The sequence below is a fragment of the Rhipicephalus microplus genome, chromosome 5, assembly GCF_043290135.1.
Source record: "Rhipicephalus microplus isolate Deutch F79 chromosome 5, USDA_Rmic, whole genome shotgun sequence".
In the NCBI taxonomy this organism is placed as follows: Eukaryota; Metazoa; Arthropoda; class Arachnida; order Ixodida; family Ixodidae; genus Rhipicephalus; species Rhipicephalus microplus.
In genome coordinates, this window is record NC_134704.1 from 66,770,078 (window position 1) to 66,842,166 (window position 72,089).

The 72,089-nt window shown below is 46.2% G+C and overlaps 1 protein-coding gene across 1 annotated transcript; it reads right to left on the bottom strand.

Moving 5' to 3' along the window:
- Positions 1 to 1,435: 1,435 nt before the first annotated feature.
- LOC142817284 (uncharacterized) lies at positions 1,436 to 32,562 on the bottom strand. Its single transcript, XM_075894341.1, has 3 exons — positions 32,189 to 32,562; positions 4,341 to 4,691; positions 1,436 to 2,051 (listed from the first exon to the last, which is right to left on the bottom strand). Exons 1-2 carry the CDS (start codon positions 32,212 to 32,214, stop codon positions 4,355 to 4,357), a joined length of 363 nt encoding a protein of 120 aa, XP_075750456.1. The 5' UTR covers positions 32,215 to 32,562; the 3' UTR covers positions 1,436 to 2,051; positions 4,341 to 4,354.
- Between the last annotated feature and the right edge of the window lie 39,527 nt (positions 32,563 to 72,089).

Here is a 72,089-nt window from a genome sequence, read left to right on the forward strand (position 1 = left end):
GTCCTAACTACTCGGCTATCCAGACACGCTAGAAGAGGGTAGCACTGCCTTGTATAGTAACGCGTAGCAAGGAATAAGAAAGAGAAATGAGCGACAGGAGAGATATTAATGGTGAGAGGAGGTAAAGGAGAGAGGCAGAGAAGTAAAAAAACGTATAAAACACAAAGAAATATTTGCGTCAAACGTTTGTGATGAGGCCGGATTTGCACCTGCATACTGCCCATTCGAAAACAAACGTCCTAACCACTCAGCTATTCGGGCATGCTAGAAGAGCACAGCACTGCCTTGTATAGCAACGCGTGGCATGCGATGGGAAAAGGTAAGGAGTTGAAGCAGATGTGGATGGTGAGAGGAGGTAAAGGGGGGAGGTAGAGACGGACATAAATGTACACAAAAAGAAAGAAAAAAATTCCCTAAAAAGTTTTCGATGTGGCTAGATTCGAACCCACATACCCTTAATCCGAAAGCGAATGTTCTAACCCCTCTGCCATCTAAGGCTGCTTACAGTCAAAGCATAGTCGTGTGAAGTAAGGCGCAGCCAGGAGTGAGAAAGGAAAATAGGCGGAATGAGAAGAGGTGTGGGTCCTAAACTACCTATCGCCACGCACACGCAAAAAAATGGCATTTCTTTGTGTCAGTGCTTGTTTGAAGCCGCGTTCAGCAATGGGTAACCTGAGAAATTAGGTTCATAATCAAGTAAAAGACCAATCAGCGCTACAACGAATACGACGGACGAGATTAAAAGAGGATATGTGTTGCTGTACTCGCAACTCGAACCCGTACAACATTACTTGGCGAGTCCCTACCAGGTGTTCAAAATCTTTTCTTTGTTGTGCATGTTCGCGAGGCCTGCTTGATTGGCAAGTTATAACCAGGCATTTTTTTTATTTATGGCATGATCGACTCGCTCGCTGGATTTCGTGCTGAACGGTTCTGCCCTTGCGATCTCCGACGACAACGCAGCTCTGACCGACGGGCTCGCCCTACGCCACCTCCTGACGCCGAAAAGAGCTCTCGCTTAGTGGTGCCCCGTCCTCAAGCTTATGGAACCATGGCCATCTTTCCTGTCCTTGTGCCTCTTCCTATATCTATACCTTTTATTCCTCCCTATCTTTTTTAATCCCTACTCCATCCCCTGCACATAACTGTGTAGGTGCCACCATAGAGAGTGACAGTAGTGGAACTTCGCTTATTTCTTCCTTTTCCCCTGTCAAAAGTCACTTATATATGGCATTATCAACCATTACGCCTGCTTAGGTCCCCACGCAGTCCTTTTAATTAAACTTGATTAACTGCATAAAAAAGTGCGAAACTAAATTTTCGTCAAAACTTGTCGTTGGGCTAGTTGGCGCACGTTTGCAGAGATGTACAAACCCAGTCACCGCTGGTATGACGTAAGTCTTTTCGTCTTCAGAAAATGCAGTCGTAAACCAAGAATCAGTCAAAAAAAAACAAGGTTGCTTTATTTTCCTAGCTAATTGTATGTTTTGGGTAGGAGGGTAAACATGTTCAAGATAGTTTTCGGAGGGCATGTTTGTTGTTTTCATATCAGTGAGCATGTGCAATAACGTTTAGTTGAAAACGTGTCAACAGGAGGCGCTTCTCTTTACCAAGCACGACACAGGGACCGCATTCTAAATCTCGCTGTCTTGTCCAAAGCAGAAGCCTTGATTTGCCTCTCATCTTGGGCAGGAGACCTCCATGGAGTCGTGGAACAATTCAGCGTCCGGGAGCAGCGGAAAAGACGAGTTGATGAAGGCCCTGCAGGTGTACCAAACGAAAGCCCGCGCCCACGTGGTGCTCGTGCCGGCGCTGCTGGTCACCAACGTGGGCTTCCTGGGTTCGCTGCGTCGGAACTCGCATCTGCTCGCCATCTACGTGGTGGCCGTGACACTGTTTGTGCTGCTTCCTTTCGCCATTCCCGCGCCCTGCATCAGCCCCGAAACGACGATTAAGCATGTGAGAGCTGCACCACGTGCCGTAGGCGTGCTCGGGCAAGGAATGGGAGCGATCCTCGCTGCCCCGTCCACCACCAAGTGTTGCCAAAGGCCCTGCAACAAATAACCATAGAATGTTTTCATTACAGGACTTTAATTAATTTAGGAAATTCTGGCCACAGGAAATTCATCCGTGAAGGACGAGCCGAGGGACACTACAGAGCGAAACTATTTGCACATTAGTTAATTTCAACTTCATAATCTGGAAAACACTATTCTTCTTATACCGCGACGCGAGCAAGCCGGAAAAGTGCGGGAAAAGAAAATGCGGGTCGTGACGTCATCATGAGAGTCTCTCACAAAAAGCCGTGACGTAGGAAATCTGGAGGGCGTCTACTGTGTCCTACCGAACTTCCAATATATAAAAAAAGAAGTACATTGCAATCTGTTGGTGCTATAGAGCTAGCGTACAAAAGCTGAGAAAATTTCATCGAGCCGATGCCGCGAAAATATCAAAAATACATTTTGATGTTTCTTATGTCACGCACAGCAGATATTTTGGCGCAAAATTTAAAAGTGAAACTTCAACCTTGCATTCTGTCCGCTAATAATGAACTTATGGTAGGGAAGCATATGGGATTCTCAGACTGCACTTTGCTAATCTAAACGAAGTCATCGTTCCCTTTTAATTTCTCTAACGCTGTAATTGCTCCCTTCTTTCACCCCGGCGATGGCGCTGCAAGCCAAGCAGGCAGGGATGGCACAGGGGAAAGAAATTACGTCGCGGGCGCGTCATGACCTTGAGAACTTCGAACGTGCGGCTTACTTTCAGCGTGATCGCGAGCGCGTGGAGACCTCGGTAACTACGCGCCTCACGACGCTGACGTCAGCCAATGGTCGTAAATTTGGGTACATGGCGTGGTCACGTGGGTATATGGCATCGCTCGAAAAAAATGAGGGAACAATTTTTAGCGGACCTTTAGGATTGACTGTTAATTCATGGGTTTCACTACAATGTTTGGATCGTGTTCTCAGGAGCCCCGAGAGCGTTTTTGGTCATGCCACGAAAGGGTTGCAGGGCCCATTTAAGTTGCATTTCAAAAAGTGTTTATTCTGCACTTTCATCCTTGTAAGCCCGGGGCATAGAGTTTTCTATAAATGTTCTAGAGGGAACTGTGGAGCTAGTGCCTATGGGAGCATCAACGCACTTTGCTTCAGCCACCATGAGAATCATGGGTAGTAGACAGATTTGTCTAAGCTTCGTACTTCTGGCTGCGTTTGGCTCCGTGTTGCCTGAATCCACTTTGCCGCAAATATTAGGCAAAAGTTACGTCGTTACGCTTCACCATAGTGAACGTTTTTTTTTTTGCCTAACCATGCAGTTCAAATCGGCACAAGCAGTTCACATTGGTCCGTTTTTTATTACTTGAAGCAAAATCAAAGCGCAGCAAGAAGCTAAGCTGAAAGTGCGTCTGAAGCCCGCAAACATGACCGCAATCCGTGTACCCCTCATCATTACCGTGCAGTAGCGTACCAAGGAGTTAACCCACCAGGCCCGTGCACCCCCCCTCACAGCCTAAGTTTTTTCGCGGGCACACAGAGCGAAAAATGAACATTTCAAGGATATGCGCCTTCCCCCCACCCCCTTGAAAACAAGGTGTCCATCTCTATTCCGAAAGAGATATCTGCTTACGCTCCTGTTCCCATTGCGGCTGAATGATCACAGTGCCAGTTTACACTAGTAAATATTGTAAGACTCCCTATGACATGGAGAACCAAAGGCAGGTCGTTGTCGGAATTACGTCATTGCCATAGTTTTTTTTTGCCACCTTTGCACTAGCGTGTGTACGGCGAAGCTCATTTTATTTCGGACTCTCCTAACAGGACGAAGGGGGAGGGGGGTGCTCTGCGGCACAGCTTGCCCCCCCCCCCCTTCGACATGATGGCGAAAGCTACGCACACGTAATCCACATGCACTCTGCTTGTCCTAGATGGTTGCTTCTGAAGTACAACTTATGCGGTACAAGGAATATTTATTGTTTCTGAAAATCAAGTGCAACAGGTCAGTGGTGCAAGTAATTGCCGAAGCCAAAATTGTAGCTGGCGATCAGGGGTGCATAGCCAGATCGGGGGGTGGGAAGGAGAGATTAAACAATGCGTACATATTATATGGAAATATATTACCAACTAGCCCAGCTATCGATTGTTCTACCATCTCAATTTTCTGCTCTCATTGTAGTAATACCAATGTTAAAAAGGCCTTCTCTCTGACGGAGCGAATTTGTTTGGTCTGAGAAAAATTAAAACAGAATAATTCGAATCCTGCAAGCTGGTTGTTTAAAACTTATTAAGGGCAAAAAAAAGCCTTTACTTGTTCTTAGATATCGCGATTCGCCCGCTTACTTTTTTCAGGAATTCTATCGTCGATGTGGTTTCTGATATGTGATGTCCTCCTCCTCACAGCTGCGCCCGCAGTACGTCTCTTCCTTCGTGGAGGTGGTGCTGGTCGGGGACTTGACACCGTTGTGGACGTGGACGTCCTGGTCGCGCCCGGTGCTCGTGATCACCATAATCAGCGCCGCGAAGCTGTACGAAGCCACAAGCAGGGCCGAACACGTACAGGACCAGTTGGCGCAGGCCGGTTGACCCGGGAATGCTCTCCGCTTGGACTGCACTAGAGGCTGAGTTCCCCGCGATGCCAGGACGGTGCGTATGTGTCGAGTGCCAAAGACGACGCCGCCATATGGACGGATCCTATAAGGACGAGGCAGGCGTCGTATTACTTTTCTTATTGTTCAGTCACGCAATACAATGTTCCCTTTTTTTTCTTCGTTTCTTTGTCAATTGAGTACACGTTGCTGATGAGTTTCACAAAATACCGCCAGCCTGGCTGCTACGAAAGGCATAGAGTAACTGCGTATGGAGTTACACCTCTAGGCACTAGAGTTGTGCATACGCCTACCGAACGCCGTTTACAGCCATGCAATGTTACGTTGAAGCTGTGGCTGATTATTCTATTTCTCGACGCCGCCACCGCTGCAGCGGAATGTATTGACACTAGTCATCGGCATTCGAGTCGGCGGCAACAACTTCCCTTGACAGCATTGCAGTGCCTAGACATCTTAGAAAATCTTAACAGAACAGCTCTTTGGAAGCTGCAGAACCAAACCACGTGCCATCTGCTGCGTCATAAAATAGCACTGAGCGTTACTGACGGCTTTCTAATTCGCGTTGGTGATATAAATACCGCTCTCTTTGTTATGAGACTCGAAAATTTGAGGAAAGACGCAATTTGAATGCGGTCATTCTTCACACTGAATGACCGCAATGACCGTGCGTGCGCGTATGCACCAGGGGCGGCGCCAGGATGTTTTTACCGGGGGGGGGGGGCAACCACGAAAAGTGAGTTCCTCCGGGGGGGGGAGGGGAGGGGGCAAGCTAGCTCTGCTCCTACTAGGTTTTCAATATATGCTTCCGGGCAATTGAGTGGGCATAGGGGGGGGGGCAGGCGAGAAATTTGGGGGGCTCCAGCCCACCCTTGCCCCTGGTATGCGCGTGCCGTAGTGGAGGGCTTCGGAAATTTCGACCACCTGGGGTTCTTTAACGTGCACCCTAATATGAGCACACGAGCCTACAGCATTTCTGCCTCCATCGAAAATGCTGCCGCCGCAGCCGTGATTGGAACCCGCGACCTGCGGGTCACCAGCCATGTACCTTAGCCACTAAACCACCACGGCTGGGCAGGAACCGTGCCCAACTTGTCACTTTATTCCTCGTGGCTGAAGTGTAGCGGTGGCTGCCAGGGTCCGTAAAGCCAGGCGCGTGAACTCGTTCTCTTAACGCGCAACTCGAGCTTTTCATGAGCTGCGCTGGAGGCGTGGTGCTGTGGCTATGAAATGATGATCGTGATGATGCAACAACAGATTACTCCCCCCCCCCCTACACACAGAAATGAACCACGGATAAAAACAATGAGAGCACGAATACAAAAGTGTGCAGGTCGAGAAGCTAAAGAGTCAGCGAGCAAACCAGCTCGTCAACGGGAAGGAGCTATCGGCAACCAGTGTGCCTCTGGTGGGCTACACTGGGAAAAGTGCAGAGGTCGAAGGAGACTCCAAGACCCTGTGGTCACAGACAGGCGGGCACCATAGTAACCTAGTGGTATCACTCGAGAGCCCACCCCGTGTCGGGAACGCTCGCTGCAGGCAAAGGTGGTTGGTTGGTGGTGGAGCCGTGTGAAGGCGCTGATGAGGCATAGCCGGTGATGAAGCCGAGACGGTGCAATGCATCGAAGCGGAGCCAGGACGACCGAGTACTGAAGTGCAAGTGCCGCGGCGGGGCCTCCGTCAGCGCACAGGGCGCCGACCTGGCTTCCGACAAGTAGTGGGCTGGTCGTGCTCGTTTGGACGTCGTCGTCGATAGAACACCGGCGTCAGCGTTTCGTTCCGGCTGGCGTGCCGGCAGGGGTGGTCCAGTCGATAAACGCAAAAACGCCGTGCCTGAATAACGGCGCCGCGTGCTCTACGCGTAGTCATGCGCACGATAAGTGGTTGGCCATTGCGTCGGGCAGACCTAGTAGGCGCTTGCGCCGTCTTGAAGGCCATGGCTGCAACGCACGACTGCATAGCAGGACGCTTGAAAAGGGGACGTTCTGTTTTACGGCGAACGCGATGATTTCTTCTGTGCGCTGTCAAGTGTGGTAGACAGGCACTAGGATTGGGCGTCGTCGCTCGTGTCACCAACGAGCCCGCGTTGCGGACTGACGTCTGGTATGTCCATCCAGCGTTAAAGGCTCCGAGGGATGGTTGTGGAGCCCAGAAGTCGTGGCCTGGAGTTGAATGGCGTGCCCGTGCTCGTGGCAGCAGCCTGGTGGTTGTCCGCCTGCATGGGTGGTACAAAACGTGCGGTCTGTCCGGCAGCATCCCGGAAGTTCGGTCGTTGCATGTCACGGGCAGGAACATCAGCTGCGGGAGACGTTGAGGTAGGTGATAGTGGCTGCTTGCAAGACGTACGGCGCGTTAAGGCCGGTTGAGAGTCATCTTCGGACACCGTCGACGGCGATGCCTCCGCGATTAGGGGGCGAATAGCAGGCACGACGATGTCCGTTGTTGCGGCAGGCTCCAAGGCGTGCGGCGAGGTTGCCGTCGTGAAGACTGACCTGCCTGAGTTGTCTGGGGTGTAAGACGACGTGCAGGTGGCAAGCACGAGTGACGGACCTGCGTTCGCAGGCTCCAAGGGGACGCCCCTCTCGGTGCTGAGACCAGTCGAAATGGGAGCGTCGTCTATCTGGTCGTCGTGCTCAGGTGCAGATTTGGATGTTCGTGCGACTGGATCTGAGGTAGGGGGAGTCGTAGCAGGGGTAGCGTGGTCGCGGTCAATGGATGGTTGCGGGCGGTTGGTAGTGCGCGCTGCGACGCAGTGGCGACAATTCGCGAGACCCTGGAAACGGGCGGTACGTGAGGACGTAGCAGGTGAGCAGCGCAGTGAAGATGGCGTCCTATGGCGGCGGGCTTGCGGTCGATTTTGCAGCAAGTTGGCGAAACTCAAGCGGCAGCGCATCCAGCAAGATGACGTGCATAAGCGGCAAGTCCGCGACGCCAATCAATGCGAGAACGGCGTCGAATCACATGAGCCATGCATGGGGTAAGGTGGGGTGGAACGGCGGGACTGGCGGGCAGAGTTGCGGAAGCATGGTAGCCGGTAGCTCGTCGAAGGGCGTGTCCTTCAGGTCACCGTAGCGTGGACGGTACAGAGAGGCCCGAGACGACGACGTCGAAGGCGGCCCACGGAGCCGTACCAAACTAGCCACTTTATACATAGGGACTGAAGTGGAGCAACGGCGGCTGCCAGCTTGTTTCTTCGTTTGTTTGTAGCCTCTAATCTACGGCTCATACCCGCTCTGGGGGATGGGCCAAGAGAACATGTAGTGTCATATGGACCATTGCTTCACTATTGCTCACAACAAAAAAAGGAAAAAGAAAGTTGTAGAATGAAGACAGTATATTAAGAAAACCAAGATTTTGAGAGTGAGAAAATAAACATCAACAAGAAAATAGACACTAATAACTACACCTTGATTTTGGTAGCCGACCAGACAGCTAGTTTTGCCAAACTCGATTAATTTGGTATGTCGCGGATTTATCCACATTTCGAAAATTACTTTTCGAGCATCCGTCAAGCCTTTTCTTTGCTTTGCTTTCCTAGATACATGGCACGTACCCACTTAGGGGGCTTCGCCAAGAATGCAACGTAGAAACCACCGAGAACGGGGCCCCACTCAGCGAGAGCTCTTGTCGGCGTCAGGAGATGGCGTAGGGCGAGCCCAGTCGACCATAGCTGCGCTGTCGTCGGAGGTCGCGGGGGCACAACCGGTCGGAATGAAATACCGCGAGTGGGTTGCCCATCATAAGTTATTTAAGGTACGCTATGAAATTTAAAAGCAAAAATAGAGAGCAATAGTACAATAGTAGTTTTGCCAAACTCGATTAATTTGGTATGTCGCGGATTTATCCACATTTCGAAAATTACTTTTCGAGCATCCGTCAAGCCTTTTCTTTGCTTTGCTTTCCTAGATACATGGCACGTACCCACTTAGGGGGCTTCGCCAAGAATGCAACGTAGAAACCACCGAGAACGGGGCCCCACTCAGCGAGAGCTCTTGTCGGCGTCAGGAGATGGCGTAGGGCGAGCCCAGTCGACCATAGCTGCGCTGTCGTCGGAGGTCGCGGGGGCACAACCGGTCGGAATGAAATACCGCGAGTGGGTTGCCCATCATAAGTTATTTAAGGTACGCTATGAAATTTAAAAGCAAAAATAGAGAGCAATAGTACATAAAATAGTGAATTTAACTACAAGTAATATGCTTTTCAGCTTGTATTCCAGACTGCCGTAATAACCTGAAGGGAATAATTCTGAAAACTCACGTTTTAACTTAACAAAATAACGAATACTTTTAAGTACGAGAATAAAATGATACTCGTAGTTATAATAAAATTGCACTCTGCATCAAACGCTTCCTTGTGGCAGTATCCCAAACCTGAGGCACCGAAGCTTAAAACATTTTTCTCCGATAGTTCAAGCCTATTTTTGTAAAAGGGATAATTATATGTCAAGTTCTGATACGAGAATATATTGCACATGACAAAAAGTAATGTGCGATATTTTACAGTTTTCCGCAGAATTAACAGAGTGGTGATCTCATCAGACCAACCCTGAAGCAATAAAAGATTAATGGGGGCACACGACATCGAAATCTGGTGATCACCACTTGTGATTGTCGAGAATGGCTCCACTGCGATTTCCACGGATATTTTAGGTGATTATATTCCGTCCAAATGGCGCATGAACTCGCTCTCTTCTCTCGCAGCTCGAGCTATGCAAGAGCTTCGCGGGAGGCGCGGGGCTGTGGCTATGAAATGATGATGATCATCATGATCATCATCATGATAAATGGCGATGATGAGGACGCTTAATGAAGTTCGAAAATATTCCGCATCGTTTTCACGTGCTCTTGCTTTAAACACGCTATCCATTACGCAGGCAGCAGCCCAATTCAAAAGTTTCACAAAAACAAGCCAATTCCAACTTTATCGATTACATTGTAGTCATCCACAGTTTGAGCTTCTTGAATCACATCATAAGTGTGTGTGAGTGATTTTAAATGAACAGAAGAGAAAAGTGAGCCCCGTAATTGACTCTCAGGGGGAGGACACCTCAACAGTAGCTCACGAGGGGTGGGGTGAGATTAAAAAGATAGGATAAAAAAGTAAAGAAATAGAGAGACAGAGGAAGAGCGCGCCACAGAAAACGACGGAAGTAAGGGGGAGATAGGAAAGATGGACACGGTCGCAGGAGTCCGAGGACGGGGCCTCACTCAGCGAGAGCTCTTGTCGGCGGCGTCAGGAGATGGCGTAGGGCGAGCCCAGTCGGTCATAACTGCGCTGTCGTCGGAGATCGCGGGGGCACAACCGGTTGGAATGAAATACAGCGAGCGGGTTCCCCATCATAAGTCATACAATAAAGAAAGTATGCACTAAATGGTTCAAGTGCGAGCTAGGGACCGCATATCGTAATCACGTAAGGTGCGCCTGCCATTTGCTTGTGCGAGAAAGTTCAGCTTTATTTCTTCCGTTCACACCTTAAGTACTTTTTGACCTCTACTCTTTACATTAGGCATTTTCAAGATTAAAAGTTTGTCGTCCGTTCAAAATACGGCGTCTACTGAACAGTGGTTTAAGAATCTTTGTCTAAATTTGGCGGGAGGTGGGGGGTGGGGGGAGTCAGGTGTTTAAGTGAAAACCAGCGAAACTACTGTGACCTTGCAAGAAAAAATAACAAGCTACTTTATTTGTGGCGAATGCTTCAGTACTAAACTGCATAACCCAGCGTAGCGTTACCCTTACCGAAAGCGTGTGGCAAACATATGTTCTTCCACCGGACGGCTTCATGCTTTCTCATAGTAGAGCAATATGTAGTCTAAATCGTTAACCTATTTTTCTAAACACCTATCGACGGACAGTGCTCTCCCATAGTAGAGTACCAAGTACTCTAAATCGTTAACCGTTTTTCCTATACACACGACGAAGTTAATGAACTCGTTGAACGTGCGAAGAAAACTCTCCTTCTCAATCATTGCGACAACCTCTGAGGGGGCTGCAGTGAATTTTTTGTTGATGCGGCCTCATCAAGTGTGAGGCCCAAAGAATGGCTTAAGCTCTGCCATAGTTGAATACTGTGTAGTCGAAACCGTTAAACACACATGCATCTATGTGTTCGTAGAATTTTAAGACGAAATAAAGTGTTTCTAAACACTGGCAATGCCGTGAACTTGTCACTCGTTTTCCGTCGGCAGTACACACTCCCACCTCACTTATGGCCAATGCTGTTGATCTTGTAGGCGCAATTATCGTCAACAGAGCCTCATCAAGTGTCAGGCCCACGGGATGGCTTTGAAATTAGGGAAAGCTTAGTGCACTCCCACAGTTGTGTACGTATCGCTCTAAAGCGTCAACCATTTTAGGAGCGAATCTCCTTTTAGTACAACCTTGTCCCGCGTCAGTCAGTATAATAGATGGCGCTGTCTCATACAAGCACATACAAACTGCACTTGAGTGAGGATAATCTCTATGGCACTGTACCGCTACTCTACGATTAGCTGTTGCCCTGGCTGTGTCTGGGTGCTCGGGAACAAGTGCCTCTCTGTATCCTGGATCGTCGCCGTAAGTATCGGAGCGTCGGTTGAGCATGAACGAAGCGGAGCAGCGGGACGCCAGGGCCACGGCGGCTTGTGCTCGTCGCCAGAGAGACTAACAGACTGGCAGACAGAGGGACGCATGGACGGACGGATGGATAGACGAACGCACAGACAAAAATAATAAAAATAAAATGAATAGGAAGAAAATTGTAATAAAACGAGATGAATAAAAATAGAAAAAGAACGGGATAAACGACAAAGGATAAAAGGGAAGTAAAGGAAAAGGAACGACCTGGGACCGCGGTACCTGCGGGTACTGTGTCCCTTCTGACACAGCACCCGACTACTAATATGAGGAAGGCAGTGCACAGTCGGTACTTCCAAGATGAAAGTTGAATTGGCCGGACTTGTGGCTGATAAACGGAAAACCAGATTACAGCATCGCCCATTCGCACCGATAGTGACGAACTGAGTGTCGGCCATCGATCACTTGACCAGCTCTGAAGCGCGTCGGCATTTATACAGGTGCGGTCGACTTTTGAAGTGTTAACGCTAGCGCCCACTTGAGTTCTAGAAAGTTCTAACGTTCGTGTTGCACGCGTAATCGCATCGGAATGTTCTATGATTATCTCGATGGATCTAGGTCATTCGACACACCTGGCGCAAGACATTACACAGTGTAACGGGACGATCAATAAAGAAAAAAAGTGTAACAGGACAATAACGAAACTTTAGGAAGGAATCTGGCACTATACTGTACATTGCATCTTGCGCTGTTGGTTAAAATGCTCTGAATATATCAATTATAGAAGCACTGCACACGCGTTTCACGAGAACTCTTTTGTGAGTGTGCGCCAGTATAACAAGGATCATCGTCATCATTAGAAATTTCATTGGGCCCTTCAGCGTAGTGTGGAGGTGTGTCACGGTGCCAAGCTTCTCTATGGCGTGCCTGGGTAACCGGGTGGCAAGGACACGCGCATTTGGATCATGCGCACGCGCGTTCAGACTCCACCTTGCCAAGATACTTTCCTCGGCGAAAATATGTTTTTCTCTCTTTCTGTACGCCTGCCGTACCATCTCTCTTTGTACTCGTTAGGTCACTTCGATTTGGCTTGCACTGCCTGCACTAGTTCTGAAAAGTGTCACAGGACGCGGCGTGTATTGATGGCGTTGTTTACCAAAGCACTGCCGCGATGGCTGTCTTCATGCCATAAAAACTGAAACGAGTTTGACTCAACTATTTTCGCACGCGTGCCCTGAACCCCACACAGTGTCGTCTGCTCCAATCTTGAGGGACGAAGGGGCGCACGCCATGCTGCACCTTTTTGCACCTCCTCTTGAGCAAGTGCAGGCCGGCCGAGAACTCGTGCAGCACTACGCTTGTGCCGCCACAAAACGAGGAAGCCAGTGCAGAGCTTGCGCGGGGCACCAGCAAATAGAGGAGAAATGTGCTGTACCCGTTGAACTGGTGCCGCCAGTGCAGCCAAATCGAAGTGACCTGTTCTGTCACCCATGAGAGTTATTGCATCTCGCGCTGGAAAAATTCGCACGCCTGTTCGGAGAGCGAATCGGAAGATGATGACGATGACGAAGAAGAAGAAGAGAACGAATCGCGTGACGGCATCATCATTATTATCATAATATTAATATTATTAATATTCTAAATAATATTATTTTTACTTATGACACGTGGTCGATTTCAACTTGATAAACTGTGCTGTAATACTAAATACCATTGATTATACACGCAAATTTCGATTAGCAATTTTGGCGACGCTTTCACTCACAATGCAGATTTCACTGTTGAATACAATGCTCTAATTAAAACAAAAAGAGAAAGAAGAAGCACTGCACGCACGCGGTGCACGGGTACCAGGTCATCGTGGCATATATCTCAATGAGATGGCATATGCACTAGCCACAGTATCTCTTAGCGGTCCCATTATCCCGATTTTGCCTGATACGGCTTACGCGACAGCAATAAGGTTTAGAAACCTCTGTTTGCGTGAATACGACTGCTACTCATTGGATAAATATCGAGACTTCGCACATCTAAGATGCCGCTGGAATAGACAGTGGTGTGCAACACGGCACTTGGAAGTTACTTTTACAAGATTGCGTTGCAGAATTCCTCAACTGAATTATTATTTGCATAAAGTTGGTCTAAAGGCGTCACCTTTATGTCAGACTTGCCAAAAAACGGAAACGATAGATCACTTCTTTTTGTTCTGTCGCCGGTATTCTCATCAGCGGAAAAGATACCTGGTAGCTCCACTTGAAAAATTGGGATTAGAATTAAATGTGGCAGTAATTTTGTCGTTTGGCAGCATTAAATTCGGTTATAGCCACAGGGACGTCTGCTCTGCGGTATTTGAATACATAATTGAAACAAAGCGATTGCCATGTTAATCTGCCTATATATATATATATATATATATATATATATACATATATATATATACATACATATATATACATATATATATATACATACATACATATACATATATATATATACATACATACATATACATATATATATATACATACATACATATACATATATATATATACATACATACATATACATATATATATATACATACATACATATACATATATATATATATACATACATATATATACATATATATATATACATACATACATATACATATATATATATACATACATATATATACATATATATATATACATACATACATATACATATATATATATATATATATATATATATATATATATATATATATATATATATATATATATATATATATATATATATATATATATATATATAGACCCACCATTACCTCTGTCTCAAATCGCATCTGATGGCCTGCATCGCTCCCCGCTCAGATATACTCCTTTTTCGATTTTCGGCTTTCCTTTCTATATTTTTTTAGCCCAAAATTACGTTTTCTTTGAAAAACCATTAGCCTTTTAGTTAAGATCCTGCCGCCCGGTTCTTGGCCGATCCCCCTTTGTGGGTGTGCGCCAGAGTGTCAAGGATCATCATCATCATCATCATCATCAGCACGAGAACAGAACGCAAAGAATTAAGAATTTCATTTGGCCTGTCAGCGTGGATTTGTGCCACAGTGCCAAGATTCTGCTCCAGTCTGCTTTACTCAGCCAGTTGCAGTGGCTCAATCCAGCTGGCTGTTCAACCCGGACATTCGCCGCTGTTCCACCGAAGCCGTCCTCGGGGGCCCAGTTGCCTGTGAGTGGCAACGCTGAGGAGCACACCGAGCTCTTCGGGATCAAAGGCTGACGTGGGATCAAGGCCTGGAGACACCACCTCATGGCAAAGAAACGAATGGGGGCCAACCACGGTTCACCAGAGGTCGGGCGAGCGAAGCGCCAGGCTGCTGCTGACGACAATGCCGCTGGCCCTTCCAACGAGGCTCCGACAGGCAAACGTCCGCGCGGTCGACCACCCAGGGGCCTCCCGGTGAAGCCGCTAACTCCTAAGCCCATCGCTGCAGCGGCGGCTGGAAAGTTGCGGAAGGCAACGCAGCCCGCGAGTCAGAACCCTTCCACCAGCGAGGCAGCCACAACGAAAGACCCGAGAGTGAGCCGCAGGAAGCGCTCCAGAAGCTCCTCCCCGTGTAGCACCACGAAGCGGGGAGCGAGGCTCAATAACGTCGCAGCGCCAAGAAAAAGGTGAGCCGTAAAGGGTGAGGCGTTCGCCGTGGCGGACGCGCGCGTAAGGTCCAAAGCAGTGCTCGGCCACGCGGTCGGAACAAACCCAAAGAAGACAGGCACAGCAAGAACAACCACCGTTCAGGAGCTCGACTGAGTGTGCGCTGGAAGAGCGGCAAGAAGCGTCGCCACGCCCACAGTCGTGCGTCCGAGGGCCATGCTGGGAGGCGTGTGAAGGCAAGCAGGGCTCCGAGCAGCGCAGGCGATGGTCGGCCAGACTCGCAACTGCCTGAAGAGAAAGTATATGAAAGTCGAAGCAGTTATTAGATTCGAGGCTTAATTTATGACTGATGCTTAGAGTATAGCTAAGCGAAATGAACAATTTGCATTTCTTCCTGCACGTTGTCAGATAAAGTGGCCCCTATAAACCCCAATTATTCCCTAATGTGCGCTGTGATGTTGTTCATTCGCTGCTGAAATTGCATGGAAGATGCGATTATTATTATACTTCACCAGTTTAGATTCATTTGCTCAACCTGAAATCCCACAATCTAGATTTTTCAATTTTTTAGCTGATTCTGCGTATAAGATAAGAATAAGAAACATGCAAAAAGAAGGTGACTGCGGTGTAATGCTTTTATTTAGCGAAACAAAGTAACGCTAAAGATACCTACAAACGTGCCCGCAGAAGAGACATCAATGTTAGATGCAACTGCTTGTTTACATTTGCGTAACGATGCCTACAGAAACATGGGAATTTCAGAAGCGGTAAGCTGATGCAGCGCTTCTGTACATGAGCATGGTAGTCCTGGACAGCGTTAATTATATACTCCGACTTCAGTGGAGGGCGCTTAAGTGTAACTGACGGTTATAAGGCTTGCGACTGTATCAATGGAGTACATGTGTAATGTTCATAAACTCAGATGAGCAGCCATTCAACAAGAATCTACGTTTAACTAGCGTTACGCCTGCATCTAATGGAACTTCTTCCAATGCAGTTCCGAGACCTCGTGTGGCTCTGTGGCAGAATACTTCATTGGCACGCAGAATGCTCAAGTTCAATTTCTGCTAAGACTATAACTTTCGTTAAATTCAAAACTTTTCTAGGCGTACTGCAAGAAGTCTTTAGCGTGTCCACGTATATAATATCAGGAAGTTCGTCGTGAATGATAAAAATGGCGAACATTGAAACAGTTCAAGACACTGTCGGCGAGTTCTGCATAGCTAATATTGTCTTTTCTGTTCCTTGTTCCCTCTTCTGAACTGATTTGGCCCGCCCTACGCAGGATGTCACACTAACAAGTCCAGCAACTGACTAACTTGGAGTCTGTTTCTCTCTCATTCTTGAAATTGTTTCTCTCGCCTTCAGGCTTCTCTCGCTTTCTATCTATTTCTCCCCTTCTCATCCCTTCTTTCTAACTGTTCCTCTATGTCCATTTTTTATTTCCCTTTTTCGTTTTCCCACCTTCCTTTTCCTCCTCCGCACTCTAATTTATTTTACTAACCACGTGTCTATACTACACAATACAAAGATATATGCTATGTCTTGGTAGTGTACCAGGCAACGGAGTCGTGAGGACACTCACCTTCGAATTGTGGGTACGCGAGTTAGAATTACGCCTTGCCAGGATACTCTTCTGGCAAAAATTTCTCTTTCTATTCATATTTCAGCTTTTCCCCTCTCTTTTTCTGTACTGGTTCTCTCACCCATCAGAGTTATTGAATCTCGCGCTGGAAAAATTGGTGGGCGTGTTCTGAGAGCGGATCAGGAAACGGATGATGAAGTAGACGCCTGCATATAACAATGAAAAAAACTTTGTATCTGCGACACATTGCAAACTACGATAGTAAAATATTCGCTATAATAGATACCGTCTAATATATAGATAACACTATTTATCAGCAACCTTGGTAATGCTCTTACTTACACTAGAGATGGCGCTCTTCAAATAAATGCACTAGGTATATCTGGGAGACGAGGAAGAGTTATTGCACGCACGCGGTGCTCGTGAAGCAAACGCGATCCATTGAGAATTCGATTTGGCTTGTCGGTGTAAATGTGTGGCACGGTCCCAAGGTCTGCTCTGCTCTGCTCAGCCAGTGGCAGGGACTCAGGCCAACTGGCTGCTAAATACGGGCTTTCGCCGCTGTCCCACAAAAGCCGTCCTCGGGAGCCCACCTGCCGGCCAGCGGCAACTCTCAAGAGCACGGCGAGCACTTCAAGATCGAGGACAGACGTAAAATCGAGAGCTGGAGACAAGACACCATGGTGAAAAAAACGGGCAGATGCCACCCATGGTCCGCTGAAAATCGGGAGAGCGAAACACTAGGCTGCTCCTGATGACAATGCCGCTGACCCTTCCGACGAGGCTTCGACATTCGAGCGCACAGGCGGTGGACCACACATGGGCGTGTCATTGGAGCCGATAGCGCGCATCACTTCCACGGCCGCTGGAGTGTTGCGAAAATGAACGGACGCAACACAGCCCGCGACTGTGAAGATGTCCACCATCAAGGCAGCCACAAATAAATCCACGAGGGTAAGCTCCTCCCCGACCAGCACCAACAACACAGGAAGCGAGGCTCTTAATCGTCGCAGCGCCATGAGGAAGAAGAGCCGCGGCAGGTCCAGGTGCTTGTCCCGAAGTCGACATAGCAGTCGCGCTCGTGAAGCTCCAAGTCGCGGAAGCTCGGCTACGAGGTCGGAATAAAGCCGCAGAAGAAAGATAAGGCCCACCAAGAACCTTTGCCATGGTTAGCCAAGAAGCTCTTTATCGGCTACAAGCGCGCAATAGAAGCGTGGCTAGAAGCTTCGCCACGCCCATAGTCTTTCACCCTGGAAGCCAGGGAGGAAGGGGCGTGTTGGCGAGGAAGGGTCCGGGCAGCGGTTCAACTGATATGGGAGGTTTACGAGTGTCGGTGAAACTTCCAAGAGCTTGAAGAGGCAGCAGGAGGCAGCTGAAAGATTTGAAATATAGCTTCAATGGGACTGATCAAGGTACGCCTACCGCAGCATTCAGCAAAATGAACAATTTGTATTTACCTCCAAACATTTATTTACCTCCACAATTTTTTTAGATAAAGTGGCCCCTGTATGGTCCAACTGTTGTCTAAAGGGTGATATAAATGATTTGGAAATGACGTGACAAATCGTAACCTTTGTCACGCCAGCCCCACATCATTTTAGTGCAGCAAAGCTGGTTTGTATAAGAAATTTACATAGGGCGACATAGTCTGATAAATATAAGGTGAATATCTTATAGGCTATGTGTGAAATTGTATATGATGTAATACGTAAAAAAGTTTTCAGAAACGTTCCAAGATCGTACTGAGAAAGTGGGTAGCGGGCCTTAAAAGGGCCCTGCAACACATTTAGAGCATGGTCGGAAAACGCTGCCGATCGGTAGTAGAGGCTCCCGACAACATGTGAGCCAAATATTATAGCACAACACGCGGCCTGGAATTCACAATACATTATGTAAGTCGGCTTAAAATTACTTTCTCTGCTCTCTACAAATCACGCAATATGCCCAAAAATTACACGTAGCAAGCATATCTGGCAACCATTGGCTGATTTGAACATGGTGCGCTCGCTCGTTACAGAGATCGCCGCGAGATGCCACATCTTGTACACGCGTGCACGCGTGATCACACTGAGATAGCCGCGCATTCGATGAAAAAAAAAAGTGAAAAGTGCTCGAGCTCACAGGGCACGCGTGACGTTTCCATGTGGCCCTGCCATTTCTCCCTGCTTAGCTTCCAGCGCTATCGTCGGGACGAGAGAAGAGAGAATGCGATTGCAGAGTGTGATAAATCTTTGTAACTCCTCTCGTACTGGACGGATTTTAAAATTTTTGCGGCTTTGAATTTGTGAGGCGATAAGCTCTTCAAGTGAATTCATTCTCTGGTTACTTGAAAAAGTGTTCCGGGGCCCCTTTAAGGGGCCACCCGTATAACAAATTAGGGGACCTTAAAGCTTCGCCTTTAATATTTGAACGCGACAGCGATATTCTGTTGGTAGTGTGTACTTCAAACGTTTAGAACATGAAACCTTTTCGAACTTGCTATGCACCCACTACGTAGCCTTAAAGAACAGGCGCAGTAGCGCGTGTGTACTTTGTTGTGGTTTACCGGCTTTAAACCACGAAGTAGTTATAATAATCACATCTTTTGACGCGTCAAATCTAGGTGGGCACCCTCCATACAGGATCACACTGGCGTCAGCCGCGCTCGGAGCCTGCTCGACAAAGGCCCATTGGCTATCAGGTCCCAGCAGCAGAGCAGGGCTGTCTAAAGCATAGCAACGACCTTGAAGCAACCTGGTAACAACGTCAAAGCAACCAGATTATTCAGTCTTTAAAACCGCCGAGTTTCACTGTTTCAAACCTTTCACGAGTTAGTGAGAGTTTCATCATTTTTTTTTCTTTGCTATTAGGAGCTGTTTATATACTGATTGTACTCCACGTTTATGATGAGCCCTTCTCTATGGTATTACCCTCCGAAAGGGCTTTTAAGGATATTTATCCTATATTGAAAATGCCCTTAAGTGGGGTATGGAAAATATTTTAAGGATTATCATCCTCGGTAAAAAATAAACGCAAATGGCGCATCACAAAACTTCGATACCAAAATGCACCTCTTAATTTTTATTAATATAGGTCAGGCCAGGTGTCATATACCTTTGCTTTCACTGTCAAGGGTCAGAAAGCACCGATCATTTTTTACTTATTTGCCGACATTTCACAGTGCATGAGAATAAACACTTACAAACTATATTCAGGAAATTAAACATTACTCTGCATTCTGAAAAAGACGCTTTTCCTTAGGGGCTTCCTATTTTTGCCTCGGCAACAGGAGCGTCCGGGAAGCAGTTTGTGAATTTTTCAGACACACAAGAAGGTTCAGTTGTTAAATTTTTTTTCCTTTTTCTTTTTTCTAACTAATGAATTTCTAGCTTTTGGAATTACCATTCATTTATTCCTTTCAACTATTAGTTGTACGCCTACTTTATTTTTAACTCACCTTAGGATTAGCCACTAATAAATTCTCTAGATGACAGAATAGTTATTTTTTCTCCATCAAAATTTCGATTTCGTTTGTCCCCATTACAATAACCACTGGTTTCATGGCCAATCACCCATATTGGGTACGATCCGAGGCATATAGGGTCAAGTAAGGAAGCACACAAACAATCCGCAGATCGCGAAAGATGATGTTAGTAAAAATTATGCAGCTGAAACAGTTTTACGATAGTGAACGCTTTATTTTGCGCAGACTGCAACGAACATGTCAACAACTGGTAGCTGAATTCAACGAACGACTCATTGGAAGCATTTTCTGTTGTACTTTTGCAAAGTGTAAGAAGTCACTGATGTAGCAGTCGTCGAGTATGCGTTGTATTACTACAGATCGGTGACACCAATATATAGAGTCATTCACTGTACAATATATAGGTTGCTTAAAGTAGTTCACGGTCCTTTAGCTTCAAAGTTACAGAATGCGTCAATCACAATGAAATCATAAAAGCTCTTCACAAACGTGAATCGCTTGACAAAAAAACGTCAAAAATTAACACTGATAGAGGGGCCCCAGGTACAAGTGACACTGCAGCTCTTGTACCAGTACTTCCCGTCCTTCTACGGCAGTTCAATAGCGCCAATCAAGATAATTTTGAATGGGTTCACAGTAAATTTCCTAGCAACGTTCGTCTTGCATCTCTCGATAAAAGAACTTGCGAGAGCTGGAAAACGATCTACAAGAGTTCATTTCTTCGGTAAGACTCGTCTCTGAATAAGGTTGGGTCTTTAACGAAGGTTTCTATGAAAGCATCATTTACGTGATTGTGAATAGTTTGGTCATGTTTGAAAGTGCCTGCCTGGCTGCTCGAAAATTATGTCTACTCAAAAATCTTGCCTAAAACAATGATATAATTTTCCCCCTTTCTGTAAATATGTAAGGTACAGTGCACAATTCATATTACATGTAATATACACAGATATAACCAGAACTGCTTCAAAATGTACAGACGGGCGTTGTTAAATGTGTTTTTTCCCCTCCTCGTCCGCATGTTTTTCTTTGTTTGCTGTTGCTGTTGACGCTCACCCAGGTTGGCGCATCTGTGCGTATAGCAGCCGAAAGCGGCATCAAATGCATCGAAATATGTTCAGTCACCATCAAAAGTTTATGCAGCATGAGCGTCCAGAACTAAAAGTGATTAATTTCTCTGTTTCGTCAACTGCAGCCTCGATTTTTAGATTTCACGCTTCTTCTAAAGCATCCAGGCGGTAAAGCGCAGTTTAACCGAATACAATCCCAAACTGATGCAAAATTAGAGTTTTTCTCTCCATACCTTTGACGCCGACTGCCAATCAACTCTTGAACGAACACAGTCTCGAAAAAGGAGTAAAATGCCTGTCATAGCGCTTCAAGTTTCCAACGAGGCTCGTCTTGCCCAAGAAAAAGGTATTGACGAAGAGCTCGTTTTCTTCACGTTTGTAACAAAACGATACCAACATACAATTAAGCAAACTATCGAGTATTTGTCGTTTTTTATTTGTTTTTTTCTAAATATCTGCTTTTTCTCTCTCCACTATAGCCTATAGATGGCGTACGTTTTTGGTAATAAGTACGTTAATGGGGTACACTGGCATGACCGGTCTAAAGCATGGATTTCGTGAGGCACCCCACGTGACCACATTAAGTTGAAGCGCAACCGTGAAACAAAATACCTAGGCCTGCATTTCCAGAACACGCAGCACAGTTACATTGAAAACTGGAACAGTGTCCTTTCCATATCCCCTTGTAGGCTATCTTGGGGCAACGAATGCATGTAAATCTGCGATATATCGACCATATTCGCCATAAACCACCGTAACATTCAGAAAGTGTGGAAGCACCAAATATGTCATTGTCTTTCCTCTGCGCATAAGTGAGGTATAACCGTCTCCCACATGTAAGGCAATTCGCGCATTTTGTGCTGTGATTGCTGAGAGTGAGGAAATGCGACTTAGGTTGTGAAGAATTATGGCTGAGCGTTGCATGACCCACTCGTAGCGCAGTTCACATTGTGTGACACACGGTTGTAATTTTGCTCTTCCGCGATGATATAGTATATATGTTAACACGGTTCCTTGCCCGACATATTGCGCGAAATTTGAAAAAAGGAAACCAGAAAGATATTTCAAAGAGCGTCGGCTTGTCAATCAAGCATGGGCTCCTTAACAGCGGGCGATATTCTGTGCCCTCAACATCGCTTCTGAATACCGAGCCATAAAGTCATCCTAGGGGACAGATGCCACCGGTGGCCGCTTACTTTTTGCCACCACCCACTTATCCAATGGTAAGCAGCCACTCCATGCTCTCGGCCATGACTCAGGTGGCAGTATTTTATTACGTTACAGTGAAATCTGCATCGAGATCACAACAAGGGCAGATTTAGGTGCCGTAGCTCTATACATGCCGCTGCCAACGCTGGTGTCCGTAACCACGAGCGCTATCACTAGAAATAAAAAAAACCTAGTCAGAAAATTTTCTAGGAATGGATCGTATTTGCAACTAGGACCTGAGCGTGGCCGTAGCGTATTCTCAGAAACACGCTGGTTCTTGAAACTCCTCCGCTAAAACACGATACATGCAGGTGTCACAAAACGGTTACGCATACCGGCGGTGGTGGGCAATTATACCCCAATTCCACTGCCGTTGTGATCTGAAACAGCTTTTGCTGCAAAACAGTATTTCCGAATCAGCGTTCAGACTTTGCTCACTTTAGAGATTGGTACAGAGATGTTGATTTCCCACAGAAATGACGCCGTGTGTGGGATATGGGAAAAGGCTTTATTTTTAATGGCAGTATCTTCTGACAATGCGCACGAACCGACTCACCGACAATGCGTGCTTCCCCCCCCCCCCCTCACACCGGCTCTTACATTCTTAGAAGCACTTTTTGCGGGGCTAGTTGGTTCATCATAATGAGGGAAAAATTCGTGCTTCCCTATGCGTTCTTAATGTGCTGAATTAGGCGTCTGAAAATTTTTCTCAGTTTTTTTTATGTTCCTCTCTGATCCTGAACTTGCAGGACAAAAATCGGTGACTAGCTGCTTGAGATGAGTTTGAGACCCCTGTTTAGAGCAACGGACACGTTATCAGAATGTTGTGTGAACCGGCAGGAAGTAGTCTTTTCTTTAACATTATTTACTGTTGTAGCATAGTTACCACAGTATAGTTAAAGGCTACTGATAATGCGCTTGTATACTTTCGTGGTCTTCACTATCTGGTAGATAGCCGACGCGACGGTCTTATGCTGATGCTTATGGCGCACCAACAAATTGCAGCGGCTGCATTTCGATGCATAGGCGTGGTGCTGCTGGCCCGTGTACTGATACTTAGGAGCAATTCAAAGGACACTAATGGAGATGGTAGAAATTTTCGGACCTTTCCCCCGAGGCATCAGCCTTAATCGTATCGTGGTTTCAGGACGCGAATCCACAACACTCGTTTTTAATGTTGTCCATTGGTTTCATTGGGTTGTCTTGCAGATGAATGTACATACGTCGTAGACTCGTTAGTAAAGACGTATTGTTCTTTGCTGCCGCTCCAGACGATTTCATTTTAGTCAGGAGATGCTTTTCAACGGCATGACTTCGGTGGTGGACTGCGTGGGGCAAAGACCTTCGAGGCGTCTTGAATCCGTCGAGCTGATCGTGAAGTTCAACAAGTGCGACAGGCTACAGTACGAGCTATTGACTGGCTGCGTCAGGTAGGTCCCGTCACGTGCTGCTCTGAGAAAACATGCAAAATGAACTCTACTCGTGGTACTATCACAATTGCACGAACGGAGCAATGCGTAGACCTACCTACACACGGGGCATCTATCTTGCACCCTCAACGTCACTCTTACAGGACCCCTGACGCTGAATTCAGAAACTCGAGATGCTCGCGTTGTTTCAGAGGCCTGCACGCGGGGCACTTCTGACCGATCATAAACGATGGTTGTTGCCTATATTTTGGTTCGGTTTTGAATTAGGAGTGAGTGCTAAACCGAGTATGCAGGTCCAATTGACATAATCTGCGGTTTGACGCAGACAGAAGCCCCGCGTGACGTTTCAGATGTCGGGCAGTGATTGCCGATGTCAGAGAGCATGTGGGGGGTGCGCACGACATACCCCGAATGGTTCCCCAGGGAGGACTATTGTTCGTTACTCCTCTTAATTACCTACTGTTTGTGACCTCTCTGAGAATTGTTCTCACTTAGCATTTATTGTACAAAGTTTTAGAACATTTTCGTTCAATGTCGCCAATACTAGACGCAAAGCTACAAATTACTGTAAGAATGTCCCGAAGAAACGTCGCAATAACCAGTCTCATAAGCCCTGTTTCGCATGCTAGCGAGTTAGCGGCGGTGGTCGCGGCGTTGAGCGGCTGCGCTGACCGGGACGCAAGTTTGCACTTGGCGGCGCCGCGATGCTTTGAAGTTGCGGTTAGCTCCTGTCCCGCGGGTCTCCTCTTGCGAGTTGGCCTTTTATAACACGCTTGTGCGCGGCTTGGGCTGCGAGTTGCACCAGCTTTCTGCTTCGGTGCTCGATTTTCGGCCGCCGCTCGCACGTCACTCTTTGTTTCAGCGGCGTATACTTGTACTGTTTTCAGCGATCGCTAGAGTGCACAAGACAAACGTTTTGCTTCGCTGCATCAGGTTGACAGAAATACAATAAAAGGCACGCGTCAATTCAAATGCTAATACCCACCAGCGGTAGTCAACCACATCTGTTCATTATTCAACAAAGCAGGCTACAGTGAACGTTGCATGCCCCGTCCGCAAGAATGGTGGTCACAAACATTCACTATGCATCAACCTACCTTTTAGATATCAGACCATGGAACAGTAATTAATGACCTCAACACTTGCCGAGCGGGCACTAAGGCCCACGGGACGGTCTTCTGCTATCCCATAGCAGAGTAGCAAGTACTCTAAATCGTTACCTCTTTATTATACACAGATTGACCCCTTAATGCACGCATCAGTGACGTAGACAGCAAGGCTCTCTGCTCTCCCATTGTACAGTAGTAGCAAGGGGCCTAAATTGTTGAACACTTTTTTTCAAACACACACTGAGCCAATGTCTCGGAACAGCTAGCAGCTCTCTACTAGTAGAGTACCATCATTCACCGCTTTTTCGAAACACACGTCGATGCAGCCTCATCGTGAGGCCCAAGTGGTGGCTTTCAGCTCTCCTATAATAGAATACCGAGTACTCTAAACCGTCGACCACTTTTTCTAAAAACCCGAGAAGACTTTTTTGTGCGGAGGTACGTTGCGCAGTCTTCATCGACGTCTTCAATGTCACGTAAAAAAGATATGGTAGGATGCTGGAATCGCAGTGCTTTGATTGATATGTGGTGTTTGACGTGAGAACACCACCATATGATTGTGAGAGACGCCGTAGTGGAGCACTCGCTATGGATATTTTGATCACCTGGGATTCTTTAACGTGCGCCCAAATCTGAGCACACTGGCATACAGCATTTCCACCTCGATCCGAAATGCAGCCGCTGCAGCAGGGATTCGATCCCGCGACCTGCAGGTCAGCAGCCGAGTTAGGGTTTCCAGTAACCATGTTCCTAGGTATCATCGCTTTCACCCAGGGTCTTAGAGTTCTTTGTTGCAGTTTCCTTTAGTGTCTTATAGCCATACTTTGGTTGTTCTCTGCCGGTACTTTTGTCCGTTCTGCCGCTCAAGCCCATTGAGGCTTTGGCATGGCAATCTTGTATTGCACTGCTGTCCCTCAAAATGTCAATAAATGATTGCATAACTATTATTATTATTATTATTATTATTATTTATTATTATTATTCCTCAGGCTCGAACACAGCCCGAATCCGCGTTTTCGGGTTTGCGTGGTTGGCGACGACCGACACATCCGAGCAGTCGTGGACAACAATCTGGACTTCTTGGACTTGCCGGCATTAAAAGGAATCGGCAAGATCCCTGCTGTGGCCAGAGTTACCGGTACGTCAACGCTGTTATAGTACACTAAAGAAAGTAACAGCCTTTCAATATAAACAAATGCAAATGTTATACACGTACAACATTGCAATCATATAACGGATCGAACCCTGAAATACTCAAGTATAGGGCCATCCGCTAACGCACCTGGATCACTCTACAAAACGCTGGCGGCCGCTCAAGAAGCCGAAGTGGTTTCCATGCTGTCAGTGTTCCCAATTTATTGTTTTTGCTTCGTTATTATTATTGTGCATATGAATATTTTCGGTATAATTAGTATTTCATTCATGAGTTCGGCTGTTTCTTTCACGTTACTACGCTCGTTAGCATTCTGATCATGTTGTGTGCATTTTAATTTGTATTAACCTGAATGTCATGGGCTGGGGAGGGTGAGAAGTCACTTAAGCAGCAACTATATATGAACCTTGACTCCGAGGGCATGGTCACGATCGCCGGCGAGCCATCTGGATAGCCAGCCATCAACGAGGCCCCGCCACGGTGGTCAAGTGGCTAAGGTACTCGGCTGCTGACCCACATGTCGCGGAATGAAACCCCGGCTGTGGCGGCTGCATTTGCGATGGAGGCAGAAATGTAGGACCGTGTACTTAGATTTGGGTGCACGTGAAAGAACCCCAGCTGGTCGAAATTTGCGAAGCCCTCCACCACGGCGTCTCATAATCATATGGTGGTTTTGGGACCTTAAACCTCACATCTCAATCAGCCATCAACGAGTTGCTCGTACACCTTTCTACGTGCTCCGCTCTCAACGCGAAAAGAATGTGCGGAAAGAGCATCGCTTCCTGAAGCGGCGTTATACTCACTTACACCTGCATTCTGTTGAACTGCGCGCGATGGTATCCAAAAGAGGTAGCATCCAGCCTAACTTCGTTTAACATTACAGTTTGATATCGCGTTTACTGCTTCGCCCTTGAGGTGTAACTATACGACTTTTCCGTGAATGGGACAGTAGCACACCAACTTTACCAGCGCATTTCGAGGAATGCGATGTGGTATAGCGCTTACGTGAAGCCCGTTATGGCCTGGTGCTATGGCAGCGCCACTGCATGGTGTTTAATCGAACACGGTACACAAAGCACTCGGCCATATTCTCGCACTCGATTATAGCCCAGAGGCGTAGCAATCAGTGGCGTCTGAAACGTGACGGCCTGGCGTTATTTAACGTGCGCCTAAATCAATGCACACTGTCATACGGCAATTTGCCTCCATAAACACAACCCCCCCCCCCCCCCTCACGGACTGGATTCGATCGCACGACCTTCGGGGGAGCAGCCAAACATTAGATCACTGTGGCAGGTAACTAAAAGCAGCTTCAACGTTTACTGTTCCTTCCTGTAGCGTCTCCAGAATTTTTTTAAGAGGGGGTGGAAGAGGAGGGCCAGTTGTGCAACCATGCTTTTTATACAATTTGTGCGCGCGGGAAAATAACAGAAGCGTAGCTAAAATTTTTCTTGTTTGTGTCGAAGGGATTCAACCATACCTAATGAATGTTCGTGGATGTGTATGGATGCGTGTGTGTATATGTACGCAAGCGAAATTGAAAAATTGTGGGCTGTTGAACCTCGCACAACCACGCCTTGGCTAAGCGCGTGGTATGTACACATGCAAAATTATCAGGAGGGAGGGGGGAGGGTGTTATCGCTTTCACTGGCTGCGTCAATGGTGGATGCTGATTGTCGGCCCAATGTTGCTTCCGTATTAACTGCATGACGAATTGCACGTAGAAATACTGCGTTTATAAAATACACTCAATCACTGCAACGAACCTGTGACTCGAAGGCCAAGTAAGAGGAAAAAACAGCGTACTTTGACGTCTGTCTTTACCTAATCCTAAACACATTGGTTACTATTCCGTAATAAACCTTTCATCACAACGCTTTTGATCTTTTTGGCTACTAATATAGCACTAAAAGGAATGGCATGGCTAATTATGCATAAGATAAGCTTAGGTTTTGGCTTTTTCATTTCAAATCTAACCAACGGCAATTCTAAGCACACACACAGTTTAGTTACAATCAATGTGGGCATGGCCTTGGACAAGGTCGTAGGCAGAAATGTGTTTCAAGTGGGGGAGAGGGGCACCTTTTTTATCTGAAGTGGGGTCCGCGAAGATAGATGTGATCGTGTGACATCTTCGGTTCTGTATGCCAGGGCAAAAAAGAGAGAGAGAGATAGAATGGGGGGACGACGACTTGGTGTGTTGCCCTTGGCGAGGCCACTGGCTTCAATTTAAGTGTGAATGCAGTAGAACGTGGGCAAAGAAAACGAAGCAACCCACCACACGGTGATGGAGTCCGTCCTGTCAGTCGACCCTGGGTATTGTCCTCTTCGGTATTAATGCAAGCGACCTTCACTAATGCGTGCAACCGTCCGCACGGCCGATCTTGAACACCGTGGCACTGATGAAATAGTGTACAGCTGCTTGGGCTTTCAGTATTGCATTCTGAAAGACCCCACCCCCCTTTGTGTGTGTGTGTGTGCAGCAGGTTTAAGGAAAAAAATTGAGATGGGACATGGTGCACACTTACAGCCAGTTCATTGCTCAGATGCAGGAAATATATATAATCAATCGGACGGGCGAAATGTGACGCAACAGCGAGAAAGGGAAATGCAACGGCGTGTGACCAGAAAAGCCTGTTCACAAATTAAAGTGACACCTCTAGGCAAGAATCACCACTATTCATTATCTAACAAGTTGACAGGCACGGAATTTGCACACACTGTTCCTGCCTTGCGAAGACAAAGAAAAAAAGAAGAACTCGTATTTCGCGTGCCTTTTTCCCCCTATATCTGGATGTGAGTGAGTGCTCCCTCCTATCTCTATTTTTTCGTGAAACGTGTGGCGCACAAAACAAAAGCGGAGAGGGAGGAAGGGTATGCGAACCATCCTTGAAAAATTGCATTAAAGCCAACTAAATAATGAAGCACGATTCTCTTTCGTCCTGGCATTGCAAGCAAAACGATATCGCTGAAATATCTTCCGTTCATTCCCTCAGCGGTTTGCAACTTCATTTTATGCCACACTGATGACAGGATTCATCACAGTTTAGGTAGTGCTATCGATCAGATTGTACCACGAGGTTATCAAAGAACCACGCGTGTCTTTTCATTTTGCTGTGGTTTTAGACGAAGGTTAATGAGTCTGCACAAAGCTGATTTGCTATCGTTCAAAAAAGAGGAGTAGTACGTATGACTATCGCTACCAGGAGCGTAGCCCGAAATATTTTTCGGGAGGGAGGATTTAACCACACTCATGCATGCTCTTGCGTGCTTTTTTATATGTGTCTGTATATATACGCAAGTCAAAGTTAAAAATTTTTGGAGGTAGAGGGGGGTAGAGAGACGCCCCTTGTGGCTACGCCCATGATCGCTGCACTCTTATCCATGAAGAGGTAAAGGAAATGATGTGATAACGACCCTCCGTGCGAAGTACTCGGAAAGCCATTCGCATTTTCGTTAAATACGTTAATCGTAGTGAAATAAGGCACGACGAAGCGGTTCGCACTTCAAGTAATTACGCTGAGACCTGCATCGATGCGCTAAACCAAGGCGAGGCGCCTTGGTGCATTAGAGGTTCATGTATACGTGGCAGGGAGCGCACACTTTTCAAGATGCAGGCTGCGCCGACCGAAAATGAACGTACGCGAGGCGTTCCGTGAAACGCCATTGACTTAGCCGGAGGGTCACGTGATATCGCTTTGCCCGAGCAAGTGTAAGCGCGGGCATCTTCCAACTACTAACTAGAGACAAGTTTGGGACACTGCGTGATCGCCCTGGCCCATGCCACATACTCTCGCGCGCTCACAGCTTGGATGTCCGTTTTTACAGCGTGTAATATTATTTAATGTAATATTATTATGTGTACTTTAAGGCCCCAAAACCACTACATAATTATGAGAGACGCCGTAGTGGAGGGCTCCGGAAATTGCGACCAGCTGCAGGTTTTTAATGCGAAGCATTTCTTAGCGACTTTCAGCGTATCTATCTATCTATCTATCTATCTATCTATCTATCTATCTATCTATCTATCTATCTATCTATCTATCTATCTATCTATCTATCTATCTATCTATCTATCTATCTATCTATCTATCTATCTATCTATCTATCTAACTATCTAGCCGCGTAGGACTTTTAGCTCTCCTGGCCGTTTCGATAGTGGTATTGATGCCAAACTTGGCGTGGCATAACACTACTGTATAGAGAACATATTTCACTAGTCATAATTGAAAATCGTGACATGTATGTCATGAATATCATGATCTACATTACATGGTCATGCAGCTCTTGCGGTGGTTTCGCTCACATGGCATTCGGCAAAACTGGTATGGTTTTACAAGATTGCCTGGTGAACACAAGTGACAGACCCTAACATGAAAATCATGATATGCGTGTGATGTGACAACATGACTACATGCCACACTCATGATGTGCTCATGGATGTTTCGCTAGCGTCACATATACAAATTGGGTATTACAGTATGTGAATAGATGACGAAGGTATGTAACTGCTGCAAACATGATAACCATGACATGCGTCTCATGTAACATCATGACTGCATTCTACGCTCATGATGAACTCGCGGTCGTTTCGCTTGCTTCACATGTACCAAACTCGGTATTACGCGACGCCAATGAACGACATAGGTAAATGACGCATCCAAACATGATAATCACGACATGCGTGTCATGCAACAACATGAGTACATGCCACACTGATGATGCGCTCGCTGCCGTTACGCTAGCCGGTCCTGCTATATACTCACAGGCGTGCGCTGCGCTGCATTCCTTTGACTCATGGGCGTTTCAGCGCGTCCGACGTCCCTTAGTCACGAAAAGAGAAAGACACAGTGTTGTCTGGGTAATGCATCGGTGCGAAATGCAGCAGCATGTTGCATTTCGCGCCGGTTACCATCGGCCGCGCCGACGGTAACAGAGTGCTCGCTAACAGAGTGCTCGCGTTTCGCTAACGTAGGGTCCCTGTGCCCAGAGTGCGCACGCGTCAACGCTACATTGGAGTATATTGGGCCCTTCATGATGCGCTCGCGGCCGTTTTGCTAGCTCCACATATACCAAATTTGGTTTTACGTGACGTCAATGGATGACAAAATATATGACTGGTGCAAACATGATAATTCTGACACGCGTGTCATGTAAGAACATGACAACATAACACGCTCATGGCGTGCTCACGGCCGTTTCGCTAGCTACACATATACAAAATTTGGTATCATCTGACGTGAATAGATGACGAAGGTAAACGACACATCCAAACATAATAATCATGACACGGAAGTCACGTACGGCATCATTTACCTCCTCGTAACGTTGTGCTGATTTTGAAGTGACATATGAACATTTCTTATGCGTGCTTCGCATATAATCGATTCCCGCCGTACGTGGGATCTGCCAAGTTTTGTCCCCGAGAAAAGTCAAACCGGGAGTGAACCACAGCTTGAAACCAATCCCTGGCAATTATTGACACTTGAACTGGTATAGCGCATTACGGGGAAGAAGAAACGGCCGAGCAGACCGACACAAGAGGACAGAGCGCTAACTTCCAACAGTTTGGAAGTTAGCGCTCTGTCCTCTTGTGTCGGTCTGCTCAGCCGTTTCTTCTTCCCCGTAATGCGCTATACCAGTTCAAGTAGGATGAACCAACTCGCCCAATCTTCAACACTCGTGGATTATTGACACATTACACTGTTTTTGGCACGCAGTTGCTCGCTTAAAAAATGTCGTAATTAAAGACGAGAAGGCGCCTTTGAGTGAATTGCCGTCAGGTTAGCCCCACCGCGGTGGTCTAGTGGCTAAGGTACTCGGCTGCTGACCCGTAGGTCGCGGGTTCGAATCCCGGCTGTGGCGGCTGCATTTCCGATGGAGGCGGAAATGTTGTAGGCCCGTGTGCTCAGATTTGGGGTCTCGTTAAAGAACCCCAGGTGGTCAAAATTTCCGGAGCCCTCCACTACGGCGTCTCTCATAATCATATGGTGGTTTTGGGACGTTAAACCCCACAAATTAATCAATCAATTGTTGCACATCGATTGCTCTAGCTTTGAAAGTTTGTAAGTATTAACACGTGACCCTGTTTCATTTTCCTATCGTTTGTTGCTCTTGTATAGGCGAATTGGTTGCCCCTGCTGTGCTCTTGATTTTGTTTGTTGCAACAGGCACACATCAAGTGTGTACAATACGTAAGTCGACTACTGAAAGCGATTCGTCCCATAATAAAAATTGTTTGAAGTTTAGCGCTTGTGTCGTCCCTTTCTGTGCGTGTTCTTTGTGTAACCTGTTGTGCGCTGCCGTATGCTTGAACGTCTCTTTGGTCCTCTGTAATGTATCACCAAAAGAAAAAATGACATTATTTCTCACCTCCTTAGCTCAGAAGTACGACACATTCTTGGTATCCAAGCCTGTGCTAGAAAGTTCAACGCCTACTTCGGCTACGCCTTGGCGGGAGCAAGCAAGAAGCCCCCCTTCAGCTTGTCCGTGGAGCCACCCGTGACGGCCAGGGTCGAGGAGGCCAAGAACACAGCCAGAATTAGCAGGAAGGCATGTTGTCGCCACTGTTTCTTCACGTGTCGTCACTGTTTCAGTGTTGTCGCCACTTCAGTGTTGTCGCCACTGTTTCTTCACGTGTCTGGTGTGGTTTCCGGTCTTTCCGGTTCAACTGAGTTCAGCAGTCTGGTCTGTCTACGTAGCGTTGTGGGAAAAGAAGACCTAGATTGGTCAATACATGAGAGATAGCTGTTGCAGAATGTCACCTACGCATGCTTCGTCATGCACCCGAACGCCCGTGTGACTGCGTGACATCGTTTCGTGCGTTTTCGACTACGCAAGCAGAGATAACAGCCTGTAGCCAGAAAGTGCCACAATCTTGCGATGTTTTATTGAGAAATCAGTGGCGAGAAGGATATAGCGCCTGAAGAAAGGGCAACAAAGACTAGAAAAAAACTTCGTTGTTTTTTTTTAAGTAGAATTGGTTTAAGAGTTTAAGGGCGATGTCATGCGCCCCAATCCACCCATATCTTTCATGATATCAACATTAAAGCCACCAGCCAGTGTGAAGGGGTCGGTCTTGTATTTTGTATCTTATTCTCGCATTGCTATATCAATATATTTTGCTAGCCTGCCTCAGGGGAGATTTGCGGCCAGAAATACTGTCATCACAGCGATTCCATTTGATAGCTTTATCGCATCAACTTCATCGTTGACTCTGACTGGCTTGTTCAAGATCAAGCACCGTCTCTGGTAGGTTAACGTGCCTTCCAACGGTGCGCGCCGGACGCTCTGCTTCTTCTGTAACTGGAAAGAACCTTCGAAACTTTGCAAGGTCGCAAACATTGTAGCTGCGCCCGTAACTTCGGCCAAGAAACTCGCGCTTAAACTGCGCATCAACACCAATAACCTCAGGTAGGGACCGCTTATGGCGTTTTGCAGGCGCTTCCCGCTCTCTCGCTGTCTCCGGGTCAGCTTGCCATCTCGCTACAGTTTCGCGAGCCCTCAACTCTAGGGCGGCTTGCCCGCACTGCCGTTTTGCTGCAGCTGCGTGAGCTCTCACCACCTCTAGATAGACTTGCGGGTGTTGCCGGGCCACTGCAGCTTCGCGCGCAAGAGGGCCCCGTTTGTTTTCATCCATGGCAGGAAAAACAAGAGCCTGGAAACGGTGGCGCACAGCAGCGCTAGGGGATTGGCCAGGAACCGGGTAGTTCTAAAGAGATACCTTTATTTTGTTACCTTACTGCTTTTAAAATAGTGAGAGGACTCAAGGAAAAAAATAAATATTTAAAACTGACGACTAGAAATCACGAGTACTGAAAATGGGGCACATTATTTCAGCAACAACAAAAAGGAATATTTGAAACAATTTGGAAACAAGTATTTCAAGAGTAATATTTTTTTTTCTACAGTATGAATCTCCGTGAGCCTTTAATAAACTCCTGAAATGCATCGGCAACTTTCCCGTCACTGAATCCTAGGGACATAGCCCCCAAGGAAAGTACATTTGAAGTGTTTACTCTTATCTTGTGAAATGGAAGGAGGCAGCTGGTGTAATTTTGCGCGATGCTGCGTATCTTTTACAAGATATTAGGTGATGATCTGTTGTCTCAGGGATTCCACAAAACAAACAATCAGGGGAAGTAGCCAGAACTGCTCTGTGTAGATAAAATTATAGATAGGGAGTTCGACAGCACAGCCTAGTGATTGTGACTGCAACTGCACGCGTACGACGCATTTTACCATTTAAACGACAATTTAGGTAATGAAATTTCACTGTGGTCATTATGGATGGCAAAGAAAATTCTTCAAAAATTATTTTCTTCCTTAATCTAGCCCCTATAATGAATTTAAACGCTGAAAATAAGTGAATAACTGGGTCAATTAACGATGACTTTGCTAGGGCATGCACTATTTCATTGAGAAGAAGTCCCTTATGTTCTGGCACCCAGACCATTAATCAAATGTGTGTGCGCTGGAACTAATGATTTGAAAGCAATCAGCACTTGCGAGATCTCATATTCATTGAGAGAAGAACACACTGACAGCGAATCAGTTAAAACTACGTCCAAACTAGTTGATAGTGTTAATTTTCGGAGAACTAAAATTGTCGCGAAAAATTCTGCTACGAAAATTGGTACGAAATCTGGAATTCGCAAAGAAAATGACCAATTAAGAAAAGAAGCGAAGGTTCCGATTCCACATTTTTGTTTTCATATCACGAAGCACCAGCCGCAATGACTGTCTTTATTGGTAAACGAGCCAGATAATCACTCATTCCAGGACACTGTGGCCTACATGAAAACGATCAAGCCGACGCGGAGGTAAACATGGCCCTCGATAACGTCGCAATATTTGCTATTCCGGTTTCACGACCGGATACTAACACTGTTGTGTATACAATCCTCCGAGAAGCTACAGCAGCATATTGGTCCTTTTCAAGTCACCATCACTGCCAACTAATATAAGCTTCAGATATTCATATTACATTACCGCCAACCATGACAAGGGGCAGTAAAATCTTACTTCACCAGTTACATATGTGTGTGTTGTTCACTCGGCGTTACCTATACTTTATTGGCCATGCAGAAAGCCCTAATTGTGAGGCCTGCGGCACCCCTGAGACAACTGAACAGATTTTGTGCGTCTACCATCAATATCTGGCGCAAACACATTCGATAGCCACCGTCTTGATGAATTGTATCAAGCAGCAAGTTTCCGAAAAAAGTTCTGTTGGGACCACCATCTCGTCATCAGCGCGACGTTCTGAAAGCGCTGACCAAGTTTCCATGTACAAAATACAAAACTCGACAAGAAACTATATATTTATCCAAGATCTTGCTTCATCGTGACATTCCTCCTCATCATCAACAACACCTTCTATCTCTCCTTTCTTTTTCACCACCTTTCCTTTCATAATGCTCTGCAGCAGGCCAGGGAATGCATTCTGGCCGACTTTTCAGCTTTTGTCCCAAAGATTACTTTGGGACATTTCGCCTCTTCACTTATGTCAAATCGGCTTGAGCCCGTTGTACCTGATATTGTGCGGGCGACGCCCATTTTCTTTTTAGGTGTGCACATGTCCATATATAGGGGAACAAAAAAGCACACACAGACCCATTTGGTATGGTAGATATTCTACGGCAATGCTGCCCAACGCGCATACGGCACTGTTACACAAGGGAGGAATCCTTAAATATCGTGCCATATCTGTCATGATGCAATACTATCTTATACTTTATTCAATAAAGGCCGCAGGTCTTCTGCGTAGGGGATGTAAATAAAGTGGAAATGACGGATGAGCCTAGTAAAAGAAGTAAACCTGGCGTTTGAAAAAGAAAATGGAAGTAAAAATTGGGGGACCCTTAAGCTTCGCCTTTAAGAGTTGAACGCGATAGCGAAATCCGGCCCCTAGGGCGCCATTCAACCACTAAGTTCATAATTATTAATATGTTTTGTTGCATACACACGCACACAATGGACTGCACCAGCGCGCGCGCGCGCATAGTACATACAGGTTTTTGATCTAAAGCAAGAGTTGCATGACCTCCGATATACACGCCGCGCGCTCGCCATTTCAGAGGCCATAAATATTCTCACAATGCCTCACAGATGACAGCACATTATCCAGCGTTTGCTGTTTGCTTAATAAAGGCCTCTGGAAAGGCATAAGTTATCCACTAGATGGACATAGTTGTCTATATTTAGGGCTGTTTGAAAGTTCCTGTCTGTTTTTAGCGGTGATGGCGGCACTATCTTGGCCTTTTACGACATAGTTTGAGGCCTCCAAAATGCACCTAAAAGTCACCGCATGGGCTCGTTTTCGTCGTGACACCTGTCGAAAAAAATGCGTCGAAGCGGTCCTGAAGTACCTTTTCAAGTAACCATGCAATTAGTTCACTAGAAAAGGTTATTGCCTCACGAATTGAAGGCCGCAAAAATTTTAAGAATCTTTCTAGTGTGAGTGGAGTTACAAAGATTTGTCGGATGCTGCAATTGCATTATCTCTTCCCTTGTCCCGACCAAAGCTCTGGAAGCTAAGCAGGGAGGGGTGGCAAGGCAAAGAATCTACCATGCCTCATGACCTTGAGCACTTTTTTTTTTCACCTTGCGAACGCGCGGCTTTAACAGTGTAATGGCGCGTGCACGCGTGAACAAGTAGCGGTCCCCCATGGTGATCTCTGTAACGAGCTTTTTCGCTCATGGACGACTTTTCGCTCACAACCAACGGGGCCGACGCCGACGGTGGAATTTCCGCGACACGAGCTCTCTAACACTATCGCGTTAAAAGATTTGCTTGGTGGTGTGGCGATGGCCCCTGAGCCCAGCGCCAACCTTCTGGATTTCCGTAGTTTTATCGGACGGAGCAAGAAAGATCTGGAGCGCAGGTTTTAGGAGCGAAGCTCCTTAAGGCGGGGGCTGTGCGTCCCCTGTATGTAGCCACCTCTCGTTCAGTTCTTGCAGTGTTCACTAGATGGCGGTACTTGTAGCTGACGGCATTAGGTATTACGCTAGCCACCGCCCGATCTAAAGGCTACAGCCATATCCATCCGTCCATCCGTCCGTCCATCCATCCATCGATCCATCCATCCATCCGTCCGTCCAAAAGATGCAAGATGTTATAAACTAGACGGCGGTACGTGTAGTTGATTATGAAAGATGCGAGGTGTTATAAAATAGGAATGATGCCACATATGGCGCGTGTCATCGTTCGATATAGTGCGGCGACGTACGCAAGGGGGAGCGTTGCAATAAAATCGAGTGGGCAAAATGTACGGAGGATTCATGGTTTACCAGGTTTACCTCCGGAGCTTCGCCCACTCATCATCATTCACTTCGTGGATATGGCGGCATTTTCTGTTAAGCTCCTCTCGCTGACACTTCCTGTGAATTAAAGCCGCGTGGAAAGCAGCAACACGATGATGCCTCCTCGGTACGCATTATAGAGAAGATGAGCCTACTTTATACTTCTTCTGTGCTACTCTTCACGGGAACTGTTATTCTTTAGTATTGGTGAGAGCAAACTGTTTCCATCTTCTTCCTTTCTTCACCAATCTCAATTTTTTGAATGTTTTTTTTCTTTGGCAGCATCTTCTTCGTACATATAATCTGTCTTTGTCGCGTTCCTCAGCACAAAATAATGTTATTTTCATTTGTTCCTTCCTCTACTCTAGGACTGTCTGTCCACGCACATAATTATATGCCTTCCGTTTCACTGAATTCACCATTCTCACTTGGACCTTGGAAGTATTCTTGAAGACAATATCCCCCAGAGAGGCAGCTATGTATATTGTCTTGCGGCACATTTGATCACTAACATAATTTTCAGCTTCTTTTTTTTGACTGGCCACACCCTGCGTTTTATCGTTTCCTTTTTTTCTGTTTTGCAGCAGTGATATGTGCCATTTTTTATATCTCATAGTGAAAAAAGCGAATATGTCCATTTAGGACAACCTAAGTAAGTTCGTTCTGGAATCTTTGAACCATGCAGTGGTAAACCGATTGCTGTTCGGGTGCACAAAATGGGCTTAATGGGGCTCTGATGCGGGGGCCTCTAATAAGTGGACTCGTGGCAAGAGAAGCCAGAGGTATCGTGATTCCCTCCCCAGTAGCTGTCTCTTTTATCAGTGATTGGATTAAAGAGACTTTTATGTTTCTGCCGAAAAATGGCATTGAGCCGCTATTTTCCGGAAACCTTAAAAGGTGGTCCTCAGAGTCGCGTGAGTGCCCGGCCTATTCTGAGACTATTCTTTCAGTAAAGAAAACACTTTTGATCAAATTACGCCTAGCACTCCCGTCTGGTATTTTGGAAATCATCATTTCGCTAGTGTATCACCCTCGTAGCGAGGTTGCTCTTTTACAAGTCGTCACGCATGATTTGTAAGCGTAGTAGGAAAGGTATACGTTTTGGTGTTTTGGCATGGTTGGGGGGAGAGGGCGGGAGTGCTGTTCCAACAACTCTATTAATAACTGACGCAGGTGTGTAAACGTAGTGCTGTACAACTTTCTTATCGAAGATTTATTCATATCGGTGCGTTCGTTATTGATTCCTTGAACGTAAGCTTCTGCTTATCTAAATATGTTGGTACGCGTGAGAATTCAACATGACACTGTGTTTCTGTTAGACAGTTTTTGATTGATTGATTGATTGATTGATTGATTGATATGTGGGTTTTAATATCCCAAAACCAGCCTATGGTTATGAAAGACGCCGTAGTGGAGGGCTCCGGAAATTTCGACCACCTGGGGTTCTTTAACGTGCACCCAAATCTAAGCACACGGGCCTACAGCATTTTAACCTGCATTCGATCCCGTGACCTGCGGGTCAGCAGCCGAGTACCTTAGCCACTAGACCCCGGCGGCGGGGCTGTTAGGCAGTTTTTAATTTTTTACCCCAAAATATTGGTAGGAAAGGGTTTAAATCACAGGAAATTTTGAGAGGGCGATGCATTCCACATCCCGCTTGATATATAGGCACCTGGAACATTCGCACGTCAAAAAACTCCCAAGAACTTCCCCGAGGGTGGTTAAGTGCGAATACACGGAGTGATGCTATGAGGGGTATTTATTAACTCGCACTATTATATTTATAATCACACTATGGTGCCTTTATGGTGTAATTGTTCCTGGGAATCGCAATTTGATGACACGGAGGGGGGGGAAGAGAGAATAACATTTATTGAAGAATTGAAATTACGTGACTAATCCCGGGTGGAGCCCTCTTGTAGAGCCCCACTGGCCACAGCGGCTCGCCGGGCCTGCTCTAGGGTCACCAGTAGGCTCCCCAGTGCCAGCTCAGAAAGCCGTGCCTCCCAAGACCACGAACTGAGTGTTTGTAGTGAGCGCACCAACCTAGATACTGCATTGGCTGGCCGCTCGGTACATTGGTAGTTTATGTGTGTAAGTGTGGCTGTGTGGTTACTACACCATGGGCATACCCCTGTTGTGTATATCTGTGGAAAAATTTCGTGTAGTTTTGATATGTGGGGGTATGTGTTCGTTTGAAGGCGGCGCCAATCCCGGGCTTGTTGGCTGCTTAAGTTCGGATGTGGAGGGGTGTACGTGCGTCTTGTAAGGCGTTGGTTTTCCAATATCTGCCTGCTTGTTACACTTTGCTCTTCATGATGCCCTGTGAGGTGTCCTGAGGAGAGTCCTGCGTCTCGGCCAGTAAGTCCGCGAGCTACGCAGTTTGCCTCCTCGTTCCCCCCCAGGCCGTCATGCCCTGGGCACCAAGTGACGCCATGTGCCTCCATCAACATGGACCCCAAAATATCAGTGACGCACCTTGGAAGTGTGCCTCTAAGGTATAAGCGACATGCAGCTTGTGAGTCTGTCAAAATATACGCTGAGCGCCCCCTTCTTTCGGCTTCTCTGATTGCCAAGGCTATGGCTGCTGCCTCTGTGGTGGCACTTGATCTGGTGCGTAGGGACGCGCAGGCCACGACTTTGCTTTGGTTAGTCACTGCCAATGCATATGCTTGTTTTCTGGAGCCTTGTGGTGGCGCGGGATAAAGACTGACGTCGGTAAAGTAAGCATCTGGATCGCTACTTCTCTGCAGCAGTTTTCGTGCTCGCGCTTGACGGCGCTTTTTGTTGTAGAGCGGGTGCATGTTTTTTGGAACTGGTTCCACGATTATTTGATCACGTATTTGCTTGGGTACAATGACTGTCTCATCGCCACAATATTGAGGGGTGAGAGGGTATCCCAGCCTCTGTAGCAGTGTTCTTCCCTGGAGCGTAGTGGTGAGTCGTTCTCGCTGTGCGATTAGCGTGGCGGCGGCCAATTCTTCGTACGTATTATGCATGCCGAGTCCCATGAGTTTTTCTGTGCTTGTGCTGTTCGGAAGTCGCAATGCTGCTTTGTACGCACTTCTGATGAGTCTGTCAATCTGCTCTATTTCGGGCTTGCGTGTTGATTGAAAGGGAAGAGCGAACGTGCCTCGGCTGAGAACGAAGGCATGTACAAGGCGTACCGTGTCGGCCTCTGTCATCCTATCATTACTTCGCGCAATTCTAGCTATAAGGGATGCAATACTCTTTACGGTGTGTTTGAGTTTACCTATTGCAGTCTTTACGCTGTTGTTTTCTTGCACGTGCATGCCTAATATTCGAGCTACTGGGGTCCTGTTGATGATCTGTCCGGCAATTTCTAGCTGCAGCGCGGGTGCACGGTTGGACCGAGTGCGTGTGGGTCTTATTTGCAAATATTCCGATTTGCTAGGTGCGCAAGACATGCCTGCAGCAGTGAGGTAGCCTTGAATCATGTCTATAGCGGTTTGCAGTACATCTTGTCGTTCTCCATAGGAGCCCTTTGTTGCCCATAGCGTAATATCATCCGCGTAAAAGGCACAGCCCAGGTTTGGTACAGTCTCCAGCTGGAGGACTAGTTTCCGGAGGCCGATATTGAATAAAAATGGAGACAAGATGGAGCCCTGAGGTGTGCCTTTCAGTGGGAGGTCGTATGGTGATGATTTGGTACCAGCTATGCCAATCTGCGCCTTGCGATTTCCAAGAAAATTAGAGGCATAGTTGAATATGCGTTGTCCGCACCCTATGGCTGCAAGACCGTCTAGTATGGTAGAGTGCGCAATAATATCAAATGCTTTTTCGATGTCGAGTGCAATGAGTAGATTGTTGAGACTACCTGGCGCTGGGTTAAGCACTTCCTCTTTGAGCAGTAAGAAGATATCCTGGGTAGACACTCCTCGCCTAAATCCGTACATAGATGTTGGTAGAAGCCCCCGTTCTTCTGTGTATTAGTCAAGGCGAGTGAGTATAACTTTTTCGAAGAGCTTGCCAATGCATGACGTTAAAGAAATTGGTCGTAGCTGATCAAGGCTTCGCCGTTTGCCTGGTTTAGGTATGAGTACAACCTGTGCCAGTGTCCATTCTGCAGGTATCTTTCCACTCGATGTCCAGACTTCCTGATTAAAGTGGTCTGTGATGGCTTGTAATGCTTCATCACTGAAGTTCCGTACCATGGCATTGGTAATGCCATCCAATCCGGGCGCTGTATTTCTTCTGAAGCTTTGAGCCGCTGCATAAACCTCAGCAAAGGTTATGGGGGCGTCGAGCTCAGTGTTGGGTTCTCCATTGTATTCTTGACTGGGTGTTGGGCTAACGTTTCGCTTGCGTTCTCCTGTGTAGCGTTGTTTCAGCTCTTCTATTAACTGATCCGGATCACCTTGAAATTCCCCAGCTAGCCGTTGAAGGGTAGCGTTTGTTTCGGTTCTTGTTGCAGAGGGATCCAAAAGACTCCGTAGGATGTTCCACGTCTTTTTCGTGCTTAATGTGCCTTTTAAGGAATCGCAGAAGGTGCGCCAGTTGTTGTTGTAATGTTCCTTTGAGTATGCGTTTACTTCTTCCGTGATTTTCGCTATACGGAGTCTGAGTTTCTTATTTAGCTTTTGTCGGCGCCACCCTTTCGTGAGGCCTCGACGAGCTTCCCAAAGATGTGTCAAGTGGGTGTCAATGGCAGGTGCGTCGGTAGTTGTTTGATATATCTTGGTGTTCTTGTCATAGAGACCCTTAATGTACGGTGTCCATTGGGCTATAATTGTTGGCTTGGGCCCGTCTACTTCCTGTTGCTCTCTATATTTAGTCCAGTTAGTCAGTCTGGCTTTTCCGAGCGGGCGTCGCAGTTGAGCTGTTTCATATGTTATTTGCACAATATTGTGATCGCTGCCCAGATTGTCGTCCAGCACACTCCAGCGCATGGTCGCGGCATTGTTGGTTACGGTAAGGCCGGGAGTGGTGTCCCTGTTGACACTGTTTCCTATACGAGTCGGTATGCCCGGTGTCGTGAGGAGTGTGTAGTCGTAGCGCTGTATCGCTTCTAAAAGTCGCGTACCTTTGGGTCTGTCTGCGCTATAACCCCATGTGGTGTGCCAAGCGTTAAAGTCCCCAGTGATGATCAAGCGGTCGCGTGGTTGAAGCTTGTTGTTCAAATAGTGGAAGATATTGCTGAATTCTGCTTTTCTGTCTTGTGGGGAACTGTATATGTTACATATAACCTGCCTCGGGCGTCTTTTCTTCGCTGGCCAGAGTGTTACGATAAGGTGTTGCGTCTCTTCGTTCATTGCCGTTATGCATGTAGCTGCCAATTCTTTCCGGACGAGTGTCGCAATCTTAGGTGTATTTGGATCAATGTACAGTTTGTAGCCAGAAACTGTTTTAGGCCTGGCTCCCACCTCTTGCAAGCAGATTACGTCAGGAGGAACCAGCGCCGCCTTTATGTATAGAGTGAGTGTAGCGTGCTTGTTGTGCAAGGAACGACAGTTCCAGGACCATATAGTGAGATTCTCGTTTGCTATGCGCCGGTTAATTGCCATGATGCGAGGAGGTGGGTGTGCTTTCAGCGTCCGAGGTAAGCATGCTTTTGGCGTCGGACTCCTGGGACCGCGGTTGGCTCTGCTTACGTCGACGCTTCGTTTCTCTGTCGAGGCTTTCATGAACGTATCGCTTCAGGTCATGAAATTCGACAAAGAACTGTTTCATTTCGGCTTCTGTTTGCTGCAGTATGTGCTGTTGCATTAGCTGCAGTTGTTGTTGTAAAGTGAGGTTTGTCGCTGTTTGTTCTGTTCCTATATTGGCTACAGGATCTCGTGGTGGTGTCGATTGCGGTTGGATGTGCCCATTGTCCCGTAGCTTTTCGCTTGGGTGGCTAGTTAGATTTTGAGAGGCCTGGACTGTAGTTTTCGGGGTGGCTCCCATTAATTGGGCCAGCTGTTTTTCGAGCCACATTATTTTGTTCTCGTATTTGTCAAGGCATTGCTTAAGCTGTTTGTTTTCAGCGATTACTGCTTGATAGTGTACGTTTTGTGTGATGGTGGGAGTACATGCAGACTTGGGAGCCACGGCTTCCGCCCAGCTTACCGGAAGTGATGATGCCTGTTGGGTGCACCCTTGATCCCCGCCGTTGCCTTTGGCTCCCCCTCCTGGAGGACTGCGGTGGAGGTTCTGCTGAGTCGGTGCTGGCGCGCTCTTCTTGGATGGCGAGTGCGGCTTTCTGCCCGGGTACCGTGAATGTGACCGGGAACTGTGCTTGTCACCGGCTGACTTGTAGGCGTTTCCTTTCTCTTCGGAGGAGAACCAGCGGAGATTCTTGGTCCTCGGTGGGTCGTTGCTAGTGCCCTGTTGAAGCTTATCACTGTGGCCTGCTTGTACTTGCGGCTGTTTAGGCTTCGGCGGCTTAAGTCTTTTTTTGCAAGTTGGATCTCCTGTGGGGTGAGCCTCCCCGCACGAGCCGCAACTAATAGAACACGGATGTCCATCCGTTGGATTAATCGGTCCGCACAGCCGGAAAATGGGGCGATCCGGATGCGGGCAAACGTCCGCGTGGTGTCCTTTTTCTCGGCAGACCTTGCAGACTTGAATCGTAGGTCGGAAGGGGTAGCAGTGGAGTTCACACCCGTAATAGTAGACGGTACGAGGTAGCGTTGGACCGAAAAATGTAATGGCTGCGCTTTTCGTTGTGCCTATCATTCTGGCAGTGATGATCTCCACACCGTGCGTTCTGACACGTAGGTGCGCCATGAGAGTTTCGGTTGAGATGTTCATCGGTACGCCGTGAATCACCCCTCTCAGAGTATCGTCTCCATTTGCGGCGTAGGCACGGACAGCGTGAGCCCTGCCGTTAAGCACAAGGGCGCGTATCAGACGCACTTTGTCCGCCACTTCCTCATATTTGGTCGACAGAATCGCTATGTTTGATCCTGGGTTGATTCTAAGGATGAAATGGTCATCTCCTATGCCAGCTTGGCATGCCTCGATGATTGCTTGCGCAAGCGTAGGAGTCAGAATGTTTCTCAGCGGGAGGCCCTGGTTTGGACGAATGACGATTTTGTAATCGTCCTTCGGCAATGGCGGTAGCTTTGGCAATTTCTTGAATGTTGGCGTGCCTGTCTTAACTTGGTCCTGGAGCCCTGCGCTGCCGCGCCTCCGCTCCAGTGCCTCTTGCTTGCGTTTTTTGGTGGATTTCGCTGCCTGCCAGCTAGCGTCCTCTTCTGCATGCGATTGAGCGCCGATAGCGTCTCGGCTCACCGTATCGTGGTCGCCCTGGAGTTGATCCATTTCGTCGTCTGCTGTACCATCCTGGTCTAGGAGGTGGTATTGTTGGTCGGTCGCCGCGTTGAGAGCCATAGCTGGATGAAGCTCCGACGCCGGCGTCCCCAGCGTCAGCGTCGGTGCAGCTGCCGGCGGCTCCCCAGGTCAGCGTTTGGTGAGCGTCCTAGGGGTGACGAGCTTTCTGAAGTCCTTTGGCACCTCCAAGTGGCAAGAAATCCTCTTGAGTGGTGCCCAGGCGTTCCTCGGAACTTCTTGAAGCTGATTGTCCACGGGGGAGTTTACGTTAACTCACTTGCGAATGCCAACGGATTTTAACTTTACTCCCCGTCACGACCCGCTCTCGACGGGAGACTGAGAGAGAAGGCGGGCGCGCTAGAGAGAGGGGTGCGCGCGCAGCTGCAGCGAGTGAGGAGAGCGGAGGAGCGAGCGAAGAGGGAGGGGGTATAAGGCGCGTTACTGACATCGATATCAGCGTCGCGTCCGTGGCATATTCGGTAGAGCGTCGCGCTGCGGCGCGCCAAGTCCTCTTTCTTTTAAAGATAGAGAGAAGACTGCGGACGCCGCCGACGGCGGTGAATGGTTTGGGGTCGCTTATAAAGTGTATTCACACTTAAAAAACATGTACTTGCACGTAGCAACGCTGCTTGTTGGGCGAAATGGAACAAGTCAATCACAATGTGGTGCAGCACAAAAAACAGACACCAAATGAGCGAGCGAACGAAAACACACGCTGTGCCCTTGTTCTCTCTCTCGTTTGGTGTCTGTTTTATGTGCAGCACTACATTATGTATGATTGTACTTGTACGAAGAATAATGCTGAAAAAATAAGGGAAGCTCGCTCTTCATGGATCAACTCTGCTGAGCTAATTTGTTTGTCGCCGACTTGCATGCAGACACGTGTGAAATGTTCGCGTTTCTACAGAGTTACCACACTGAAAAAGCATATCAGTAAAAAAATTGCAGAGCCTTGGCAGTCGAACACGCGGGAAAGCTGTCGGAGCCCAGTTTAGGAGAGTCTTACCTCGCTCGACGCTGGGCTTATTTAGCGGCTGGTCACGAACATTGAGAAATCGAAAGTCCGACAGGCAGCAGCAGCTGGATTGAGTGTCCGCGTTTGAGCTACGTTGCAAACATAAATGTGCGGATCATGATGGGAGAGAAACGCAGGGGTCTCATCCGAAGACTTCCGATAGCGTACGGCTATATCCCGCGCCAACATGCAGATGACTTTGATAGATTGTCCCAGGGGGGATATAGCTTGCCGGCAGTCTTTTTTTCTTTTTCACATATTTTATCTTTTACCTGCATGTTTTAAAGCTTCCCTTAGGAAAACATTTTTTTTTCTTGTTTCCTTCAGTGCGGTGGTTGTACGCATGGAATCATCTCTGCAGTGACTACGTATACCCCATTCGTTTCTAAAGTTTTCCCCTCACGATCCCATGACGAGGTTTTCTGGTTTTCCTGAGCAGTACCGGCAACGTCCACACAAGATACGAATGTTAAACTTCTTGAAGATCAGTGGGGTGTTGTGGCGCAATGACCATAAGTAGACAAAGAGCACCATGCTTTTTTATGTGGTATTGGCGATGACCAACGTTTTCGATTACAGTGTGTATATAGCTGTATAAATGGCTAAAATCATTCATTAAAAACGAACGTAAAAGCTCAGTATAGACAACAATCCTATGGCAGTGATATGTGAAGTAGTGCAAAAGTCTGTAATGAATTACAGCTGATCGTTATATATACAACAGTCCCGACGCCTCCTCAACGCCTTTGAGGCCTCAAAGGCCTTGTTGACCACATTTTTTAATTTCGTGAGGTGATGTGTCTACATCCATGTACAAGAAGGCTGTGCGCTCAAGAAAAAAGTATTTACTTTAACAATGGAAACAAAATGAATAACTTAGGAAAAAAAACGTAAGTTTTCACGCGTGTAATATATTTGATCATGAACTGCAGTCAGCATTTCGACAAGTGAATTCATCTTCATCATCGAAGAAGTTGGTGTCCTCAAGAACACAAGTTCTTTGCGGAAATATGCACAGTCACGTTCCTTGTTGAACTTCTTGCAGTTAACGCTATAAACTTCTCGCATACCTAATTAGAAATTCTCGTGTTGTTCAATGCATAAATGCTTGAAGTCTGATTGATATGTGAACAGTGGTTTGTAAAATAAAGGGCAGTGACGTGAGGGGTTGGCTGTTCGAGTTGAAGCATGTGATGAAGTTTTTTGACTAAAATATTCCTTCTTGATTCGGTGCAGCAACACAACCAAAATTCTGGAAACCACAGGGCTTTGCAGTGCAACATTGCAACTTTAAACCAAAATGCTCTACTGTCTATGTGCTACACAGCAGACTACATTTTAGCAACTAGTGTTGCGACATATGATATCGTTTATCGCCTGTGTCATATCCAGACCGCCACGGCCGGCACCAAGATGTGGCGCCACCGGCTGGTCTTACAAACCTTGTTGCGGTATGAGATTGGTTTTTACTTTGTTACGTTTTCTAAGCATATATTTAGGCAGCCCTCGTCCGTGGTTTTCAACCCGAAACATGTGGTGCTTTGTCGACTTATCCTCCTCAAGACGACGCACACCGCTCGCTGCAGTGCTAATCTTTGCCAGCCAGACAGCCAACGTTTTGACGAGGGATGGGCTTAGAAAAACTCCTCCGCGCATAAGGAATGAGAAAAAAAAAGAAGAAAGAAACCTACACACCTCGACTGACTTGCTCGCAGGGCTCGAAGCCGTTCTCTATATGTCTTTTGCGCGCCCGTTTTCAGCCAAGACTTCACTTTATCTACTTTTTTATCTTTAGAATTTGTTCTTCACCTGTCTTACGAGGTACTAGAGGCGACGGAGTTATAGCACGAAACGTTTTAAGCAGCTGGTGAGAGTTTCAATGAAAGAGCTCGTCAAAAGCCGTATCGCAGCGTGTCCCTGCGCAGCTTTGGCCTTCATGCGGCCGCAGTTCGAAAGCAGAGCTTCAATAAGGGAGTGCGTCGTGGCATGAGTTAATGACTACCGCAAGAGCGGAGGATTTTACTTTCTCGCTGTTCTTCACTTTTCACGCAACGTTCTCGCGGTATTCAAGATCGTTTCGTTTTTCTAGGCTTTACTCTTGCGTTAAGAAACACGTTAAGCCGAGATGCACGTTGGGTACTATAACAAGGCGAGTGCACGCGTGAGTGGCCGATGAAACACTTTATAGCCTATGTAATGACTGTGGTTGAACACTCTGTATATTTGAAATATATTTGTAAGCTACCTCTCTTATTTAGAGACACATTAGAGGAAATATCATATACATTCAGCAAAAGCTCGTACATTCGGCCCTCAATGATTCGGTAAATTGCATAATCTGGGCGTGTTGTCTCGTCATGCGTATTCATTACTGCATCAAACTCTTGTTAATTCGGTGATATCTGGCCACAACACGGGTAGTTCTCACGATTATAAAAAATGATGGGCGCCGAACGCCGCAAATGAGCGACGCAAAGCACTGAAAACGGCGTTTGCGAATAGCCTAAAATGCCGCGCACTTTCAGAAAGACACTGCCAACATGCGCGATTGTGCATTTGCGAGCCAATGTTCGTTATCAGGAGATGCGTTGCTCCGCAGGCGGCAGACACTATATAAAAATTGACAAAGAAGAGGTATGTGTAAGCCCTTTCAGGTAGTCTTGAGGTGCCATGCATATGAGTCTCTTAAAAGAGGCACTCGGACTTTCCCGGGGGTCACCCGACTCTGACAAGAGGGTACAATGACCCCCAAAAAGAGTTGGTGGCGCCTCTTTGAAGAAAGCCATGTAGGTGGTGCGTCAGGACTAGCTGAAAGGAGTCAGAAGACTCGTTTTTCTCCTCTGAACGTGGAAGCTGTGATCACGTCTCTAGCGAACACCGTTTTGTCCACAGACGGAACCACCCGTGGTAGTCCCGCTTGAGTTCGGGTCGTGCGCACGTGATGTCACGAAGCTCAAACTTAGTGTAAACTGTTAAAAAAGACGAACGTCAGCCCTGGTGCGTGATCTGGCATGAAACTCCTAGGCTACATTGCGATGGACGAATAACCCGTTGTTGTCGACTTTTTAGGTAAAAAAAAACTCTATTGACGTGTGCGGGGTGGTGTAGGTGGAAGTAGGCCAAACGGTTGCGAAAGGCAAACCGAGCCTATAGAACGAAGTGTACACAAATCCGTTTACTACCCGTTACCCCCACGCTGGCTCAGCGGCCACAGTGCGACCGGTGGCAGTCGGTATAGCATATGGCCGCTCTCGTTGGAAAGCGGCCATATTGCCCCACTTGCTCACTGCTGTTTTTCTCTCGAGCGCATTCACTGGCAAACCACTTATCCCTAACAAGGCATCAGCTTATTTGTCTTGACCATTATCTTGCCAGCAGACCTCAATTCGATGCGACGATGGGCGACGCACAGGCTCCACGTTAGACTCCAGCCGCAGCGGTCGCCTTTCTCTGAAGCCGAAATGATGGAGGCCTGAGCTATGTGTGCAATGTCAGCACACGTTAAAGAACACTAGATGGTCGACAATCGCGGAGCCCTACACTGCCGCATTCCTCACACTCATAACATGGTTTTGAGATGTGAAAGTCTAGTTATAATTAACATCTGTCGAGTTGAGGTATATCTTTGGTCACCCAACTCAAAAGTACGTGTGACCTGCGCTAGTTGCATGTGTGAATTAACCTTGGGTCTCTCTTACTAGCATGGTCGTCAAGTTATCTGCCGTTTTCTTAATTTGAAGTGCTTCCGACGTGTTATTCACATATCGGTGCCATAGGCCACCTTTAGTCAAACATGTTTTTTAACAATGCTACGTGCCCTAATAAGAATAGATTGTTCACCTTTGGGCATTGCGTTAATTAGTGGCAACAATGAGTAACGCAAATTAATTTTGTGCAAGAAAAACTACGCCAGGTATTCTATTTCTGTATTTGCGTACTGCCTTTATTTTTCTTTCTCATGAAACATTTTGTCTTCTATACGAAATCATATTTGTGTGTGATCCTTCGCGGTTGCTGCTTAAGTTAACTCTTTTTAGCTTTTATTACTGCGACTAAAGGAATTCTGTCGAGCTGTCTGCAGTTCGCAAGGCTTGAATTGCATTCAACTTTGGATCGGATGACAACCGCAACTTACTGAAAACCGCAGCTGTCAGTGCAATTCATTAGATTATTTATGGCATCTAAGCATATAAGAGCAACAGTTATAAGCGTTTCTGCGTTTTAATAAAGTGCATGAGGTGGTAACAAAAAACAAGGACAGAAGCTAACGGTTACTGTGCTTTGGAAGGAAAAAGGTAATACATTTTGCTGCTTTTCAAAAGGAGAACGTAAGCGTACAAATATATTGCTGCAAAGGAATGTCGGATTGAAGGGCCGACTACATTTAATAAGGACGTCTGACGGCTAATCATCCTCACGCAATTGCATTCTCTCATTGCTAGTGTTTGTTTACACAAGTCAACCATTTCGTTAGGTCAATGTAAAACTTTGAAGTATGCTGTAGATTTACCATCATGATGCATGTACTACGACACACACTGCTGAACACACTGTTCTCTCCTATTCACTACTGCGGAGAACGTCAATAATGCACACGTGGCGACTTTAATCATCTGCACCGTTCACAAAGAAATTACAAATGTAATACTTCAAATTCATGCGGAAGCGCTGTGTTTGAAACTTGAAACGCCCCCAGTTGGGACTAAATAGTGGACAGATTTTTGTCTATGGTTACTTCCCTACAAGGCACATGCATGCAACTTGAATAAATGCTACCCTAGGCGACCATTCAGTATCGCGCTCATGGGCGTTTTAATTGCTTGTAGTCGCTATCCCTAGCCATGAGGACGTGGCTGGTTTATATCATTATAATTTGAGCACTTAAGTACACCAGTAGTCGCATTTCAAGTTTTCATGCCGATTTTTACTCCGTAAGCTTGGTATACTGTATGAGGATTAAACACACATCACTTCTTCCTTGTTCCTTGGGTCCGCGAGCGCGTAAAAGAAGGCAAAGCGTATACGTCACCATCACAACATTGCGGGTGCACGTGGCGCTGACGTGAAAGCGGAAATGTCATTATAGGCTTTTAGTAAGCTATGAAAACACGTTACAGAAATACGACATGGTTTCTTTTATGCGCGTACAATTGTCGCACATGCGCACTCGTCAACCGGTTCCTTGTTGCCGCCTTTCCGTAACGTGTTTCTGTAGCCTGCTAAAAACTCACAGCTTGAACGCGATAGCAACAATAGCAAGCAATGAACGCGATAGCAACAATTTGAAAGGTCAGCGCAGAATGAAAGCAGATCGAAACGTGCCCCGCTGTTCTCGCGCACAAATTACACATGAAACGTACTCACAGGTGCGGTTGCATGCGAATAAGCGTCTCATTTGTTACTTCACTGAGTCTGAAAAGCGCGCGCTTTTTGCGAGCGGAGACTACAATGATTGCAGTGACTTTTGTGCGCCCGGTAACAGCACAATCGTTCTACGTAAAGCCCGAGGCCAGCCAAGGCGTACGATCCTCGCCACCGCGAGATAAGGGTGCGCGAGGAAGCGTAGCTCCCCTTCTCTAAGCCGGGCAAAGTACGCGTAGGAGATTAGAGCAGGCGTGGTTGCGCGATGTGGCGACGTGCGCTCATTGTGCCATCTTTCTAGTAATGCTTAAAACACAACAACGGTAAGTGGTAGATATAAATTGCTTGCCGGTTGAACGGTGTATTGGCTCAGTGAATTCGCCTCGGGTTCACGACGGAGAGGTCCCCCGTTCGATTTCGCGCACCGGAGTGCATTTTATTTTTTTGCTTTCTTGCGTTCTTATATATATATATAGATACGTATACATATACGGTGCATGACGTCGAAGCCGACGCCGGCGGCAAAATCCAGCCTATAGTGTCCATATAGTTGCTATCCCCATAAAATCACTAATGGTCGCGCATGCGCACTCGTAAGTCGGTTCTGTGTTGCCGCCTTTCCGTAACGTATTTCTGTAGCTTGCTAAAGGTCTCCTTTGTAACAGTGGGAGCAGACATGTCAAGTTGTGTTGAATCTTTGTTGACGCGATAACATCGGCAGGATTAGATTTTTTTCCCTCATATGTTTTTTTTTTTTCACCAACAGATACAAGCGACAAAGGTATGGTACCAGAGCGACTGAGCATGTCCGACACGAGCCGCGCACGGAGAGGGTGTAATCCCATAATCTCATGTTCCCGCCGAAGATGACCTCTCCAGGGCGCGAAACACATATATCAGTGTCACAGGCACACCGAGCCTCTGGCTGCCTGTATTGTCTTCGATGACGACAGCTTTTCCTTCGTATAAGCAGCGCATTATGGGGAGGCACAATGTGAGAACATTGACAGCGCTTTTCACGGAAACAAATGACTGGATGCAATAAAGCATGCTTACAAAAATATTGATCGGATCCAACGTCAGTGAGTGAGGCCTCGAAGTAGAGGTAGACTTAAGGGTAACCCGTTCTCAGTAAAATTTGTATGAAGGAGAAAAACGCCGACGTTATGCAACTACATTGCTGGCTTTGTGAAATTCATTCCGGTGCTAATCAACTCGTATGGCAACTTTTGAGAGTGTTTCTTTACGCTCTAGGAAACGCGAAACCTTGCAATAAAATCATGATCTTTAAAATTATGCGCATATATGCGAAGTGCTAGATGCCCCTTTGTATGAAGTGTCAGTGCTCGTTAAAGAATGCCAGGCGGTTACTATTTCAGTGACCCTTGACTACGGCGTGTCTCATAATCATACCGAGCTTTTCCCACGTAGAGCCACCCATGTCATTCATAAAATATTTTTGGAAAAGTGAAATTCTGGTGCCAAATACCAAAAAAAAGAACTTCAGTTTGTAGCCTTGCTATATATCCCATTTGTCACTAACACTCCAAAAATAAATTGAGTTCGGGGAGGGGGGAGATGAACATCAAATGCACACAGAAAAATACCGATGTCTTTTATGAGTATCAGCCGTCTGTGCTACGTCAATCTTGCAGTCAGTTCCCTTGCAAGTGTGACCACTACAAACATACCTGTATGTTTGGCACTAAATAAATCGCAATTGCGAAAATGCCTGCTATAGCAACGACACTTCCACTTGATGTACTACGTAATAGACAGCTTCGAAATACCTTCTGAAGATATCAGATAATATAAAGGCGAGTAAACGTTAGAACGCTTTAAAATTCAAACAAGCAAACAAAAATGGCATCATGTTTATGGCTACGAAGATTAGCAAAGGCAAACAATGAGAAAAAGAACAGAACTCGCCCAGTAAGTTGCAAGGCAATTAGCCAGGGAGTTTTAGGCTGCATTGACACTTGAGAAGTGAAGCCAAAACGAAATTGCCAGAGCGGCCGTAAAACCATGACCGCGCACGTCGAGAATGTTCACATTCGTCCTGCCCCTGGCACTACCGCTGCCGTCGCTACCTTGAGAATAATTTGATTTTACTTGCTTTCCGAGTCCTAACTTTTGTACTGAATTCTAGTTATTCAAGCAAAGTACTGAAAAAAAACAGGTCGCCCCTTTCAAACGTTATTTCGGCAGATAAGCCAGCAGAAATGACACGAGCGAACGCACTGGTGGGGGCGGATTCAACTGGCTGTACACAAACGCGAGACGCGTTGAGGCATTCCGACCCGCTGTTGCTGCACCGTCTAGTTCCAGAGTTCTCGGCGATCATAATCCAAACCAGGCTCTCGATGAACGCGTCCCCGTTGAAGCCGTCAAGCTTCGTCGTGCTGCACGGGTATAGTTGGCGCTTTGAGACGATGCGAGCCACTGCCGACGCCTTTGCCGCCATGTTGAATCTGTGGCAGACTGGTTAGATCACGTGGTTTGATCTGGCGCTGTCAAAGCCGTGAAGCGCAAACCAGATCCGCTTTCGCGTGGCAGGGAAATCGTTCTAGGACCGATTCTTGCGCGCCGACTGCATGGCGTAGTTTTTCGGCCACTTGGGCGGTGAAACGAGCCGGTTTCCAAAGAGTTCCGCCGCTTTCTCTTTCTTTGAGGCTAATGGTAAACGCACTCTTATAGTACGCCGGAGTATAAGTTACGCGTAAACAGACTTCATTATCCAGAAGTATTAAAATGTCGTGTTCGAGCTCAGCAGAAGCACACGAGAACTATAGCCATCACTAATATTCATTCGCACGTGATGGGTGAACTATAGGCAATGTGGTGCAGGGCTCCAGTTCATTCATTATATCCGTTAATTTATATTCCCACGCCCATTTTCTATGTTTTCTATTTATTTAGTCAAGCGGGCCCCTGCATTCTTGACCTCCGCCCTGAAAAATCCAAAAAATTTGTTGCTACGGGCCGGACTGAAACAGTCGCTTATGTTTGCTTGACGTTTCTTATTTTACAGGGCTTGGGTTTGACTTTCAAACATTATTTTAGAACCTCTACTCTGTGCGGTTCAATGCAATAGATTTTTTTTGTGTGATTGCCCTCCATAAACTGCACAGAGACTGTCCCTTTGGAGCACGTTCAGCAGGTTAGACAGCCCACCTTTCTCAATAGAAAGACTTCATCGCTAGTCACATGACACGATCTTACACAAAGAGACCGCAGAAGCGCTGCGCTTCTTCCGAGGCACTGGCCATTCTGAACTACCGCAATTACAACGCATTTTCTGAGTGTGTTCTTTTTCTCTCATTGTCCGGAGTTTTTTTTTGGTACTTCAAGAAGTTCTTCTAAAAATATAATTCCCTAGCCCGGTATACTGTATAGCAAACCGAATGATAATATCTCCTTAACTTCAGAGCCTTCCTTCTCACCCATCGTTCTATATTGTCCTGTGGTCGTGACAATGACGAAGGCAGTGACGGCGTGTCCGAAATGAAACCGTTTATCTGACTGAACTTGTGGCCAGGATTATGCAAATTCGAAGCAATGCGCGCTGTACTCTCATATTGGTGAAGAGAGATACGGCTGTCGATAAACACTGGTCACCGTTGACACACGCCAGCTTGTATACATCATGCATCAAATTTTTCAATCTGATCACTGCTCAGCCCGCAAGGTCTGGAATTCATACTGCTCGATTGTCTGCGTACTGCGCGCAATCTTAACGATCTACTACGATCGTAAATTTTATGGACACCAGCTTTAGGCAATTTGTTTTGGGATTTAGCTGCTCTGCTTGCCTTGAGTATAAATTACTGTACATGTATATTTATTCCTTGAAGATGTTTTTTTCCTTCGCTATTGTATTTACTAGTTGCAGTATCAGGTGACGTACGTTTTTTTAGGAACAAGAGAAAGATTGGCCAGCCATGTAATTGGAATATAAAAATAGCCCTACAATTGTGACATTTTCATGGCATTATGAGCGCTACTGTGTGCTAGTGAGATAACCGCGTTTGTCGACAATAACAAAGCTTGAATGCACTCAGAACGTGCTGTTTACTTCTCAAATGGGCTTTTAGAACTAAAGAAAAAAAAGGAAAAAAAACACAGCATATCCACGGGGTGAATGATGATGAGTGAGCGAAATCCGGAAGGAATCATCGGTAAACCGTGCATCTTGCGTGTAATATCCGAGTCGATCATCATTTGAAGATGTGAGAAACGCTGTGTGTGTATGCCGTGCCGCTTGCGCCTCCCGCTCTCGCAAGGCAGCATCTTGGAAGAGGCGTCACGCAGCTTCATGGTGCGCTTCTGCCTCGAGGGCTCGCACATCGAGGTTCTGTCTGCGAGCGCGCGCTGCCGCCACTTTGCGCGCTCGCCGCTCTGCAGCCTTGCCTATCCGGCAACTCCGAGCACGCGCCAACAGTGAACAATATATTGATGGATGGATATGGCTGTACTCTATAGATCGGGTGGTGGCTAACGCCACCAAGCCGTAGTACTTAGTGAACCGAAAACTAGATTTCTTTTTCTTTTAAATAGTGAGGTTGAGGACTCGTACTTTGTAATGAAGGGTTTAATTTTTACTCGTGCCTTGACTTTAGCCACCAATCAGATAACCTCCTTCTAGTCAATTCTACCCGCTTAAAATCTATTTTGCCCTCCCTGTCCCTAAACCCAGGGCTTTGAAAAACTCTGCGCCATCATCCTGAACTATAGGGTGAAGCCCTTTACAGAACATTACCAAGTGTTCGGTAGTTTCCTCTTCCTCTGCACACGCACTGCATACCGTGTCTACCACTTTGTATATGGCCCGATATGTCCTGGTTCGCAATACTGCCGTCCTGGCCTCAAACAGTAGAGAACTACCCCGAGTATTATCATAGATCCTTTCCTTGGCAATTTCCTGCTTAAAAGTTCGATAGATCTCTAGTGTGGACTTCTTAATCATGCCCATTCTTCACATATCGGTCTCAGCTTTCTTCATCTTCTTCTTAACAGATAATTCTTTTTGGTTTGACCGCCTTGCTGTTTTCTAAGTATTTACCAGTCAATTTTCTGGTTCGCTTCCTTCATTTTGTATCGACATTCTTCATGTACAAGTAGCTGAATACCTTCATCGCCCACCGCTCCTCCCCCATTTCTCTCAATCGCTTCTCAAATTTGATCTTGCTGCTAGCTTCTCTGCTCTCAAATGATGTCCATCCCAATTTACCTTCTACGCCCTGATTCGGTGTATTCCCGTGAGCTTCTAAGGCAAGCCTACCTATTCCATGTTGCTTAATTTCTAATCTTGCTTGAACTTCTGACCTCATGCACAACACCGCATTGCCGAACTTCAGCCCAGGAACCATGCCCCCTTTCCACATTCCTCTCACAACATCATACCTATTGTAATTCCACAGTGCCCTATTTTTCATGACTGCTGCATTCCTGTTACCTTTAGTCGTCACGTAAGTTTCGTGTTCCCTTAGCTACTCGGCCCCATCGCTTACCCATACGCCCAGATATTTGTATTTATCTGTTATCTCTAGCGTGACCTCCTGTATTCTAAGCTCATTGCCTTCCTTATTATTAAAAATCATACTGCTAATTTTTCCTTACTGAATCTGAAATCTAACCTATCTCCCTCATTACCACAGATGTCCATCAATCTCTGCAAATCTTCCTTGTTGTCGGCCATTAGCACTATATATTCTGCGTACATCAATGCTGGTAGTGCCTGTTCAATGAGTTTTCCTTGATCTACTATAGAGAGGTTGAAGCCCAGACCACTTGCCTCTAATTTGGCCTCTAATCCTTGTAGGTACATGATGAATAACAAGGGTGACAGAGGACACCCCTGCCTAAGCCCCCGTTTTACCTCTGCAGGCTTGGATACCTGTTTTTTCTACTTTATAACTACCTTGTTACCTTTATAGATATTTCTTAAAAGATTAGTGACTACATTTTCCACACCAAGTGTGTCCAGTATTCCCCACAAGTCCTCTTGAACCACGCTATCGTATGCTCCCTTGATGTATAAAAATGCTAGCCACAGGGGCTTGTGTTCATTTTCTGCTATTTAGATGCACTGCGTCCGTGAGAACAGATTGTCTTCCAACCTCCTGTGTTTCCGAAACCCATTCTGCAGTTTTCCCAGCACCCCCTCATCCTCTATCCATGCCTGCAGTCTTTCCTTTATAATCTGCATCGCCAGCCTGTAGACCACTGATGTAACTGTTATAGGAAGGTTGTTGTTTATGTCAGCTTTGTCTCCCTTTCCCTTATAGATCATGCTCATCCTGCTGAGTTTCCATCTATCAGGGACTTGACCATCGATTATTATTTTGTTTACTGCCTCTTTTAGAGCCTGCTTAGGCTTCGGACCGAATGTCTGTATCAGCATAATTGGAATGCCATCTAAGCCTGTTGATGTGCTAATAAGAACCCTCTTCTCAGCCCTTTCCCACTCTCGTCATGAAAATGGAGCCATTGCACCACTTGATTCATCCTTGTCTCCTGTAGTGCATGAAGCACACGAATTTTATTAAAACGATCTCCCTAGCATGCGTCACCGCACTAAACTGAACAATTGTCTTCCACCAATGACATGCACCATATTTGAAATCATTCCTATTATAACATCTCGCATCTTCCATCATCAACTAAGAGTACCACCATCTAGTCTTATAACATCTCGCATCTTTTCATCAACGTCAAGTGCCACCATTTAGTGAACACTGCAAGAACTAAACTAGAGGTTTAGTTCGTGCGCCTACAACTACAACTACCTTTCTCATAAGATATACAGACCCGCGCCTTAAAGGGCCACTCACCAGGTTTGACAATTTTGAGCTGACAAGCGCAATGCGTAGCCGAGGCGTTCATGATCACGTCTGCCAAAATTTCCAACGCTACGCGCCGCGGAATTGGTTCAAATTTCAAGATGAAAGCTGCACCCCCTCCCCTCTGCCGGTGCACGCGTGGAGAATGAGGGCATGACGTAGGCGTAGGAATGGCCCTACGTACACGGCAATGCAGTGACGTTGGTATTCTACGTAGACGACTCTGCTCTGACGTTGTCAACAGTATCCCACGTGACATGGCAAAAATTTACACAACATGCGTAGTTTATGTATTTGTTGGATTAAGAGATGAATAAAACTTGAAATAAATAATGAGACGCAATAAAAAAATTGTGCACGGTTTTTTTTACATTTTTTCTCGTGAAATGGTATGAGATTCGGGGCTAATGTGCCAGCGTTTCGCATGCATTCGAGTCCCCACGGTCAGCGCATCGAGCAGACGACCGCCGTGGAACGCTCCTACGCGTTCGCGCACTCATTGTGCTCATCTACTCTACCGCGTCTAAACAATTTACTCTACCGCATCTAAACAGTTTCGCGTTTCCAAACAACTCCGCAGAAACAGGCAGAAGAACACAAATTAACGCTGGTCAACAAAGCAACGCCGCTCGCGTGTACGGGGGCAGGGCTTGTTCGGGCACGTCATGCGCACGTCACCTCTTGGTTGGATGCCGGAGAGGGTAAGGAAGAGATTTGGCTTGCGAAGGCTACGCGGAGGAGCGGCAAGGGTTTCGAGATCGCATCATCTCACCCTCGTTTCACGCCGCTTCAAAAAACCTGTTTTCTCCGCTCGTAATAAACCCATTCGAAAAATTTTTGTGGCAAAACATTCCACATCGAACACCCACAACTTCCACTGCCTAACTAAAACTCGGTATGGGGCCTGGTTAGTGGCCCTTTAAGGACCTCCGTCTCTAAAAGACGAAACAGACGTCCCTCTTCAACGTCCCTGCAGTTTTATTCAATAAACGCGAAGCCTAAGGCACATCGTACCTTGCACCGTATCTTAGGTTGAGGCAAACTCACCAGAGCACCAGTCTCGTATGTGTGGCTCACCCTCGCGAAGACTAATTAATTATGATAGGCGAATATATAATGCGACGAAGATTTAGCAGTGTCACAAACGCTTACGAAGCGAAAAAAAAATGGAATGAACGCGGTTATAAGCGGGTCATGTGTGTGACACCTCGGGCATAGAAGAACATTAGTAGTCTGGAGGAATTTATACTGCACCATCGTTCAGACAGCCCTACACAAGAAACTCGCTTAAGTACACAGCCTCAATAGTTCTGCGGGTACAATGCGACAAAGTTTAATTAATTCATTCATTAGGCCGACTTTGACAAATATTTTCCTAAGATTTACGGGACTAAAGAGATCAAAGTTTAAAACAAGTTTAAAAGAAATTATTTGCTGTTAACTTTCGAATCGCGGAGGTAGAGGTGCTGTTCAAGTAAGGTTGAGCACGTATAAGCTTCGAAGAGTTCGAGTAAACATCGTAACCATGAAATGCTTCGCAAATTATACGATCAAAAGTGTGGCCCTTCAAGGAAATGCATCATCATTTGAAATACTACCTGTATTTTGATCACTGCCAGTATGTTACCAATTTATATGTATTTCATATTTTAGGGGAGTGTGTGTAGTGATAAAAAAAGAATAAATACCATCAGTGTTATAGTAAAGAAAATAAAATGATGCCTAGGAGCCGTATTCTCTAACGCACTGAGCGAACAGCTGGAAAAGAGTTGCAACTTAAGAAACGTAGGATGTAGATGCGTTTTACACTTCAACTAGTGTTTTAAGGAAGACGGAGGATGTGACCGCACAGTCGAACCCATGTATATCAGCAGCTCGCTAAAAAGTGGGAAACGCCGCCACAATGGTCTAGTGGCTAAGGTACTCGGCTGCTGACCCGCAAGTCACGGGATTGAATCCCGGCTGCAGTGGCTGCGATTTCTACAGGGGTCAAAATTCTGTAGGCCCATATGCTCATATTTCGGTGCACGGTAAAGGACCACAGGCAGTCGAAATTTCCGGAGCCCTCCACTATACGGCGTCTCTCATAATCATATGGAAGTTTTGGGACAAAAAACTCCACATATCATCATGGAAAGCGGAAATTAGTTGGATGTGTCGTATATTTCGATGGGAAGCCGTTAAAAAATTCATCGCATTTATGGTGCCAATTTTCGTGCGAAACTTGGCTTTATTGTGCTGCTAACAATATGTACTGCAAAAAAAGGCGACATTAAAAGAAGGAATGCTGCTTTTATTTCTTATTTTTTGTCTGATTTGTACATAATGCTGCTGTTCATATGCAAGGTACGGTTGTAAACGGGAAAATGCAGTATCAATACGGCCCTCCTTGTCGCACCACTCATTTTCTCAGATGCCTGTGTGAAGGTCCCGTGCCGTGAAAGAAGGTTCTTTTGGTAGAAACCAAACTTCTGGGAGCTTGCTGATCTGCCCGTTGATCAATTTATCAAGTGTCCTGGTTATTTCAATGCGATATGGCTAGAGAGCTTGTTTCGGAGAAATTCCGGCGCCGGTTTCGCAGTCGGCGTGAGCATCGCTGGTTGAGAGCGAAAAATCACCATCTTGTCCGGGACTCCAAATCAAGAAAGAATCAAATAAAATGAATATAAAAATTTTTTTGCGTTCAAGGGAGGATCGAACCAAGGCCGTATGAGTGGCTTTGTTAGCTTAGAAATGCAGTCAAAAGGCTTTCATGCTTCGCAAATACACGCGTCTTTTATACAGGCTTAACAATAGAACATGTTGCATAATTTCGCAGTAATATTGCGTGGTGCAAGCATACATTGTCATCAGATGTCAGTACATGTGACTATCCTAACGATTTCATGGGTTAGAACCAGCCACCCATTACAAAAGCCACACACATTACTGATCGATAGATCGATCGATCGATTGATTGATTGATTGATTGATTGATTGATTGATACATGGGGTTTAACGTCCCAAAACCACCATATGATTATGAGAGACCCCTTAGTGGAGGACTCCGGAAATTCCGACCACCTGGGGCTCTTTAACGTGCACCCAAATCTGAGCACACGGGCATACAATTTCGCCTCCACCGGAAATGCAGCCGCCACAGCCGGGATTCGATCCCGCGACCTGCGGGTCAGCAGCCGCAGCAGCCCTTGCGGGTTGCAGGGGCTGCAGGGTCAGCAGCTCCTGCGGATTAGCCACTAGACCACCACGCAGGGGCCACATGTTACTGAGCATATCCGTAAAAACCACATAGTGAGTGCATTGCAAGTTCGAAAACATTTCAATCGCATTTTGCCCGTGGTTTAAAGCATGCTACACATAACACAGAATACGGCTATATACGAAGGCTTGAGCGACACAAGCCACTTTCAACTTTATCGATTAGACTGTAGTAATCCACAATTTAGACTTCTCGAGTGGCATTATACCGTGAAAAAGTATGCACTAAAGGGTTGAAGTACGGACTAGTAACAGAATATCACTATCGCATTTAACTCTTAAAAGGGAAGTTTAAGGATCCCAACCCTGTTTCTGTTCTATGTACAGCAAGTTTTTCTATGGACATTAAGTACTAATAATAAGTTCTGGTGTCATCTGCGGGCTCTGCGCTGTGCTGTTGCGTACTATTTCCGTCCTGGCATGATAAACGTAATGAAGGATTCTTTGAACAGATTTCATTTTACCACACTAGTACTGTTGGCATGTCATGTGTTCATGCCTCCACGACATGTCAAAATGTTTTGGTTGGGGGTGGTACTGTATAGCATGATAGTTTGTAGAGAATAACAATTTGTCAAACATGAATATATTTTATGACGTGAACTTGTCAATGTCTGTATGCATGTACAGTCATCATCAACAGTCATCAGCAAGGTCTGACCGACTGATACTTCGACTGATAGCCGTGAAGCACTGGGCCCTGTTGCCGAGGTAATAGCTCGGTATGCTTGGATAGTATGTCGACATGCATGGGGAACATCTAGGAAACAGATTCCAAAGCTACGGGATGCTAGCGTCAAGCAAACGTCTTTAGAGAAGGCTGTGGAGCGTTCGTGTTAAGCTTCCTGGCGGCTGTACAATCGTACGCCGAAGTATAGGCAGCTCCATGTCGTTGGCGGAAGATTCTTTCGTGCATGGGGTCGCATTTTCAGCGCTGCCTTGTAATGACTAGGATCAATAAATTAGGTATCTATGTATTGCTTATAATAAACGAGCACACAACCCATACTTACGTATTTATGTTGCGTTCCAGGTATGCCGAATATTTGCTTTTTGATCAAAATGTTTACAAGTATGAACGCAGCTACCAGTTATAGATGGCTGGGCGTTCAGAAAGTACCTGAACTTTCACCGGGTGGCTGAATCGTGTGACATACCGATAGGTTTTACACTTCTTCGTAGCAATATTACGCAGAAGTCACCGGCAAGTGGGCCAAAATATACGGTCATCGTAGCCAGAAAGTAGCCACCGCGCTAACCTGAAATTTCAGTCAGCCAGACAGAGTGACATTGTAACCAATTTAGTGCAAAGTAGTCATTATTGGCCACCCTCAAGACACGTTTCTATGTGTTTGAAGTCGTTGCTTCAAAGCAATAATTACATTTGTTTTAGGTAATAAATGTTGCATGATGACTCAATGTACTGCACAGTGTGGTAATTGAAACTACCTTAGAAAATCAAGCATAGGCAAAACAGACAACAAATTTAGCGGCCACTCTTCGCATTTTTAGCGAGTTGTTATTTATTGAGGGGCTTTATCAAGTCCATTGATCGCAAGTTTTTTCCGCTGTTGCTGAATCCGCGCTTCCAAAACAAGCGCGACACGCTCACCTAAAAGCATCGATTGATATGTGGGATTCCACGTGCCAAAACCACCATATGATTATGAGAACCGCTGTAGTGGAGAGCTCCGGGAATTTCGACCACCTGCGGTTCTTTAACGTGCACCCAAATCTGAGCACACGGGCCTACAACATTTCCGCCTCCGTCGGAAATGCAGCCGCCGCAGCCGGGATTTAATCCCGCGACCTGCGGGTCAGCAGCTGAGTACCTTAGCCACTAGACCACCGCAGCGGGGAGGAACCCAAAAGCAGTGAAGTGCGTATGATAGTATAGCTTCGAAACCCCGGAAACAGTTCCCAAAAGAAACCTGTCCACTCTCTGCACTGCCCGAACGCAAGGGAGTGGCAAAAGCAGTCGATGCTTTTCTCTGGGAATGATCCGTCTTTAGGAAGTTCTGAAATGCGACTTCCCATGGTCTCCTCTTTTATTCTGCGCACTCAGCACACTTGGTGAACAAAGAGCCACTCACCCTCGCGTACGCATGCAAGCTCACTTCACCGAAGGCTGTCGTTTTGTCAGGCTTACAGGATTTTCTATATAGAGTTTTTTTGTAGTTTTATTGGACTTAGACAATCGATACGGTAGGAAACGCTGGACCATACTTTTAAATAACCTGCTGACTACTGAGCCAGCTGATCTGTGGTAGCAGTGGAGCAGCGAACCCTTCTCTGTTTACATAGGACGTGTTAGAAAAACAATATAATAAAAGAAAAAGAGGTGTGCTCGATCGCGAGAGTGTATACTTGGCTATCACTCGACCGACGAGCAAACTCGTGGCCCTGAACGAAACACGCACACACAAAAAAAAACACAAACACGAAAAGCGACAAAATTGGCGGTGCTCTGCACCAATTCTTCCAAAAACGAGCTTCCAGGAACGCACTTGAAGAAAAACGGGACACCAAACTTCACACACAAACGATTGTGGGTGGCCCCATTCCGGGGGCTGCAGGCGTTAAGACATCAAAGAGCGCAGGTCACGAGGCCCAAAGAGAAGCGGAACGTCCACGAGAGACGGCATCCTTGAAGAAGCAGCCTCTGAGCGTGTTTTAAGGCCACGTCACGCGCAGAAACGGCCAGTCGATCGGAGAAGAGCTGCAGAAGTGAAGAGATCGGCACTTGCTTTTTTGGAACGCACTATTCATCTACCAGCGAAAATAGAAAAACGTAGCCGCTGCCTCGATGTCTGATAGATCACTCTCACTGATGTGCGCATGTGCACAATGTTGCTTGCCGCTTTCTCCTTTTGGTGTTGCGTATTTTGTACACCTAAACCTTACCGACGCAATATTTCGGTCACCTTTCGGTATTTTATGCTCGTTTTTCGCTTTCCTTCTGTAGCTGCAATCATTTTCACAGCAGCCATTTTTTTTTAATTTCTTTTTTCAGGACAAATCCTCGTAGCTTCACCGTAGAGGCCTGTTTTTGTTCTCTTCGGCCGGTCTCTGGCGACAGGCACTTTGACTGCCATATGGCAGGTTACATGGTGTTTTGTCCATAGCATAAGCATGGCTGAGAAATGGTTATTCCGAAGTGTAACTGCACAGTTAAACGGCGGTTATTATTACTGTAAATGCGGACTGTCTAAAAAAGAACATATGAGCTCACTGCCTCTCTAGCGAATGCCTGCACAAATGTTCAACCACCGAGCTAAGTAACGTTGTACGGGGTCAGATAATGTTTATATTTTGCGTATCAAAGCGCAAATTTCTGCCCCCCCCCCCCCAACTTTTTTGGGATTTGCCTATCGTGTTTACCCGCATACTGACAAGGCTGTATAGTGTTGGCTACCGTCGGCTGGTGTGTTCTTTATTTATTATGGCTTACCGCGTGAAACACACAGACACAGACTAGAGAAAAGGACACAATACAGCGTTGTTCTTTTATAGACGATAGTCTTTTTGGGGGCACTTCGAAGCAAAAATTTTGGTCTCTCTACATGTCTGTCTGGCTCTACATTTCTTGATTGATTGATTGCGCCTCTACAATTCTCTCTTTGTTCACTGTAACGATACTCCCAACAGCACCAAGCAATACACTCCAAGAGCCAACCCCATCTGCAGCGCCCACCACTATTGCTCAAGTTTCAGCGTTCATACTTGTGCGATTGTCAATTAAAAACAATTATTGGGCATATCAGAGACACCACAACAACACATCAATATTTTTATGGGTGTCTTTATACTAAAGAAGGTACACATAAGTGATTCTAAGGACCGTAGCGTTTATCGCACTACGCTGACAAAGCAACGCGATGCTCAAAAAGGCAAGTGTTTCCAACGCTTTGCTAAGACGACACGGTGGTGCCACCTGTTCATCGCTTTGCGTTCTACACCTTATCGCCTCCGAGACAGGCGCGAATCTTTCTCCATGGGCGCGCACGCCTTCCTTTGTTTTCGAAGATACCTGCCAGATAGCGCTCATGCCTAACGTGCCCCGATGCGCTCGTTCACCTTCGCTGCATGCTTCGAGGTTCTCTAAAGCAGCGCTTCCAAAATACAATTCACCTATTTTCTCGTGCAGAGAATCAAACAAACGTTCTGTTCGCTCTCTTTACACGCAACACTATCATCTTCCGACGACATTTACAGTGAAAACATGCAGATACGGGTCCATTTTTTTACTTCATTATTCATTGATGCATTGGATGGCTGGCTGAAAAATTTATTCCTCTTATTTATAAAAAAAAGCGCCTGCGTAATTTGTCTCGATAGCTTGTCTGGGTGCTTGAAGAGCAATTTTTTGTTCAATAAGGGAGTGCACTCACAATGTCGACTTTATGTCCGCGCCTTTCACGCTGTAAGCTACGACAAATATTCACTAACTAGCCAAGTTTTCTATTGTGGTTTTTATGATGTCTCATGTAGTAATAGTCTTCATTATGGTTGGCATACGTAACTTATAATGCTAGCTAACTTTGGCTCAATCACACTTAACGTTGTTTATAATGGTGTTAGTGAGGTATTGTTGGCTAGTCTGTTGCCAATTCTTACCACATCTCGAAATGGTGGGAAAGGTACCCAATTTTGGCTATGACCGGATAATAATGAGTGTCAGCTTCATATTAATATAATCGCCTTCTGTGAACTTGAACCCAATAATGAATCCAAGTTGACGAATTCATTTACGCAGTTGCAGTCTTTTACATAGGTTTCTTTCACCTGTATCGAGCACCCAGTTTTTGCCGTCGTGGTATTCAGAAATAAGCTGGATCCTGCGTTAGGAATCAAAATGAAAGAACTGTTGCAATATATGCTACACTTCATACTCTGCCGCATGTGCGGATACAGCTTAAGGTTGTACCACCTGAAGTTTACTATTGGTTTGCTCACAATGGTAAAATAAAGTCGAAGCTCTAGCAGGAACATTTAAAACATACAATTACTTTGCGATAAAAATGACATTTGCTTTTTGACATTCCGAAAGTGACAAAGCCCCTCATTGACTTTTTCAATGAAATGATAATTCCTTGATGAGAAGGTGAAGGTCGTTTAACTGAGTTATCTGATCTAGAATAGGAAATCAGAAATATTTTGCGTAGGAAGTTAGCAGTGAACTCTAGGAGTTCATTTCCACAGTCCTCGCGTGAAATGGCACCTGGTAATCTTGGGAGGGGAGACATATACACCTTCAACTAAGCCACCAAGGTTTCTTTCCTTTAGTTTGGCTTGCCAGTCTCTGTGAAATTTTCGTCAAGGGTATTGTCTCTCGTCGTCCCAGCAACTACTGATACGACGTTGGGATCTAGAGAGGAAATAATCGAAGTTTGACCGTGTGTAAACCCTCAGATTTCCCAACTGGTCTTCCATTTATCAGCTGGATGCGGCGCACTCTATGTGTAAGGTCTTACCATTCGCGGGGAGCCCGGAATTTGATACCTAGATCTCAGAACTCCTTTAGAAAACATCATATGAAGGTGAAACGTGAATTGTGGTTGCAGTGCTGCCATTCTAACTTTAAAAACATTACATATGTATGTATTCCAATTACATATGTATTCCAATGAGACCGGCATGACATTGGCAAAGCGTCACTTGTAAGTAATCGCCATCCACTGAAGTTGGTCTACATAGCACTATCGTGGGTATTACTATGCTCGCAAGCACAGGCTTTCAGCTTGTGTTGGAAATACTTATTTGCTCTTGACCTTCTAACACAACTATAAACATTTGGTCATATAAAAGATATGCGACTATTCAACACAGGTGCCTGTGCGTATATCATTTGCACATATAAATGCGTATAGCATCTGCACATATAATACGTGGCATCTGCCGAAATTGTTTTTTATTTGATTTACCGTAGCTAAATTATGCTAAATTATCTTGCTGTAGAACTTGTAAGTCTGCCTTCTTCCTCTTCTTTTTTACCTTCCATGGGGAAACTGCTCACGTTTTAGAAGCGAAGCTCGTTTGTCCTTCGTAGCCGTTGTAGTATGTAACAACTAAAACATTTTGACCTCCGAGGTGGTGCCGGTGAGAGATTTCTTTTGTGCGTTCTTGAACAATAAAAAATAGTGCTCAATGTACATGCCAATGGCTGATAATAGGGAATGAGAGACAAGAATATTCGGCTTTAAATAACGCGCACGCTGCGATCCCCATTAGCAGCCATTGGCATGTACATTGAGCATTATCTGACAAGAAAGGGTTGCTACGTTATACTCGCTGGGTGTAACCTCCTTAGTTTTAGAAAGGTTTAGCGAGCGTTGAGCTGCAGTGCCACGAGTACAATGAACTAGTATATACCAGTATACCCAAAGCGCTAGCCGTAAGAAAGTGTGCGTGCGTGTGCCACCTCTCGTTCAGTCTTTGCAATGTCCGCTGGTAAGCGGTGCTTCAATATGGGGAATATATGATGAAAAGATGCGAGATGGTGATATCTGGAGTGTTGAATATATGGATGAATGGACAAACAGACAGATGCATGGATGGACGCGTGAAAGGATGCGGGGGCGGCTGCATGGACGAACGCAGGGATGGACGCACGAACAGACGCAGGCACGGACGGGTGGATGGACGCATGGACGGTCACACAGACGGACGCATGGAAGAACGGAAGCAAGAACGAATGCACGGACGAATGCTTCGCCCCACTCTCCATCATTTACTCCATGGATATTCGGCCTTTTTTTTTGTTCATTTGGTTGCATCTAACAAAAAGAACTGACTTAATATTCATTCCCTTTCTTGCTTTTGGTCACAACGATGTGGAAATCAGCGCGCAGCGTCTTCACTAACGCAAAAAAAAATTGACGGCAGATGCAGGAGGTGAATGATGATAAGATTGGGCGAAGCTCCTGGAAGTAATACCGTGAAATTTTCTTTCGTTATTTCGCCCGATAAAAAAAGACCTGAAACGATTGATTAAATGTTTTATCAAAGTTTTATTGCTGGTTTCCGTTGTCCTTTCAATATGACCGCTTTGTGGTCGGTGAAATATAAGCTAAGTTGTTCTTGCACTGGTTGCAGATGAAAGTTGGCAAACACGATGTCGATGCAGGTGCCTCTAATGGTGGTTGGGTTGGGGTTTTCAAAGGAGATGCATTTGAGTCCGAACTTTTCTGACATGTGATGCATCTACCAATGTTTGTTGGGGTTTGTAATGTCAACGTTGAAGTGCCCGACGAGCATGAAAGGTTTCGACTTGTCGTATATACACACGTCTCTGTCGTTGAACTGTTTGATGTCTTGAATGGGAAGATTTGGTCCCAGGTACAGTATCAAGACGGTGATGCCACCAAAGTCGACTGCAGCACTTTCTTCATCGTTGCTCTGTGTGCAGATTGCTAGTTCCATAACTCGAGCTTCTTCGGCTTGCTTTACGTAAACTGCATCGGCATCCTTATCCATACGAGCACACACCGACGGCAACGAGCATCGGCAACTACAAGTCTGTATCGATATGTTTTTGATTATAAAACCATTGCTTTAGAAAACACCTAGCGTCTTTCGTTAAGCAGCTGGCGTCTTCTTTTTGTTTTGTTTTAGAAAGATCTGGCGTCTTTTCGTTTTGATTTTCGAAATCATCTGGCGTCTTCCGTTGGTTTATTTCATCAATCAACGGCGTTTTGAACAAAAAAATTTTATTGTATGTAATCACGCACAGGAGAAATCTCACCAGGCACTACCTTGGAGATAAACAATGGCTGCTACTGGGAATGAAAAAACAGCAGAAGTCAGCTTTTAACACTTCTATTACTGCTAACGTTTCCTACTGGAACATGCCATTGGCTGCTAATGGGAAATGAGGGACAGGAGCATTCGAATTTTAGTTAACGCGCACGCCGCGAACTTTTTATTGTTCAACAACGCACTGGAGAAATCTCCCACCGGCACAACCTTGCAGGCCAAATGTTACACTTGTTACACACTACGACTAAAACTATGAAGAACGAATGGGTGCCGCAATAACGAGCTTCGCCGCTAAATATGGGTGGCAGTGAGGCATACACACGTTTACAATATACTTCTAGCGATGAGAGACACAGTTGATAGTGCCTTGTTTGCTGCTGCTGCTGCTGCTAAACAAGCTGCACGAGTCGAGGCTCAGAGCAGCTTACTCCAGCATCAACATGGGCATGCCACCGCCGAATGCTCCTTGCAGTTGGCATATTACGAACGCGTTAACAAAACCCGCAAAATACTTAAACAGTCGATGTCTTCTTTCACATTACGAAGTGTTCCCCATTCTCCGTATTCCTTTTTGTCCTCTTTCAAAACATTTATTGCCCATTAAGATTTCACGGCGGCATTGTTGGTGTTTCTTAGTTCTCGAGTTATAGCACATTCAAGACGGCGCAAAGCAAAACACGCCTAGCGCTGCGTGTTGTCTTTCACTTGGTTTCCTTTTGGATATACATTGTACCTTCGGGCCATTTTCGTCTACTGAACTGGCCGATAGTAAACCCAAAAGTGCTTTGAATTTAACCTCCCTGTCTTTCTCCATTCCCACTATGTTTACCTTGACAAAAAATCCCTTTCCGACATTTGTGTTTCCTATTTCTGGTCGAGCTTTCAAAAAAATTGAATTAAAAGCACCCCCTTCCCTTCAAAGACAGCTTTCGGAATGCTGAATTTTCAATAAAGCTTAGTTCCCCCTTTTTCAAAGAACATAGCCCGAAAGCAGAAGTTCATGCATGAAGTAGCTATTGTGACCTACGCAGCTAGTAGCTGGGCCCGAAGCACAGTGCATTAACGATGCAAAACTTCACATTAGCGGGGAATCCCACGTTCTGCAAACTTTTGTAGGCGAGTCTACATCGGAAGGTAAACGTCGACAATGTTTTTCGCGCTATTATTGTTTACAGAATCATACTAAGTGGTCGCTGAACGGTGTCTGCGCTGCACCAAATTTACTGAACGCGTCTTTGTTTCTCGCTGCTTTAATCTTACCCTGGTAGGCGTTAGTGATTCGCTAAATGAAGATGGACAGTATTTTTTGGGCACGTCGTAAGTTGGTGAGTTCAAGTCTGCGTGATGCACTGCAGGTAGGGCTCGCTTTGGCTTCGAAGTGCTGTGCACTTCTCGCTGGCGCAGCAGTTGAATCTTTTGTAACTTCTGAAATAACAACTTTGGTCGGTCGGGGACGTATATGCCACTTGCTGGCTCATGCTTATGATTGTGTGCTCATGATTGTGCTCACGAGTGTGCTTATGATTGTGTGTACCTTCTTATCTCTCTGCAACCTCTTTTCTTCCCTTCATCCATTTCGCAGTGCAGGGTAACAAACCGGATGTGCGTCTGGTTAACCTACCTGCCTTTCATTGCATTTTCATCTCTCTATCTTTTTCTCTTATGCCGTGGGTGAAAAAGTTGATAATGTGGTGGATGGTGACTGCCTGTTCCATGCTACTAATTCGTAGCCTGATGCTAATTAAGTATACGCTATGGTAATTGCGATCACTCAGAATTAAGGCAATAAGCCCACCTCGATCACCATGTGTGTCTTGTGTGTGCTCCTCCGGGACACTGCGAGTTGGCCGAACGTGAGCTGCCTTCAACGGTCTCAGTGAGCAACCGTGCCAAGGAGATGCGCTGACTGAACATGTGATTGGTAAGAAACATACGTGCTCCCGCTTATCTTCGCAAGGCAGGGTTATGAATGGGGTCATTTAGTAGAAGAGCACTGGAGGGTTTGAAAGGTCATACGTCACGAGAGGCGCTGTGCTGTACACCTGTCCTCCATGTACACTTGTAGCTGGGCTCGAGAACAAGAAGAAACATATACTGCTGTGCGTCGGTGTTCCTAGTTCTGCGCGAAGGCATCGTATACTTACGTGTGATCGTAAACAGAATATTTATGAGACGCCGGCAGACTGTTCCCCCAGGCATGTGCTTAAGAAGTTGGATAAGTGAAAGGGAAAATGAAATCGTTATAGACAGCAGCCTCCCATCGCTCCTCGTGTTCTGACCTCTGCCATGGGGGCTTGGTTTTGTTCGAGCGATTCAGAAATACGGGATTGAAGGTGGATCTCGTGCTAGGAAACAAGTCACAATAACGAGAAGTCTCGCCATGCATAAAAAACAAGAGAAGGAAAGCAGTCGGAACTGTGGCCATTTAAGTCTACGTCACAAAACCTGGTCACTTCTAGAAAGGTATTTTTGCGGTGAGGGGTACGTTAGGTGGTAATTTCGGTAAAAGTGTGTGACCTCGTGGTACAGCTGATTCCTGGCACCACAAGTAACTTTGAGCCCGGTTGGCGAGTGCTCGGGCTTGGGTTTGAGTGGCCGTGTTGCCCTGGGTGTCTACAGTGCGCAGGGACCCAGAGGAGGGCGATGAGGCGATCAGGCGGAGGAGATAATTCAAGAGTTCTAGCAGCCAAAGAGTGGATTTCGAGAGGGGCAAAATTACGAATCGCAGTTGTAGAACCGAATAAAATGTACAAGAATATCTGCGAAATAAGCTCGTCAATGATATCGCATTATTAAAGGTGTCCTGTAGCGTCCTCGATGCCGAAAAGGCTGCCCGACCTGTTTTTGGAATTACCGTGGGCGCATTGCCGCGAACGCGAGCGCAACTAGAAGGCAGGCAAACCTTTTCAGCGCACTTCCTACAGTGTCAACACTGAGCGCAACTGCACACGTTTTCTTTTTTAAAGACTATAGTCTTCCTTGGGAGACTTTGGTATGTATATCTCTTAAGAAAAAAATTATTCCATCGTGGGACGCTGCAGACACACGTAAGCAGTTTCTATGCAACAAGCACAATAACGTAAATAAATTAATAAGCACATTATATTTATTGCCTTTGAAGAAAAAGTTCCAAGGCCAAATAGTGTCCAAAACCGCATCACATGGTGACATAGTATATACAAAACATGCAAGACGTGAAAATGTCATCAAATATGTACAAAGGATCTCATGTGTGGAATTTTAATAGCTTACCGTCTCAGAATAGGGCGCATGTATACACAAACCCACATGTATACGGGGCATAGATAAACACATGAAAATATTAAAGTACATGCACCAATCGGTTACAGTGAGATTACCTGGCTATAGGAACCAGGCCAGATGTAATACTAGCCGTACACGCCTACGAACTACCGACTGGAAGCGGTATAACCACTGTCGTGAAAATTCCTACTCCCCA

What these genes read in the sequence shown, in the direction of transcription:
- LOC142817284 (XM_075894341.1), bottom strand. Translation starts at nt 32,214, where the DNA reads ATGTGTCGTACTTCTGAGCTAAGGAG. An exon ending in CGTACTTCTGAGCTAAGGAG is followed by an intron (nt 4,692 to 32,188) that starts GTGAGAAATAAT and finishes TCGTCCTTATAG; the next exon opens with GATCCGTCCATATGGCGGCG.